General features: G+C 37.8%; 5 protein-coding genes, 1 long non-coding RNA gene and 1 other non-coding gene across 8 annotated transcripts; 2 read left to right on the forward strand and 5 right to left on the reverse strand.

Annotated features, from left to right (window-relative positions):
• Window positions 1-1,499: 1,499 nt before the first annotated feature.
• On the forward strand, window positions 1,500-1,599 carry MIR156P (microRNA MIR156p). The gene has a single exon (NR_120852.1). It is a non-coding gene; the product is annotated as a microRNA MIR156p (primary transcript).
• A 25,716-nt stretch (window positions 1,600-27,315) lies between these two features.
• Window positions 27,316-28,132, reverse strand: LOC139187937 (uncharacterized). Its single transcript, XR_011570971.1, has 2 exons — window positions 27,592-28,132; window positions 27,316-27,552 (listed from the first exon to the last, which is right to left on the reverse strand). It is a non-coding gene; the product is annotated as an uncharacterized lncRNA (long non-coding RNA).
• Window positions 28,133-29,353: 1,221 nt separating this feature from the next.
• Window positions 29,354-32,804, reverse strand: LOC103421944 (protein DETOXIFICATION 8). Its single transcript, XM_070804526.1, has 6 exons — window positions 32,434-32,804; window positions 31,631-32,175; window positions 31,069-31,125; window positions 30,566-30,804; window positions 29,829-30,034; window positions 29,354-29,550 (listed from the first exon to the last, which is right to left on the reverse strand). Exons 1-6 carry the CDS (start codon window positions 32,677-32,679, stop codon window positions 29,488-29,490), a joined length of 1,356 nt encoding a protein of 451 aa, XP_070660627.1. The 5' UTR covers window positions 32,680-32,804; the 3' UTR covers window positions 29,354-29,487.
• A 981-nt stretch (window positions 32,805-33,785) lies between these two features.
• Window positions 33,786-37,800, reverse strand: LOC103421889 (2-hydroxyacyl-CoA lyase-like). The gene is made up of 2 exons (XM_008359933.4): window positions 36,140-37,800; window positions 33,786-34,358 (listed from the first exon to the last, which is right to left on the reverse strand). The coding sequence occupies exons 1-2, from the start codon at window positions 37,541-37,543 to the stop codon at window positions 34,044-34,046; spliced, it is 1,719 nt and encodes a 572-aa protein (XP_008358155.1). The 5' UTR covers window positions 37,544-37,800; the 3' UTR covers window positions 33,786-34,043.
• A 2,436-nt stretch (window positions 37,801-40,236) lies between these two features.
• Window positions 40,237-43,074, forward strand: LOC103411741 (uncharacterized). Its single transcript, XM_008350368.4, has 6 exons — window positions 40,237-40,609; window positions 40,765-40,815; window positions 41,785-42,038; window positions 42,415-42,537; window positions 42,622-42,675; window positions 42,759-43,074. Exons 1-6 carry the CDS (start codon window positions 40,423-40,425, stop codon window positions 42,816-42,818), a joined length of 729 nt encoding a protein of 242 aa, XP_008348590.3. The 5' UTR covers window positions 40,237-40,422; the 3' UTR covers window positions 42,819-43,074.
• Window positions 43,075-43,464: 390 nt separating this feature from the next.
• Window positions 43,465-46,260, reverse strand: LOC103444335 (histone chaperone ASF1B). Of its 2 annotated transcripts, none has more exons than XM_029108565.2 (3): window positions 45,958-46,260; window positions 44,289-44,404; window positions 43,465-44,185 (listed from the first exon to the last, which is right to left on the reverse strand). In XM_029108565.2, the coding sequence occupies exons 1-3, from the start codon at window positions 46,064-46,066 to the stop codon at window positions 43,832-43,834; spliced, it is 579 nt and encodes a 192-aa protein (XP_028964398.1). In that variant the 5' UTR covers window positions 46,067-46,260; the 3' UTR covers window positions 43,465-43,831. The 2 variants fall into 2 exon arrangements, with proteins under 2 accessions (XP_028964398.1, XP_070660664.1); XM_070804563.1 differs by lacking the exon at window positions 45,958-46,260 and adding an exon at window positions 45,462-45,622.
• Window positions 46,261-61,540: 15,280 nt separating this feature from the next.
• Window positions 61,541-62,137, reverse strand: LOC103444153 (uncharacterized). Its single transcript, XM_008383070.4, has one exon. The coding sequence runs from the start codon at window positions 62,135-62,137 to the stop codon at window positions 61,541-61,543; it is 597 nt and encodes a 198-aa protein (XP_008381292.4).
• Between the last annotated feature and the right edge of the window lie 9,952 nt (window positions 62,138-72,089).

Below are 72,089 nucleotides of genomic sequence, written 5' to 3' on the forward strand. Positions count from 1 at the left end.
AAACACTAATCAACAATGAAATACGCGTAATTTATTCTACATGTTTTTGCTTGAGGTAGATTCTTATGCGTCCGACGATAAAGGTTTATTGTTCGATAATGAATTGAACAAACGATTATGATCATATGGTTTATGGACTGAACCGGACCAAAGAAAGTATGTAATATAGTGTGATAGAATGGCAGAATCTTAGCCTTAAGGATATGCCAAAAATGGAATCGATCGATAGTATGCCTTAAAACTTGCAATAACAAGACTCTTTGTGCGCACTGAAAGTGAGTCGAGTGGGAACCTTGACATGTTGATATTAATATAAAAAAGGTCGTACCCAGTGCACAAGGCTCCCGCTTTACGCAGGGTCTGGGAGAGGTGAATGTCAGCTAGCCTTACCCCCATTTATGGAGAGGCTACTCCCAAGTCTCGAACCCGAGACCTACCGCTCATGGGCGAAGGCACTTGCCATCGCACCAAGTGCGACCTCTTAATATTAATATGACAAGACTTTTTTTTTTTTTTTTTTTTGAAAAGGATATGACAAGACTTTTAGCACTGAGAAAATGAGTGAGGTCAAAGTGTAATATAGTTAGTGACAAGATGAATAATTAGGGGGAAGCTATGGGGGTAATGACAGGTGGATATTAACCGCCCAATGATATTTGATCATGCAAAATATCCCCGAAGATGAGCCGACTACGTATTCTAAGATAAGGCCTGAGTGGCCAGGGAGTCTCCAAATCTGCATGCTTCCTGGCAACTTGCATGCCTGCATGCCTAATCCCTGACGCCACCCATACGTTAATATTTTGGTGACAAGTTCATCAACATGGTGCTACTCTATGCAGATGTAAATACATGGCCCCTATCCGTACTTGGTTAGCATCCACGAATATTTAAGGACAGAAACTTAATGACTTAGTTAAGTAAAAAGTATTGTAACAAAGTTTTGATTAAATATTCGAATGCATTTTTTTAAAGAAGTACCTGGCAAGTGTGTTTCCATAAGGAAGGAAGAATTATTTTGAAAATTTTAGTCATTGCCACAAGCACTTTTAATTCCCAAATTTTGGGTGTATATCCACGATTAATTATAATTAATACTTTTGGAATGAATCCATATCATTTGACTACTACACCCGATTTGCGTGAGGCATCAGGAACGCACACAATTATCGTGATTTGGGGAACATTTTATTCGTTTATGCATCTCACAGAAAACGGCTTCATGCATGATAAGACATGCCAACATGCATGCATGCTTAGACCTTACTCCTTCCCTATAAATAGTGGCATTGGAAGTCGTTTAAGTTCATCCCAAGGTCAGCTCTCTCTCCCTCTCTCCCTCCCAACCCAAATTGTGTGTGGGTCTCAACTTTTAAGTTCTTCCATTATCTTTCATTTGCCTTGCAATTAGTTGTAATATTTTTAAGTTTTGTTGCTATATATATATATATATATATATATATATATATATATATATTTGTAGATGGAGGAGGCATAGGTGAATTTGCTGACAGAAGATAGAGAGCACAGATGAGGAAATGCAAAAACAAGGCAGCATCTCCATCCTTTGTGCTCTCTATTCTTCTGTCAACACCTTCAGCCCCTTACCTTCCCTATTGCCTTTATATAGCCATATGATGCCTTTCTATAATCCATATTAATCGTCTATCCATTCTGTCTGAACTTCCGAGATGAACAAGTAGTACTAACATATAGAGTGCATCTCGATTGATAAATCTTGGAAAGCATGAAATAATTAAATATACATATATAATACAAACACACACACACACATATATATATATATATACATATATAGTGTGTGATGTTTTTTGCTTCCGTACGCATGGTTTGTTTGCTTATTTCAGTCCTTTCAGTCATTGCACAACAACAGCATGATTGAGAATTTCCCCCTTTTTTTACTTTCCTCAAATATATAACGGCTGAATTCCTATCTAGGGGCCCAACTCGGACGGGTTGGGCTGGTTGGAAGGTTAACTCAATCTTGACCTAATTTTTACACTTCAGACTCGGGTTTAATTGGGTTAGGGTTTACTTGGGTTGGGTTTGGGTTGCCCAACTTTTTGAAATTTAATCTTATAATAACTTAGTTTCTAAGAATTAAGCCAAGTAGCATCAAAACTAGCTAACTTTAATTTCATAAATCAATCTACTATAAAGCTTTAGGATTTAGAGACTACGAATATGGGGTGACTAATCAAAGTGGATGAGGATCCTCTCCGAATCCTCTTTCTGGGGATCCTAGGAATCCTTATATCCTAGCCGTTCATCGTACATCGTGCGATCAGTTTTCGTCAGGTACTATTTGTGTTTAATTTTAAATAAAAAAAAGTTAAATGATTTATGAGCGCACGATGTATGATGAATGGCTAAGATATGAAGATCCATAGGATCCCCACAATTTGGATCCAGATGGGATTCAAATATAATCAAAGCCTCTTATTCTCTAAAAGTTTAAGTAATTATAAAATGTAATTTATTAAAAAGGTATTAGAAAGGCGTTGGTTTTGGATTTGGCTCACTCACTTGGGTGTACTATGAACATTAATTGATATGGGTTACAATTTGGTTAGATTGGGTTTGGTTAGTCGGGCTAGGTTGGGGATGGACAAGCAAATGATCAACTCAATCAATGAACGGGTTGAAATTGAGTTGGGTTCGGGCGGGTTATAACTGAAAAAAACCCACTTATTCATGTTTAAAGTTGGGTTGGACATGGATGTGTTCGGATTGGCCCAACCCTTGCACTCTTAATACTATCCCACTTTATCCTGTTTGCAGTTTAAATTGGTTATGTGGTGACTTTCTCATTCTTTAAATTATTAAAAAAAAGGAAATTTTGATTATAAAATTAAAGAAATATTCTTTTTTTATTCTTAATTAAATAATAGGGATGATTGGATCTCAAAATTATGTCATATATCAGTCGGTCCAAAAATAGAGAAGCAGAAGTGCTAGCTAGGCTTTGATGACAGAAGATAGAGAGTACAGATGATGAAATGCAAGAACAAGGCAGCATCTCAATCATTTGTGCTCTCTATGCTTCTGTCAACACACCTTCAGCCCTATGCCTCCTCCTTTTATATTTATATCTGTTGACAATAACTTCGTCCTTTTTTGTTCTTTACCTTCTGCACCAAGGAGAGATAAGAAGTATGTCACGGATACACCGTCACGTTCTATACCACTTAACATGTGTTAACTTTATTCACGAGCCCTTATTTGGTGCGAGATGCCGTCATAGCAGTGTACTAGTTCCATACAAGTAACCCTCAAGAGACAGACCACAAGGGTCCATCAGCAAACCACCAATCAATGCCACCGCGCAGACCAGGCAACAAAGCACCAAGTACCGAAAAGATAACTGAAAGTAACAAAACAAAGCCAACAGGCAGATCCGGGGTTTAACCTACTCCTAAGTCCTAAGAGTGTAATTCCAAAGGACTTGACTTTTGTACTTAGATAAGAAAGTACTTCTATCCTTTAAAAGAAAGTACTTCTACCCTTTGCTTTTTTGCTATAAATTGCTACTTAATGTTTTTGTTTTTTCTTTTCTTTTTTTTTTGGAAAACTTAATGTTTTACTTAATGTTTTTGTTTTGGATAAACAATTGACACTTGATGTTAGAACCATATTGTTTACATTCTTGATTGCTAAGAGATCTGACTAACAAGTTCTATTCTATTTTAGCGTCGAAATGTTCATAGAGAAAATGAAGATAACATAAGCAAAAATTAACTAAAACCAATTCAAGAAAACAAAAATTTGAGCATAATTAAATACAATGCTAAAAATTATCGCCAAAAATAAAATAAAATAAAATCTAGCAGTCCTATACAAGTGGAGGATTGCCATATTAGTTAGGGTTCTCTATGTCTCAGGTTCAAATACTCTCCCTTGTGTTAGAGTAAATTAGTTTAGAATATCGTTTCAACTCAATAAAACAAATAATAATAATTGCAATCCAAATGTAGACACCGATTATAGCAAAAGATGCATCACGAGAATTCTACTTAGCCACTAAAGAGGTCGCTGCAAATGCTAGCCAAATTTAAGAAAAAAAATTCAATGTGCCGAGAACACGGCTCGGTACGCTAAGTGTTATAATAAAATTTGTTGAATATTTATTTTTCATTTTTTGAATTTCTAATTAATTATTTTATTACACTTGGTGTATCCAAACACACATCGGGTTTGGGTCTAGTTGCTAACTCTACTACTTAATATGACCCAATTAAGTTTGGGTTTTTATTTCAACTCCTTTTCCTTGTATGCAAATTGGGGTAATAGTCGTCTAAGACATTATAAAAAAATAGGGAAATTTTATTTGAACCTATATAACCTATTTCTACACCCAACTTAAACTTTAAAAGTGAATTGTCTTTTTTACACTATAATATAATTACTATTAAGTACAAGATAAAATAAACAATAAAACTAAAATTTATTAATAAACACACACAGAGTAATCAAACACTCCATAGTATTTATCCTACGTTCACCCTCCATCAAACTAGTTGTGCGGAAAATGCAACCCCCGAATGCTTGGAAGATGTTGGCAAATATTGTCTGGTAAACTGCCACTTAAATTGTATAGGGTTAGAGTCAAAATTGTCAAAGAGGACATGTTGAAGACAACAACAAGAATATGACCGTTTAGAGCATTAGCATGCACAAACAACCACTCCCCCTTTTACTGCCAATCAAGATTAGAATTCCTGAGAAACCAACACATACGTGATACGTATATGTATTGGAATGGTTTCTTTAAAGATTCAAGTCGTTGAAATAAAGCTAATCAACTTCAACATGTGTAGATGAGACAATTCCAGTGGCAAGGTACCACCAAAATTGTTGTTTCTGAATTCCAGCTCAACAAGAAATGGCAGGTTGCCTAGGTGGGGATTTGAAGAGCAGCCTGGTCTGTGCTGAAGTTGGCTTGTCCTGCTACTGAACCTATTTTTAAGATAGGTATGTATATACAAGAGTATTGAACCAGTAGCAACAAAGTTGTCAACGAGGGAAACGAGTTATTGCCATTGTTGTGCGCTATGAACCAAGAAATTAGAAGAAATAGGAACTCAAAAGTAGTCTTTTAATCTATTGGGCAAATAAATTTTTGGCGACAATTACATATTGTCAACCCGGTAAGTTTAAAAGTGTAATGAATTTTATGGTTTTTAATTTTTTGAATGGGTGTAAAGATAAATTTACATATTTGATTGGGTTGTGAGGGTGATTTAGGTAGTAAATTTGGGTTTAAGGAGATATCAATAGTTTAATTAAAAATTATATGGGTGTAGAGAGTAAGTTGGGTGTAATAAGATGTTATATGGGTTCAAATAAAATTTCTCAAAAAAATATTAGGATGTACTATCCACATACCGATTTTTACTTCTCACACATTCCTTATTAATTTTTGTCTTTTAATATGACTGTCGAAAATTAAAAAAATTTGTAAGAAATAAAAAGAGGTGTGTGGATACCACATCTCAAATATTAAGTGGTCTATTGAGCCCTTTACTGTAGATTTTCAACTAAGAGTATCTCCAATGCAAATGTCTAAAATTAAATGTCATAAGTAAATTTGAAGATTTATGTGGTAATGTCAAACTTTTTTGTGCTCCAACCCATATGTTTTTTTTTATCCATTTAATATTTGTAAGACCCACTCTTCAAAACAAATAAATAAAACTAATTTTCATAATTTATGATTGGTGCATTACTAGGATTCACACAACAAAACATTTAAAAAAATAATTTGACATCAAATTTTCTCATATGTCAAAATTGGCAACACACGATACATATATCAATCCACATAGGATTGACATATCAGTTAGAGTTTCTATTTGCCTTCAAACTTTATAACGTGGCATTTCACTTAGCATTTGGTATCTCTTTTGAAGATGGTCTAACCAGAATATTAAAATGCTAAATTATATAAAGAATTAAATCGAAAAGATGATAAAATCATTATCATCTCGTGTTGAGATTACATTAAACACTACTCAAAATTTCGGGTCAGTAGGGCATACCCCCACCTGTAATAGTTGTGCAGACAATCGCAGCTAGTTGTTTCTAAAAATTTCTCAAGTTTAATTAACATAAATATATAAATAATAAGGGCGGTTTAGTTGGGCCCAATACACGTCGAGTCTTACTTGCAAAATGTGTAGCCGCATATTTTGAAACCCATATTGTTTTGTTGCCCGGTGGTTTAGCCTCCCCCAAGATGCGCTAGCTCTTGCACATCAATAAGTCGTAATATTTACAGGTGGCTACTCGACGAACATAGTCCACTAGAATTATCCATTAATCTTCTTGCATATGTTCTTATCAGGGTTCTAAAAAACGCTAGACTCTAGTCGGACGGCGGGCTGGCGCTTAGCGCATAGACGGCTAGGCGGGGTCTAGACGAGTGCCTAGACAGATTTATGTAAATTTCTTGTATATCTTGTAAATAAATGCATATTGATACTTACAAAAAATTATACTTGTATGAAATTCATGAATAAAATAATAAAAGAATGATAAAATACAAAAAAAAAGTTATCTAACAAATCCAAAATTTAAAAACATAATAAACATATATGCCATATAACTTAAGACATTTTGAATGATTATATCTAATTTTTAAAATATAAAAGTAAAATCTAATTTTTAAAATATAAAAGTGAAAATCCCACGGTTGGGTGGTTCAAAATAAGAGAAGGTGCATGCATCCTTCCCCATTTAGCACCACGTGTTGTGTGACCCCTCCCCCTATATCTCTAGTCTCTATCCTTCACATCAGTCGAGAGAGTTAGAGACTTCCAAGGCCATTTTAAAGCCTTGAAAACCGGAATTTTTGTTTTTTTTATTCTTTCTTTTCCCCATCATATTCGTCTTCTTTCCGTTTCATCTTCATCTTCTTTTTCTTTCCATTTTTCCTCTGTAAATTCTCCATTTTTTTTCCTCTTCAGCTCTTCTGCTTCTTCTTCGACGAATGTCAGAGAGACGGAGTCGAGACAGCTAAGAAAGTCGTGGTGCACAGAGAGAGGGAATCAAAGCGGTGAGAAAAGCTTTTATGATTTTGGGTATCTATTTGGAATTTCATCCCAGAAAATCATCTCACTCCGCCGGGACCGCCGCCTAAACAACCGCCTAGACCGCCCAACCCGCCTAAGAGCTCCTAGGCGGGCGCCTAATAGCTCCCTAATTTTTCTTAATGATTTGGACCTAATCGCATCGGCACCACCACGCCCAGCGCCTAGGCGGCCGCCTAGGCCGATTTTTAGAACACTAGTTCTTATGTGCCACAAATTCTTTATATTATATTAAAATATGGACATTTCAACACATTAGTCAGTAAAATATATTATGGTACGAACATTTAGGCACTAATTATGAGGTTAAACAAAATTAATAAATTACAAGTAGCCCTCTACCACAGTAGTGGAGATGAATGTTGTCATTGCACCACTGAGTAGGTTCGAATCCCATCAGCTCTCTAATTTAATATCTACAACAACAAAACCTTTTCCCACTAAGTGGGGTTGGCTATATGAATCCTAGAACGTCATTGTGCTCGGATCTGTATCATGTTATCCGTTAGATCCAAGTACACTAAGTCATTTCTTAGAGTCTCTTCTAAAGTCTTCGTTGCACATGTCCAAACCACCATAACCGATTTTCTCTCATCTTTCCTTCAATTTCGACTACTCCTACTTTATCTCGGATATCCTAATTCCTAATCTTATCCTTTCTCGTGTGCCCACACATCAAACGAAACATCCTCATCTCCGCTACATCAATTTTAGGTACGTGTTGATGCTTCACTGCCCAACATTCTATTCCATACAGCATCGTCAACTTTATTGTCGTCCTATAAAATTTTCCCTTGAGCTTCATTGGCATACGACAATCACACAACAATTCGGATGCACTCTTCCACTTCATCCATCTAGCTTGTATTCTATGGTTGATGCTCCATCTAATTCTCCGTTCTTTTGCAAGATAAATCCTAGGTAGTGAAAGCAGTCGCTCTTTGGTACTTCCTGGTATCCGATCCTCACCCCTAACTCATTTGAGCCTCCATCTGCACTGAACTTGCACTCTATATATTCTGTCTTTGATCAACTTAGGCGAAGACCTTTAGATTCCCAACACTTATCTCCAAAGGTTAGCTTCGCATTTACTCCTTCCTGAGTTTCATCTATCAACACTATATCATCTTCGAAAAGCATACACCAAGGAATATCATCTTGAATATGTCCCATTAATTCATCCATTACCAATACAAAAATGTAGGCACTTAAATATGAGCATTAATGTAACCCGACAGTTATAGGGAAGCTTTTGGTTTGTCATTCATGAGTTCTTACAGTAGTCTTTGCTCCATCATACATATCCTTTATAGCTTGGATATATACTACTTGTACTATTTTCTTCTCTAAAATCCTCCAAAGAATGTCTTTTGGGACCCTATCATACACTTTTTCCAAATCTATAAAGACCATATGTAAATCCTTTTTCATATCTCTATATCTTTCCATCAATCTTCGTAAGAGATAGATTGCCTCCATGGTTGAGTGCCCTAGCATGAACCCGAATTGGTTGTCCGAGACCCGTGTCTCTTGCCTCAGTTTATGATCAATGACTCTCTCCCATAGCTTCATTGTATGACTCATTAGCTTAATACCCCTATAGTTCATGCAATTTTGTACGTTGCCCTTATTCTTGTATATAGGCACCAAAGTGCTCTTTTGCCACTGATTTGGCATCTTCTTCATTTTCAAAATCCTATTGAAAAGGTATGTGAGCCATGCTATACCCGTCTCTCCCAAGACTTTCCACACTTTAATCGGTATATCATCTGGGCCCACTGCTTTTCTATGCTTCCTCTTTTTCAAAAGTACAACCATTTCTTTCTTCCTAATTCTCTAATTTAATATCTAATATAACAAATCTATCATTTGGGCATGGCATCGTTGAGACGTTGTATAGAGATTTTATGCATAGTACATGATTAACAGGAGAGTATTGCAAACAGGTATTTGAATGATCGAGATTACGATGTAGCAAAATTGTGTGCTATTGACATTGTCACCCAAGAGGGTAGTACGTGAGCGTGATTAAGGCATTATTCTATTAATTTATGCGTCTTTCCTAATGGGGGCAAGATGATAATATTACACCCTCGGGAATTTGTTACTTACTTATTGGGACAACAATGAGTTGTTGGTATTGCAGGCTATAGATCGTAGTATCAATAACTTATTCGTTGGGTTCGTTAAGTAAGTGGACAATTAGGCCTGTCTACGTTAGTATTTTTATTTATTTATTTACTTATCTATTGTTTGGGCTTGACCTACAGATATTACACACATATCTTCTGAGTATGTGATGCTAGGAGTGCGTAAGTGAAAGTTTTCTACGTTCGGTTATGATTTCAGTAGAACTATTTTAACTTTACTTTATTAAATACGTATTTTGATGTTACGTTATTATATATCTATTTTTGACTTTATGTTTTTATAAAAGTATTATATTATAGTATTGTACTGAAGGAGAATGAAAGTTTGAGTTTGGAGGCATGAAGAGCAGTCTTTGCAATCCGATCGCGACGGAACGACATTCTCTTTTATGCAACCGCTCTTGCTTGATTTTTTCTTTATATATATTTTCTTCCCATCTTTTTAAGTATTTTATTTATAGCAAGTTATTTCAAATTTCGGGGACGAAAATTTTTTAAGGTGGATAGATTGTGACAACCCGTCCTTAATTTTACGAAATTTATTAATTTTAAAATAATGAATTGACAAATATGCCCTTAAGGAAAGATTGTTGACTTTAGTTGACCATCTTTTAGTGACACGTATGTGCTATTAGTTTATAGTATTCTTAAAGTACTCGACAATACAAACGCGTAGGCGCAAGTAGAAGCGAATTTGGAGTTACGGTTAAAATTTTACAAAACTATGTACGTGAAGGGTATTTTGGTAATTTCATGTTGCGGGGATATTTTTTTGTTTTGTCTTTTGTGACATTGCTTTGTGAGCCAGTGGGGCCCACAACCCATTCTCTCCCTCTCCCCTGTGTCCCCTAATCTCTCGGCCCATTCTCTCTTTCAACTCTCATTTCTCTTTCTCTCCCTTTCATCTCTCATCTATCATCCCTCTCATCTCTCTTTCCCTCAAACTATCTCTCTCTTCGCTTTGTAAAAACAATGGAATCGAGTAGCACCACCACCACCTCGCCATACTCGGGCGAACCTCACGACCAAACCAATACCATATCATCATCATCAACCTCGCGGAAGACCAACAATCTTGTACCCAGTTTGCTCAGAACACCCAAGTGGAAAAATGACACTACACAGTGACTTTTATCACCATTCATTCATTTCTCTAACCATGTGAGCCTCGAGACCCTCAAATCCTTTTTAGTCTGAAGCTCTTATGTTATTTTAACCTTAAAAATGAGTTTGGGGGACGATTTGATGCAGAACATGCATTAAGATGATTTTTCCCTAGTTTTTCAGTGACTAACTAGCCACATTTAGGCCATTTTTTTGACCAACACCGATGTTAACTTGGCCCCACTTTGGTATGGTTTTGTTCCTTACATTTCTAGCTTCACATTGGTTTTTAAATCATTGAATTTGGTTGAAAATCGAGCTCAAAATGAGCTCTGAAAGTCAACCCTGCAATATGCAAAAACTGCAAATTTCGTGAAGAAGGGGCATGAAGGTGCATGGGCAGCCATTGCGAGTGGCGCGTGCAGCGCGTGGCTGCCAGTGTAGCCATCTTGTGGTGGCGTGTGAAGGAACTCGAAATCTTTCCTTAAGTTTCTCGACGTGCTGAACCCGAATCCGACCTCCATTTTCTGAAATTCGACCGTTTTAAAATAGTTCCTTTATTAGCCGTACTTCGTACAGAAACGCGTTTATACGTTAGTACGTTACATATTTACATAAATAGTTTCGTTTCTAGGCGAAACGCATTGCAAGGGCTCTTGATGTCATGAGGCGGGTTCAACTCAATGACATGATTTGTGAGTGGGTCTTTGTTTTTTAAAATATTATATATTTATTTAGTTTCCATTTATATAATTGATGAAGAATTTTCTAAAATGCGCTTTGTTTAGACTAATGTTTTTAAAAATTAACGTATTGACGAAGGACGCACGTTTATGCATATTTTGACGTGAGGCCATGAATATACCTACGGTCAACAATATTATTATTTTATTGTGGTGAATTACGAAGTTTCTATAGTATGATTATATTTATGTTACTACTCATCATGCATGCTACACTGGTGTTTGTACTTGCTCGGGCCAAGGCCAGGCTTCACGTGTATGTTCACATCACACCATAGGCTCACTTTAGATCCATTATAGGTGTCAGTCCTGTCCTAAATTTCTATAGGAAATTAGGACTCGTATGTGATGCGCATAGCGCCAGTCTTCACGTGATTATAGTACTTCAAGTGATTATAGTACTAGAGCATAAGTCATTATTACACCCAGTCATGTTCATGTCAAAATACCTCTGCATGAACTTATGTGTCAGCATACATCGATGAGCCCCTGTTAGTATATATTTATTTATTTGAGATATGGGATTACTGAGTGTTATGTGTTTACTTACAAAGTATTATGAAGTATTGCATCCTTGACGATTTTACTATTTACGGTAAGTATTTTCATACTATATAGTATGTTATATTTGGAAACTATACTTGTTTTACAGCAAGGGGTTATTATGTTTTCGAAAATATTTTTACAAAACTTTATTTTTAAGCCCACTCACCCTTGTTTTTCGCCCATCCAGGTTTTAGTAGTTGAGCTATCGTATTGACAAGTATTTTTGGCAAATCTTAGTATTGGAGATTACCTTCAATGTTATAACTCTCATTCTACTTTTACTGTAGTTTACTTATACTCTGATATCATGTGTGAAATGGGTTTACTCCCTCTCACTAGCACACTCTTACATTTAGGTACTTTGAGGTTTAAATTTACTCACATTTTTCACATCATTACACATTATGGCTTCGTCACCCTCTTGGTGTCAGCTAGCACAGCTCGATTCGAAGTCCACATGGACATTCCTGATTCGCGTGTGTCAAATAAAATTATGACATGTGAACACATAATATTGTGTAATGACAATATGAAATGGTCCTTATGCAAGTGTTTCGTTTCTTTATGTTTCTTATTATGATATAAGTTTTTGAATTATTTTTTGTCCATGTGTCATTATTTTATTAGTGGTTATAACTGACAAATAAGAATTAATGATGAAAAGACTAATTTGCCCTTGAATTTGACGAAATAGTGGACGGAATCTACGACAAGGGATTGGCTGATTTTAAATAATTCAAATGGTTAATTTACCAAAAAAAATAGTTCAATAGGTCAATTTCAACTAGTGTAATAGTTTAGGAGGCCAAACCCTACGACAAGGGAAACACTTATTTATATGAAATATAATAGATTTACTTAAATCTGTTTAGTCTGCCCAGGCGCTTGCAAAGGCCCTACCTAGCCGCCTAAGCGCTAGGCTCCAACCAGCCTCTCGATTAGCACCTAACGTGTTTTAGAACCTTGTTAAATATTAAAACAAAATATAATATATTTATATATATATATATATATATATCTAACACCACGTTTTTATTAAATTTTAATCTTCTTCAAGGGTTAAAGTTAAAAAAAAAAAGACCTTGAATTTAACAACATGCATATGAAAGGTAATAGCTATATTTTAATCTAGCAGCTTGAGAAGAGAAGAAGAACCGGAGAATCAAAGAAATTAGATAGAGAAACAAGTGAAATAAGCAATTTAGCTTATTTTCATTAGCATTCTTACATTTTCGTAACTGTTAAGCAACCGCATTACTCACTTATTACTCCCCTCAATCTTAGCATGGGTTTCATGGTTAAGATTGTAGCTATGATGAACAAACACTGAACTGTGAAATTCTTGTCAAAATATCCACAACCTGTTATAAATATGTAAAAGTTAGAAAGATAACCTTTTAGTGAATGGAGTGAAGCAGAGGTAAAATATCACACTGTAATTATAACTCAAGTGAATGATAAATAAAAGAGGGAGAAATTGATGTTATTATTTCTCTTACTTTCTTTATGTTTGCTACTATCTTTTGATTGCAGTTAAGTGCTCTATTTATAAAGCAACTCGTATTACTACATTTGAAATTTACAACACCCTTTTTGACAATATGATATCCTGCATCCCCCAAAGTCAGTTTTCAATTTGTATGGACATTGAAAACTTCTACCAATGCTGGAAAACTTCTACCAATGCAATGTGGGCATTCATTACCCACCAGCATTTTCAACACTCCCCCTTGGATGCCCACATATCAACATCAGTTGCCTCATTAAAACCTTGCTTGGAAAAACCCAATGGGAAAAAAACCATAGCGAAGGAAAAAGAGTACAACTTTACCTGAATTGTTGATATAGTGTTAAGTATGCTTATGTTGCCTCATTAAAACCTTGATAGGAAAAACCCAGTGGGAAAAATCCTAATTGAAGGAAAAAGAGTACAACATGCATGTATCATGTATGCTCCCCCTGATATATATTTCCCCCTGATTCTGCATTCTCGAAATTTAGTTGTTTGGTAAGTCGACGTAATCCGATACTTTGCATTAACTTCTGAAACGTGCATTTTGGTAGAGATTTGGTGAACAACTCTGCCAAATTTTCATTAGAACGGATTTGTCTTACTTCAATAACTTTAGCCTTTTGGAGCTCATGTGCACTGAAAAACTTGGGAGATATGTGTTTAGTCTTATCGCCCTTAATGAATCTTTCCTTCATTTGGGCAACACAGGCTGCATTATCTTCATGAATGATAGTTGAAGTGTCTGTCTTTGAAGTTAGACCACATGAATTCTTGATATGATGGATCATTGATCTTAACCATGAACATTCACGACTTGCTTCATCTAAAGCAAGTATTTCTAAATGATTTGAAGATGTAGCAACTAATGTTTGCTTTGTTGAGCACCATGATATTGTTGTATCTCCATTCTTGAACATATATCCAGTTTGTGAGTGGGCTTTATGCGGATCAGAGAGGAAACCAGCTTCTGCATATCCAACAAAGACTTGGTCATTTGTAGAGTTCTTTGAGTAGAAGAGACCCATATATGTTGTCCCACAAAGGTATCGCAATATATCTTTGACACCCTTCTAATAACGAATTGTTAGAGCAGAGCTATATCTTGCTAACAAGTTGACTGAAAAAGTTATATCTGGTCTAGTACATTGTGCTAAATACAACAAAGCACCTATTGCACTCAGATATGGTACTTCTGGACCAAGGACCAGTTCATCATCTTCTTTTGGACAGAATGGATCTTTCTTAACATCCAAATAATGAATGACCATTGGTGTGCTGAGTGGATAAGCCTTGTCCATACCCAATCGCTTCAGGATTTTTTCAATGTAAGATGATTGGTGGACCAAAATTCCACTAGCACAATGCTCAATCTGCAGGTCGAGACAAAATTTTGTTTTTCCAAGGTCTTTCATTTCAAATTCGTTTTTCTGATATTCAACAGTTTTATAAAGCTCTTTAGGGGTTCCAACTAGGTTAATATCATCAATGTATACTGCCACTATAGCAAATCCAGAATTGGATTTCTTAAGGAACACACAAGGGCAAATGACATTGTTGATGTATCCTTCTTTGATCAAATACTCACTGAGACGATTATACCACATTCGTCCAGATTGTTTCAGCTCATACAATGATCGCCTTAATTTGATCGAAAGCATACCTCGTGGTTTATTAGTTATTTCAGGCAACTTAAGTCCTTCTGAGACCTTCATGTATATGTCAGTATCTAATTCTCCATATAGATACGCAGTGATGACATCCATAGGTCGCATGTCAAGCTTTTTTGAAACCACTAAACTTATTAAGTAACGGAACATAATTGCGTCCATTACAGGAGAGTATGTCTCCTCATAATCAATTCCAGGTTTTGTGAAAAACCTTGAGCAACGAATCGTGCTTTATATCTTGCAATCTCGTTTTTCTCATTGCGTTTCCTTATGAATACCCATTTGTAACCCACAGGGTTTACACCAGGCGGGGTTTAGACTACTGGTCCAAAAACATTTCGCCTTTCCAAGGAATTTAATCCTGCCTGGATTGCATTTTTCCACTTAGGCCAATTTTGTCTCTGTTTACATTCATCAATAGAGCGGGGCTCAATATCATCACTTAATATGATTTCAGTGGCTACTGTGAATGCCAACATATCGTCGATGATTATTTCATTCTGATCCCACAGTTCATAGTACATGCATAATTTATGGAGATTTCTTTGCTCTCATGTACTGCTGTCTCTTCAGGGACATGTGTCTGATCATGGACATTTTCTTCTTTTGGAAGTCTAGAATCATGAATTGTAGATTTGTCATTCGTTCTCTCTTCCTGAATGTTTTCATTTGAATTCAACTGTGCCCTTGTCTTTCTCTTTCAAGGGGTTGAATCTTTTGAACCTGGTGGTTTACCACGCTTCAGGCATGCACCAAATGAATCATTCGCTACCATTTTATTTTGTCCAATAGGGACATCAATTCTTGCAGGTGCATTTGCAGCTAGTATATGTGATTTTGTCACTTTCATAGCATCATTAAATGCATCTGGCATTTGATTGGCAATGCTTTGAAGATGAACGATCCTTTTTACTTCATTTTCACATTGAATGCTTCAAGGATTAAAATGAGACAATGTGGGAACAACCCATGTCAGCTCTTTCCGTTCTTCTGGAATGGTCTTTTCTCCCCCTAATGACGGGAATATTGTCTCATCAAAGTAACAATAAACAAAAAGAGCTGTAAACATATTACCTCTTAGGGGTTTCAAATATCTGATGATAGATGGTGAATCAAAACCCACATAAATTCCCAGTCTATGCTAAGGTCCCATTTTAGTGCATTGCAGGGGTGCAATAGGCACATAAACAGCACAACCAAAAACTCGTAAATGTGAAATGTTTGGCTGATGTCCAAACACAAGTTGTATTGGGAGTATTAGTGGTTGGCTATAGGTCTCAATCGAACCAATGATGCAACATATAGGATGACATGTCCCCATGCAGAAACTGGTAATTTGGTTTTCATAAGCAGAGTGCAGGCTATTAACTGAAGCCGCTTGATCAATGCTTCTGCTAAACCATTTTGAGTATGGACATAAAGAACGGGGTGTTCAACATCAATGCCCAATGTCATGCAATAATCATCAAAGGTTTGAGACATAAATTCACCAGCGTTATCAAGTCGGATTGACTTAATGGGATAATCTGGGAACTGTGCTAATAACTTAGTTATCTGAGCAAGAAGTCTCGCAAAAGCTACATTTCGAGTAAACAAGAGACAAACATATGACCATTTGGTAGATCCATCAACCAAAACCATAAAATATCGAAATGGTCCACAAGATGGTTAAATAGGCCCACAAATATCCCCTTGAATTCTTTGCAGAAATGATGGGGATTCAGCATCAACCTTTAGTTGTGATGATCTAATTACCAACTTCCCTTGAGAACAAGCTTTGCAAGGGTTATCATTTGTGATAGCAATGTCCCTACTCAATAATGGATGTCTATTAGAGTTGGTAATGATCCTACGCATCATGGTGGATCCTGGATGACCTAGACAGTCATGCCAAAACATGTAAACTTTTGAATCAATGAACTTCTGGTTCATGACAGTATGTGATTCAACTGTCTTAATGTATGTATAATACAATCCACTCGACAAACCATGCAACTTCTCCAATATACACTTCTGGGTATCATTGGAGATAATGCATAGAAACTCCACATTTTCTGCACTTTTCGTTTCAATTTGGTATCCATTTAAACGTATGTCTTTGAAACTCAACAAATTTTGAGTGGATCGAGTAGCATACAACGCATTCTGTATGGACAATATTGTTCCATTTGGTAACATAATCTGGGTTTTCCCTGAGCCTTCAATTACATATGATTTGCCTGATATTATTGTTACCCTTATTCTTGTAAGCATAAAGCTTAAGAAATACTTTCGATCACGAAGTATTGTATGCGTTGTTGCACAGTCTGCAAGACAGATATCTCCACCATTTCTCATGTTTTGAGAATAACCATAGTCTTTATCCATGCTCTCTGAATAAAGGAATCAGAGTTTTAAGCAAGTTATAGCAGGAAATTTACATGTCACTTTTATTGAATCTGAAATGCCAGTTTTAAACTACAAGTTCAGCATAATAAAAGTACATCAAACATAAATGATTCAGTCGAACCGATACATTTCATTCCCCCTTTCCATAATGAAGTCTGAAACATCTAGGTGAGTTGTGTTCAACTATTCTAATAAGTCACACACTTGATCAGGTATAACCCTTGGGTTAGCCTGGTCGAGAAAATTGGTTTCGACACCCTTCTCCTTGAGGGAAGCTTGATACATATCCACCAGATGTTTTGGGGTACGACAAGTACGCGCCTAATGCCCATTGCCACCACACCTATGGTAGGCTCCTTCATAATTCCTGGGAGCTTTGTTCATGTGAGCTTTGCCTTTGTGGCGATTCATATGTTTGAAGCTCAGGTCTGAATTATGCCTTGGAACCTGGTTGTAAAACTGACCACCATGGTTCATGCCTTTCCTGTTCCACCGACCTCGCTTGTGGCCACATCCTCGTTTATGATTATTGCCACCAGAGGATGTGGCGTTCACTTCGAGAGAAGCAGCATTCACTTCTGGGAATGGTACAAATCCAGTAGGTCGGGAATGATGGTTTTTCATCAGGAGCTCATTATTGTGTTCAGCTACCAGAAGCACAGATATCAGCTAGTTGTATTCTGTGAAGCCTCGCGCTCTATACTGCTATTGCAGGAGCACATTAGAGGCATAAAATGTGCTGAAAGTCTTTTCCAGCAACATTTCCTTAGTAATAGTATCCCCACAGAGCTTCATCTGAGAGGTAATTTTGAACAACGCAGAATTGTACTCAACCACTGACTTGAAATCCTGGATCCTTAGGTGAGTCCATTCATAGCAAGCTCTTGTAAGAATCACTGTTGTTTAGTGATTGTATTTGCTTCTCAAGGCCTGCCAGAGAGCTAACAGATCTTCAACCGTTAAGTACTCACTCTTTAATCCCTCATCAAGATGGCGACAAATAAAGATCATGGTCTTCGCCCGCTCTTGAGAAGATGAGTTGTTCTCTTCCTTGATGGTATCTCCAAGATTCCCTACTTCCAGATGGATCTTGGTATCCAGTACCCAGGTAAGGTAATTCTTCCCGGTAATGTCCAGGGCAACATAATCAAGCTTCGCCAAGTTCACAATTTTCTTTTCTGAAAGAAAATGAGATGTGTAAGAACTTGCAATAATATGTATTCTTGGAGGAATATAATGTTAGAACTTCTGGTTCTTACAAATTTTTCATTTTGATCTTCAGGCCAAAATGATAAGCACTCGAAACTTCTGACTCGAGATTTTCAGGATGAATGAGGAGGGTGATTGTACCGCACCATTCTCATTGAAATAATGTAACATAGAATGGGCGATTATTCTGCACCACTCAAGTAGCAGGAAAATTTAAATACGCATAATAGTATGGGCGATTATACCGCACCACCTAAAATTGCAATGAAATTAAACAGCAGTCAAATTAAATATGCAAGGTAGGGCGAGCGATTATATCGCTCCACCAAAAATTTGCAATAAAATTAAATCTGTAGTCCAAGATAGGCGATGATACCGCACCATCTTGGATCGCAGTAAGATGAAATTTGCAATTCAAGATGAGCGATTGTACCACACCATCTTGGATTGCAGTAAAAATAAATACTGGGTTAGTAATCAATATCTGTACCAAACAAGAAATTAAAGATGTATGTAACCGTTAGGTTGAGAACTAGAAGCAAGCATGGAGCAAACAGTTCGTCGCGAGGTTATATCGCGCAGTTGAGGCAGAGGAAGAAGATGAACAGTAATAACCTTAGAGGAAACATTTTTTCTTTCGTTCGGCGAAGATAAATGATTTTCATTCGACGAGGAATGAGAAATAGTTATATTTATAACACGTTATCAGCACGAGTCTCTAAATATAACTATTTCTCATTCCTCTTCGGCGAATGAAAATCATTTCTCTTCACCGAACGAAAGAAAAAATGTTTCCTCTAAGGTTTTTATTGTTCATCTTCTTCCTCTGCCTCAACTGCGCGATATACCCTCGCGACGAACTATTTGCTCCATGCCTATTTCTAGTTCTCAACCTAACTGTTACATACATCTTTGATGTCTTGTTTGGTATATATATTAATTACTAACCCAGTATTTTTTTTTTTTAAAAAAAAGAAAGAGGGAGGAATGGATGTTGTTATTGCTCTTACTTTCTTTCTGTTTGCTACTATCTTTTGATTGCAGTCGAGTGCTCTATTTACAGAGCAACTCGTATTACTACATTTGAAATTTACAACACTCTTTTTGACAATTTGATATCCTGCATCCTCCAAAGTCAGTTTTCAATTTGTACGGACATTGAAAGCTTCTATCAATGCTAGAAAACTTCTACCAATGCACTGTGGGCATTCATTACCCACCGGCATTTTCAACACAACCTACTCTTTTGTATGGTAATATAGTTATAAAAAGATCAACTTTTTGGACTTTTTATCTAACAAAGTAATAATTTAGAGCGGGAGATTGTCACAACGATAGATAGGAGGAGATAGGAGGAGAATGAATGAATACATGCAAATCTTTCAAAATTGCTCTTATCCAACATACATCTACAACACAATGAGTTAATGCCTTGTATTCTACTTCAGTAGAACTCCTACAGATAATTGCTTTTTGGATTGTCAACAAAAAATCACATAAACTTGTAGCAAATCTTCATTGGTTAATGTCAGCAACCCAATCAGAGTCTAAATATGCTGAAGTGGTATTATCAAATGAGGATTTATAAGTCAATCCATATTCTATAATGTTTCCAAAGATATCTCAAGATTCTATTAACTGGAAAGAAGTGTGCATTTGTAGGTTGATAAATATGTTGACAAGGGGTGACATATCAGGTCTTATAAATGTTAGATATTGAAGGGCACCCACAAAATTTCTGTAAACTTAGATCCAAGAGGAGTTCATTCTGAAACAAGCAATTGAGTATGTGGTTTAGATGAAGTTGGGTGCATGTTTACAGTTCTTCATTCCAGCCTTCTTAAGCAACTCTCTTGCATATTTTGTTTAGCTAACAAACAGATGACCATTGTCTTTGTATTCAATTTGAAGACCAAGGAAGTTTGTCAACTGGCCCATATCCTTTAATTTTAAATCAAACAATTCTCCAAGGTTCATGATTATTGATTGAACTAATATCAGCTGTTGATGAAGTTTCAGAAAAGAACAGGGTCGGTTGCTTTTTAATTATATCAGCTCAAGTAATTTTGACACATGGCAATCCAATGGCTTGTAGAAGCTCTGGTAGCATATTAACTACATTGTAAAAGATAAAGAATTGGTAAAGACGAAGAGGAAGATGATAGAGAGAAACAAGAGAGATTGTATTGATTAGAGAAAATGTATACAACCAAACTGAAGGAAATGATAGTTATACAATCCCTTATATAGCTATGTATCCAAATTACAACAATATCGTTCTAACAAACTCAACCACTAGAATAATGTCATGTGGCATTTCTGTTATATCAGTTATTAATAAGCCACATAATAAGAGATCTAATCTAGGATAAATTTTTCATTGTAATCAGAACACGGGTGGTATACTATGTGTTTTTATATAAGTGATGAAAAATTTTATTTTTTAAGTTATTAACTTTTTAACACATATATCTCACCATTTGTACAATGAAACATGGTGTACCATCCAATGTGACGGTTACACTAAAAATTCTCTCCTAATCCACATCTTACATCTGTCCTATTAGACTAAAGTTGAACTTTGATTTACAGCACAACAATTCAAATACAATGGACCCAAAACAAAACAATTCAAATACAAAAAATACTTAGAAACTAAGCAAGCACTCAACAATCTATCAATCAACCAACACTTCTATCCGTTCACGTTTCTAAGCACCTAGATTGATAAAATCGACCTAACCGCCCATCCATTGGTCCAAACTACCAGTCTCTAATCTTCTGACTGTACATTTTCTACACCCTTCTATCACCTCATTTATAAGTAAGTTTTGTGATGCCAACTCCGAACTGAAACATACCTTATCAGTTGTCTCACTACAACCAATTCCTCACCACATAGGGCGTGTAAGAATGCCTCACCATCATCCACCAGGACAACCACCGCCTCCTGATCCTTTTGCTCTTCCACCACCAGGACCACCTCCTCCTGATCCTTTTGCTCCTCCACCACCAGGTCCGCCACCACCAAGACCACCGCCTCCTGATCCTTTTGCTCCTCCACCACCACCGGGACCTCGTTCTCCACCTCCAACAGGGCCTCCTCCACAGCCAGGGCCACATGGTCCTCCCCCGCCACCTTAATATCATCTCACAGGCTCACCTCAAACAGTATACTAGTTAGTATTATTAGCATTATGTATAAGAAATAAAGTGCATGTGTCCATGTAAGCTTCACGAATTATCTTTATGTACACACAGTAGGATTAATGCCTACCTTATTTAATTAATTTAAAGGGTTAATTGCACTTTACACTCCAAGGCTTTGGAGGTCATTTGCACAATAAGCCACTAAATTTCAATTTTTGCATTTTACACCATGTGATTTCTTTAGGGGTGTAACATCTACACACTCCTTTTTACTTCTCCCACAGCTTTTTAGTTTTCGGTTGTCGGATCGGATGAATTGAAGAAGATCAACGGATATAAATTAACAAGGTGTATGAGAAGTAAAAAGGAGTGTGTGGATTGCACACCCCTTTCTGTATTACACTAATTTAACCTCTTTATCAATTTTACTGTCTAATTAAACGTTAGGTGTTGATGTGGCATAGACTTTCCCCACATTTTAAGGACTCATTGACCATCAATTTCAGTGTGTAGTACTTTACTCTTCTGTTGTTTCAATTCTTTTATAAAACTAAGAGTCAACAAGTCTTTAAAATGTGAGCCCAATATATACCACATCAACTCATAACGCCTAACTAGAATCTGATTTCTTTATGATTACCATTCTAATCCGAAAGCAAATACTACAATTAACACAAAACGAAAATAACGGGTTTCACATCAGCAAGATAACTAATCGGGTTGTTATCTGATCATCCGTTAAGACCCGTTATTAATGGGTTCTTAACTGTTTCCACGCAGGTAACCCGTATTCACCTCTTAAGAAAAAAGTTAGTTTGATAATTTTAAACTACTGAAAAAACCTTACTAGCTACTACAATAGCTATAGTACTAAATCTCACATGAGTAAGATTAAAAATTTCCAATACACATTAAAAATACCAAAGCACATTAAAAATTTCATCAAAATTCATTTACAAGTGTGCAAAATGTGAAAAAAAAAAACAAAAAAATCTGCAAACGCTTGTAATCGCATCATGGTCATTTGATTTTTTCAAAACCCTACAAGCCCTCATGAATAGTGTTTTAAGTGAGTTCAAAATAAATAAAAATTCATAATAATTAATGTAGAAGTTGAAAAACTGTGAAAAAAAATATATAAACGCTTGTGCTTGCATCATCTACACTTTGACAATGGTTGCATCATCATTTAGATTATTAAAACCCTCATGAAATAATTTTTTTTTTGTTTGAGTGCAAAAATAGTAATGACAAGCTTTACAATTTTCATGAAGGAGTTAACTGTAATACCCCGTATTTAAAAAAAAAATGGTTATATATGTGTGTGTGTGTGGGTAATTATTTTTACGTAATGATTTTATTAGATTTATTTTATGCAAGAACCTACTGTCGATATGTGAAATAGTTTCAATGTCAAATCCTTTTTGCTACAAATTATTTCAAAAACTAGCTTTCATGTTCATATGTAATTAGAGATTTTTTAGTTTGAATTGGAGAAGGGAAATTAAATGAGTTTGGTTTGATTTTCCTCACAAAGGGCCAAGAGTTTGAGGTTGGAATAAGTGAGTCATTTTGTCTTGATATTTTCTCTCAAAGATGAGGTGGAGAGCTTCTAACATTAAGTGTTAATGTTTTGGTGATTACTCACCATTCTAAATGTGAAGGTGGAAGTCTACTTAAGGGTGAGTTGGCAAGTTTGTATTCATTAGGAATCTAAGAGTTAAATGTTTGGTAATGATTCATCCCTCCAAAATTGGAGAGGTGGGATTCATATCCCTTAGACTTGGACGTGGCTTTTGAGTGTTTGTTCACCTTGCATGATATTAATTAGCTTCACATTTGTTGTTTTTTCCATTGGACCACATTTCATTGCTAAGGATTAGGACAACATTTGTTGCCTTGTGATTAGAACACATTTCATGGTGATGATTAGGTTAACAATTGGTGTGTTTCTATTAGAACACATTTTAAGTTTAATGATTGGCACAACACTTGCTTTCTTTCTATTGGCACACTTGTGAAGATTCTTTGGAGAGGAAGATGTCATGCAATCTCTATAAAGGAATGAGCACTCACCAAACGGATGACATGGAGAAAAAAGAGAGAGGAAGGAGAAGAAGAAAAAAGAAAAAGAAAGAACCACTTCAACAAGAAAACAATTCTCCCCTTCCTATTACCTTCTTATATTTATTTAAAACGTTCTTAGGGCTTTAAGCCATCTTTCATTGTATTTTTAAGTCCCTCATATGTATAGTGAAATACAATGAAATCAAACCCCAGTGGATTTAGTCAATTTGGTGAACCACTTAAATCTTGTGTTGTTTATGCATTTACATTTGGAGATCATTGCCATGAGAAGCACTTCCACCAAACTATCGCCAATCTCTATTTATCTCCCTTGAGGATGATGTACAAAAAGTGTGAGACAAATCCCAGAGAAATACATGAGACCTTACCCAACAAATCTCCACCAAACTCCATCTATCAAAAGAAAAATATCCAAAAACTAGAAATTCGTCCGGCCTATTTAGTAGACCAAAACACCATCATCCATAGATTATATCATAGTACTTCCTTCATGAGAGTTGTTCGTCTGTCTCTCTACCATGATATCCAAATTTTAGAAAAATCCAACGGTGCGATCGTCCAATATGTTTGAAATACCAACTCATGTCTCTAATCCCGCAGAAAATTGGATAGCCATGTTATGAGCACTAAAATTCCATTTTGAAGAGCTCCGATCAAAATACTTCCTTCACAAAAGCTGTTCCTTATCATCTCATCTATAACATATCTAAAAACCACGATAATCCAATCTATGTGCTGACTTGTATCCCAGTTTGAACAGCTGATGTTCAGTTGAGCTAGCCTTCTTTGCCAACCTTTTTGCATGGCCAACATCTCTAGTTTCTTTCGCTCACTTTCATGAAAGTTTTTCAGCAATCTAACTCCTAATACATATGTAGAGTTTCAGCTATATTAAAGAAGAGGAAGGGGAAGTGGTGAAGGAAGAAAGAGAGCAAGAGAGAGGAAATGAAATTGAAACAATAAAAAAATGAGGAAATGGTAACATATTGCTTATCATTTACATTAAAGATTAATTTGTTAATATTATGATTATACTACTCTTGTCACTAATCAATTTGATTTATATTGAAGCTTATAGGCTTGTTAAAGAAAATGTGAGTATTGATATCTATGTGAACATGACATATACATATGCATTCCAAAGCAAGAAAAAGAGTTGTGTTGAGTTTGTAAAGTGTTTGCGTTGTGAGGATATTCAAGGGCTGAAGCTTTCCTTGAATATAAAATAATGAACCTTGTCTATGTCAGGCATAGGGTGCAGGGCTTAAGTATACAAATTGGTTGATTATAAAAATAATGAAATCTTGTATATGTCAGGCGTAGGGTGCAAGGCTTGAATATACAATTGGGCGTCGAAGGAAGTGCCCGTATAATAAAGTGGAAACTGAGAGTTTAATTACAAAAACTGGGTGTAAGGGACGAATGGGAGTTAACTCATATTCTAACATACTCAGAGCCAAATGGTATAAGCATGGTAAGGGACATGCAGGCTTGGGTGCCTTAGGTATGTGTTGACGGGATTACAAGGGAGTGAGTACATTCATGCATCTCATTGCATACCTTTTATGTTTTTGCAAGAGCTACTCATTTCAATTATTATTTTAGTTGGTACTTTTGTATATTAATATTTTATTTCCGCTACGTATGTCATAAATTTTATGTAAGATTTTGTTATCTAATGTATGTAAAATCGTTATAATTTCATTTTAGTTTCCACCATACCTTGGTTGTAGAATTTATTTCTATAACTAAGATATGGCTCACACCCTAACTCGTGAATAGTCTTTATTCGCGGGTTGGGGCGTGACATTAACTCCGAAATCCAACACCATAATCCATAAACCCTAGATTTATATTTTAACTGTTGATTGTCATTTATGCTCTATTCTTTTCACCCTATTTCATTTTTCAATTTTTCTTTTTTGAAAACATGATTTAGCGGATGCAAAAAAATGAACTGTTTGGATTGTTAATATCACGTTCCGATGACATAAACACAGAAAATACGACACAAATGACGGATCTACAATTAATCATCGTGATGACATGTCAACTTTACTAAGTACGTACACGTGTGAAAAAATCTAGGGGTGGGCGCGGGTTGGTCAAAATTGCAAACCAAAACCGACCAAGCTAGGACTAAAAGCGATCAAATAACCAAATGTGGCGGGTTGGTTTGAATTGGTTCTCGGTTTCTATGAAGACAAAAATACATAATAAACTTCTCTTCCAAAAGCTACATAACATAGCACCTCAGTGATTACTTAAAGGAAAACACAAATTAAGCAACCCAATAATAGCACCAAGGCAACAACTAAGCTTTTCCAGCGATTGATACCATGTAAAGCAACAAAGATTGTTGCAATAATGTATAACTATGAGAGATTTTAGAGAGAGAAAGTAGTAGACTTGAGGAAGAAGAAAGAATCTTGTATTAAGATAATGATCTTACAGAGAGTACATTTAGCTATATATTGTAATGCCTTATAGACTAAGCTCTCCAAATGGTGTCCATGTTCTTCTCGAAAGGGACTCTTAAACTAATCAGGTTTTGTTTTCATGTGGTGGAAACATGGTAACTCGTAAATAACTAACCATTTATATTATCACACGTATTAATTATGATTAAAAAATAAAATTAAATATATGCGGGTCGGTTTGGTTAACTGCAACCTAAGAATTTTGAGAACCAATTGCCAAACCGATTAAGGTCGGTGCGGTTTGGTTTAACCACCGAAAATTAAAAAAAAAACAAACCAAACCGTCAATGCTGTTCAAGCGGTCAATCGATTTTTTTTACTATTTTTTATTAAATGCCCAGCCCTAGAAAAATCTAAGTGAAAGGAACAATGAAACAAGAAATTTTTACGGGTGGCGGGAACACACACCTCAGCAGTGCAGGTGGTGTTTCCTTCCAATCCAATAACGCCATCTACCCCACTAAAGCTAAATTGTTTTATCTTTTATAGAATAATCAATAAGTGAATTTTTTATTTTTTAAAAAAATAACTCAAGGCCCTTCCCCAACCTTCTAATCATTCCCCTCCAATTCCTCTCAGCCCCCGACATCCACCATCACCGCCCGGTGTTTTGGCCCACCGTATCGTCGTCCCCTTATCATCCCACCTTTCTCCTGATGATCAAGAACCGGCGTCTTCAAATCATGATGAAGAAGCAACATGATAGAAGAAGATGATGGTGTCAAATTGAGATTTTAGTTGTGTGATGGAGGCTGGAGCTTTCATGGGTGTTCATGGTGGTGGGCGTGACGTGGTTGTCAAGTGGAGGGCAGAAATTTTGGTGCAGGTGCTGGTGACCCTTTGGTCGGAAAGAGATGGAAGAGAGGAAGGCACCGGTACTATGTTAATTAAATATTAAGTTTTTTAATTGCTTTAAAGGTGGGCTAGACTATTGGTGTAAATTTCATCTTAAATTCACAAATATCAAGACCTGATTGGTGAAACTCCAAGTCAGCAAGAGTTCCCGTCACCCGCAAAAATTTCTCCAATGGAACATAACCGAAACGCGTTTTCTGGCTACCAGTCTTCCAACTACCAGTCTTATATGCCTGTCTAGAAACTTCTTTGTAGCGAATTAACAAACCGACTGTATATCTTTATAAAACTGTCCATTTCTCTCTAGTCAATTATCTTCGCTTGATTTTACCAAAAAAAAAAAATTATCTTCGCTTGCAACCAAAATTTCAAGAGAAAATGGCATTCCGTAGGGATCCGCCAGGACCACCACCACCCGACCCATTTGCACCACCACCTCCCCCTCCTCCTCCTCCTCACCATGGGCATCCACCAGGTCCACCACCTCCACCGCCGCCTCGGGAATTCTTTCCTCCACCTCCACCTCCCCATCTGGAATTCCATCCTCCACCTCCACCACCAATCCACCACCACCCACCTGGTCCTCCACCCCCACCGTATTACCCACCAGGCCCTCCGCCACCTGGTCCTCCTCCACCGCCTTACTCAGACCCCTACAGACCGCCACCACCACCTTGGAGTCGTCCTCCTCCACCTTTCTAAGTAATTAACATACAGCAGCTTTCACTGATATATCTTATTTGTATATGGTCTACGCACGTCGGGACGTTGTATGCACGAGGAGCGTCTGATCAAGGCTGCTGCTTTAGGAGAAAAAGAAATAAAAAATCATGAGTATAGACGTTGTAAACCTTATTCATATTTTTAGACCCTATTTTTTTCATCATGGGTGTGTACTTTCACGATTCAAATAATGTAATAATATAATTGCAAGGTAGATAATATATAGTTTGGTTTGGTACTTCGTGTGTATTTTATCCCGATATATACCTTTCGATGAAGAAGAATACAGTATCATGAATCTGCAGGCCGCAAATCTGAAAACTGCAGAGCTCTCTGTGTGATTGTATTACGGCGGAAAACATAGTTGGAACAAATATTGGATCAAGCAAATATTCATATCTGCCAAAGCTTTTATGTTACCATTACACATGCCAAAGGCTTTTTTTATTATTATATGCTGCCACCCACATCCTCTAGCAGCCCCAGCTCATGTGGATTACCAGCTCCTAATTCATTCGAAATTCGATGGCTACGTCGTGCCAAATGCATATGATAAAACATAAAAAAATAAATCAGTTGTTAAATCTTGTTGGCACAAAGATGGAATATTGATCTTGCTGCAGTACCAACACCATATGGTATAAAGTAGTGCAATGAAGTTGTTTTGAGGCTGCTCAAAAGGTAATTGATGGACACGAAGACAGCGAGAAGAGGGGATGGGTATTGGTTTATGGACATGAAAATACATGTTTATCCCTTCATTTTAATGGAAATTTTTTTTACCAAGTATGTAAAGCCTCATTTTTTTTTTTTACATGTTTGGTGGTGGAATCGGATTCTAAAGGCTTGATCAATATGCTCAATAAGGAGACGACAGTTGATGTGAAGCTTGAGGTCTATATCCAAGATATTTGGAGGATGACTTGTGTTTTTCCGGTGGTACGGTTTTGCTTTACCCCTCGTCAATGCAATCGTGCTGCCCATTCGATCGCGGCGTACGTTGTTAAGCATGGCGGGAGATTTGGCTGGGATGAATTAGGTCCTGACTTCTTATTTAATATTTTAGCAGAGGATGCCAATGTAATGGTTAGGCTTTAGTCCTATTGATTTCAATACAATCTTAACTTTCGGAAAGAAAAAAAACTATCCTATAACGATGATGACCATTTTGTCCAATTAAGCCTAAGATTTATGTAGTTATAGAAAGCATTAATGTCCTTATTTTCAACAACTTTCGCATCACAAAATAAATATGTTAAACATGTCTGTGAAAATGGCAAACACGCTTAATTCAGTGGCCAAAAAGAATAAAAAATTATTCACATTCCGTTCAGCATCCAGATCTATTTTAACCTATACAAGCAGCTTTGGCCACAGCAAATTGGAACATGATCAAAGACTCTCTTCACCAGCAAGCCATATATAAGGATCAATTTACATTTATAACAGCCGGTTTTTTCGTGACGATCGGATTCCAGAAGGGCGGCAGATGACTAAAGTTCTTCAGGTCTCTTGAACTCCCATACGTTTATCTAGATGACCAAATTTTTATTACAATCAACCGATCGACTTGGCGCCAATTGTTTGTGTTATGTTAACCTGTTTTTTCTCGCTTGCTAGCTACTACTTTGTACTTAAACATGTACAATTCCTTCTGATGATGAATTTTGAATTTTGAGCAGAAAAGATGTAATGACTGCAAATTGTTACGGACAAAAGGCTCCTTGCTCTCATTTCCAAAGTTCTTTTTCTTTTATCTCATTCAATTTGCTTCGCTGTCTTCTGATAACCGCTCCGCGAATACCCTCTCCCTTGCCCTCTTTGCCTGCAATACATACATATAAAGGATGTTCAGAGACTATTTTTTGGTGTATCAAATTGGAAAATTCTATCTTCAAACAATATATAGTATACATCAGCTCTTTTAATTATTTGATCGACGTGACGAGTTCAGTTTTTCTTATTTTAGATATAAAATGATAATCCCCGTTGAAACAATATATTATTGTACTATAGAATACTGAACCTTTTTAAACATATTATCTTCAAATTAACAAATTACGCAGAGAAATATTCAAAGAGAAATTAATTGTGAGTTCAAACCTGTTTTGTCCAATTGGTGAAGCTAGTGATAAGAGCAAGAAGAGCAGATTGTACAGCAGACCCGGCCACTATTCCAATCCAAAGGCCCTTCCCCCTTAAGCCTAGAGCAAATCCGAGTGCACAACCCACAGGAAGTCCAACCAGATAAAACGCCCCAAGATTCACATATGCCCCTATATGTTGCCATCCACTTCCTCTAGCAACACCTGATGCATACAGGAAAATAGCTCTTATATGTTTGTCTCCCAAGTTAGGGTACGTACGGAATTGACAAAACCGCTTTCAAGTAACCAAAAATGTGTTTGGAAGCGTTTGACATAAATATAACTAGCAGTGTTACGATTTGTAAAGACACTATTTAGTGCTTCTGCAATAAAGTAATTTTTCAAAAGCAGTTGGGATTTCTAGTAAATTTAGTTGTGCTTCTAATAAAAAAAAGCTTCAAACATAAGTTCTTTATGTTTGAGAGAGATGTTGTGGGAAGCACTTTTACACCTAAGGCCATTTGTTGGAAGCACTTTTGAAAAAGCAATCGAGTGGTAAGTACTTCTCCAATGTTAAAAAAGTAAGTACTTCTTCAAAAAGCACTGAAAAAACCGTTTTTGGCTGTCAAAACGTGATTTTAGTGATTCTAAAAGGCTTACCAAACAGGCGTGTAACATACAAATGTAATCCATATGGCATTAATTGCACCCAATAAACAAGCACATATGTGAGAAAAAGATGATGAAATGAACCTGAAAGAACAGCTTGTACGCTATCCATGAATACTGAGATACAAATCAGAGGTGCCATGACCACAACATAATCCACGACTGGCTTCTCACTGCTAAAAACATGCCCCAGAACGTAGCGGCAGCAGAAGAGAGTTGTGCTCACAATAACTGCCTCAGTGACTGATAGAAACATTGCAGCCCATACGGCCACTCGAGCTGCTTGTGGATTGCCAGCTCCTAATTCATTCGACACCCGAATACTGTAAAAATAGTTGAAGTTTAGGTTGACTTCAGTTATTACTTCCAGGCCCCTACCACTAAGGCACTTAATATTCAAAAACGGTAAAATGGAGGGGAATGTTGAATAGTAGGCTATTTTTTCAGACTTTTGGAATTTTAACCCCTTGTGGGCAGTTTGAGCACTGCTCGAGTGGTCTTGAGGGGAGTTCGAGTATTGCTCGAGGAGTTCTCCGTATATTTACCTAAAATAGAAAATGCACTAAAAACAATAACATGCTGAGTACCTTGCAGCAGCTCCGAATCCATACGATATAGTGAAGTGCAATGTAGAGATTGTAAGGCTGTATAACCACAAAGAATACACGAGAGTTTGAGCACATCATCCGATGATCATCACCTATATAGAAAGTAATGTGATCAAGCACAGAAATTGAAGTTTACCATATTGAAAGCACCGAAGTCTCCAGCTTTGGATTTGGTAGAAGGCCGGACAGCAAAATAATCAGCTCACATGACCACCATTTAAGACTAAATTTTTGGTCAATGCAATACAAATTAAGAGACATAAGTACACATGAAGTAAATAGGGTCAATACATTTTGCAATCTTTTCATCTAGAACCAAGCACAATTTGCTTCGTTTTTGAAAGTTGACATAAACAATAGTATAAAGTTAAAAACTGTTGCATCATTGATCCGTCAAGTGTTGCATCGAAAACAACTATTAACTTGACGCTTAGATTAATGGATGTCAATGGTGTCAATTTTTAGGATTGATTTTGTCAATGCTGAAAAGGTAATTATTAAGTTTGTTGCACATCGTAAACATAAGGAGTAAGAAAATTACCAAATCATTACAGCGGAGGGGACTGCTAAGCGAAAGAACAGTCCAATATGGACCAAAGACTCCATAGAAAATGCAAGACGGGTTTCCTCGAAGGATGAAGAAAACATTGCATACAACCACAGCAGTACCACATACAACCAAGTTGACAAACTAAAGGATATGGCTGAACCCTTAACTCCTAGTTCCAGCTTATATATAAAGGCCCAAGAGGTAAGAATATGGAAAAGAAGAATGACAAAGGAGGATAAAAGCATTGGAAAAATTGAACTCTGAGACTGGAAATATCGAGTTAAAGGCTTAAGAATTGCACCGCCAAAAAGTGCAGGAATTAGCCAAACTGAGTATATTTGTGCTTCATGTGATATTTGGGGGTTTTGGCCTACTAAGGGTAATAATTTGTCAAAGAAAATCCAGAGGACACATATTGGAGGACAAACCAAGAGAAGATAGATCATTGCAGTGCAAGTGTAAGTTCCAAGTTTTTGATATTGTCCTGCTCCAAATGCTTGCCCACATAATGTTTCCAGTCCACCTGCCATTCCTGACTGTGATCAACAAATACATGCAAATGGGTTCATTAGTCTCAAATTGGTATTAAAAATGGGCTTGGTCAATATAATTATACAATACTAGAATTATATCAATCAATTTTTTTTTTCTAATTAGCAAGGTGTTCATGGACTTTGAAATGCATTGCAGTTTCCATTTTAAAGCCAAGAAAAAGGAAAGAAAGATACTTGATGCAAAGAAAAGAAAAAAAAAGAAGTGGTGGATGTTAGATGATGACAAGGAAGGAGACTTACAAGAAGGCTAAAACCAGTGACATTGGTGAGAGAGATGGCAATCGCAACACTGGAGAGTGCAAGCTGATCAAGATGTCCAGCCATTATCATGGACACCAGTTGCAGCAGATACTGCAGCACTGAGACTGCCACCATTGGAGCAGCTATAAAACCTTCCTTCTTCACCTCACTCAGGAATGTACCCCATGTTACGGCCCATGTCTTCTCTTCCTTCATCTCCGCCGTCGCTTGATCCATCGTCGCCATCTGCACTCCTCTCGCTTAATTACAAGTACCCTTTTATATGTTCGAGACGAGCTGTTTAATGTGTGAAGTGAGTGTAATTTATAACTATTCATATATACACACATATGTGTATGTATGTATTTGAGTTTCAGAAGAGAAGCACGAATGGCCGAACTATATTCCTCAAGTTGTCTATCAGTTTAATTATGCATAGCGTTAAATGTTGGATGCCGTCTTTACCGGCCTACAGAAACAAAGTTGGACTCCTGCATTGATTTAGTTAATAATTAATCAGAGAAGAAAACAAATTCAGTGACATTTGTTTTATCTTTTTACTTTGTGACAAGCAGCCCGTCAATAGTAACTCAAATGTAGAATTTTTAATTTACTTATTTCTTAAATGAATTATATTTGGCTCCTCAATAATAAGTAGGAACTCCTACTCTTCGTAGTTAATTTGTAGAATTTTACGCTTATAATCGAAATCGATTCATTGAACCACAATATTATAAATTACTTTGTAAATATTATATATGTAAAAAGTTAATTAAAACTAAGGTCGTTAATCAATTAACTATAATATTTTGAACCATTTATCTATTTACTCCAGTTGATTAACCAAATAACCTTGATTTTAAGTGATTATACGAGGAAATGAGCTTTATAGAGTAATTTATAATATGATCTATTGCAATCATAAATATGAAATTCTATGAATCGACCACGTAGAAATTTGATTAGAATTTCCTAGTTTCATCTGTTATTTTTATTTTATATACCGTGCGGAAGAATGGTAAATGCGTCTCGTCAAACTATTTTCATGTTCATTTTATTTTTGCTCTTTGCATCCATTAGACCCGTTTGAAAATGTTTTTTTTTTTTTTTAAAGCACTACTGCTAAAAAGTGTTTATAGTAAAAAGCGCATCAAATTTTAATTAAAATGCATGCACATGAAGTGATACGAAAGTTTTTCAAGTGCTTGTAGCTTTTTTTTCTGCGAAACAGGATTAAAAGAGGTTTTGGTGATCTGGAAGTGCTTTTCGTTACCAAATTCCTCCTGTTGAAATAGATAGAGAAATAAAACTTGTACAATTTCAAAATAAATGACTGATTTGCAGATGAGGACTGAAACAGGCACAATAAGTATTCATATACCATCACAATCATCAACAAACATAAGCTCCTCCACTTTCCGGCCATTCTTCCAACATTTGTATACCACAATATCTAAAATAAAAATGAACAGTTCCTTGGCTTAATGGCATTCATTTGAAAATCTCTTCGACATACGTGCCTAACGAAACTCTGAGAATAGTGGAATTCGTCAAAATGAGCAACTTTACCGGGAGAAAATGAGCATGCGAAAACGCAGCTAAGGCCTAATTCAGTTCTTATGTTGAAGCCTCCCACTTTCTGCACCAGCATAAGGATCAATAACTACATTTATAACAGCAGGTTTTCGTGCGGAGAATGATTCTGAAATGGCAGACTTGAGTTCTTCAGGTGTCCCAACAAGATATCCTTTGCCTCCAAATGCTTCAATCAGAGTGTGATAACCCGCATTTGGGATGAAGGAAGTAGGAGCAGGGTCATCTTTGTAAGGCCCACTAATTTCATCTGGGCTTCTTCGATCACCACCATATACACCACCATTGTTAAAGACTATCACGACAACAGGTAACTGGTATCGAACCAATGTCTGCAGGAATCAAGAAAAAATATACAGCAATGAACTATTGTTCCTTGTGCAGCCAGAAACACACACACACGCCAGAACACAGACACACAAGTGAAGACATATTGACCAAGAAGCATAGATGATATAATGGAAAGTTCAAAGGGAATCTTAATTACAGAAAAGAAACTGAAAAGGATAGTCATGAAAGAGCAATCAAACTTCATAACAAAACAGCTTCGAGCTCTCTAGCCTTAACAAGAGCTGCGTACAGTAATAAGGGCAAATTATGAATAGGACAACAGTTTAGCAATGTGTCCAGGTTAAGCTTCTGAACTACCTTTCCTTCCTTCTTATTTTTTTTTATTTTTTTATTTCCCAATTATACAGAAGACCACCGGAACCTCTTCAAAGTTTGGACCAAAATGAAGCTACCGACGACATCTCCCACCAGAAAAGATGCCAAAACCTTACTCCAACTATGGGAAAAGATGACCTTACATGGAAAATCCTATGTAGTAAGAAACTTATCGTCGCATGAATTCTCAATACAGCACCGATGTAACTAAATGATGGAACCTTGTTCCCCTTCCACCAAAAGCTAACCTAGCTGAGGCTTTCATTAGCTAAAAGAGAGAGAGACAGAGAGACAGTAAGAGGGAAGTGCCCTCAGGAAGCCACTGACCATCATTTATCAGTCTTAGAACAATTAAGACAAATATAGCAAATGTCTATTATTTGTTTATATGTCTTGAGGACTGTGTGCTCAAAGGATAAGAAACAACGATGGATATCTACAAAGGAAATCGCAAATAGAAAGGATTTCAAAGGAAAGCCAACATTGGACATGATGTGGAGACCAAAACATTCGAATAAAGCTGTCTTTGTTAAAGATAAGTTTCTAATACAAAGTAAAGCCAACATCAGACATGATGTGGAGATCAAGGGGATCGCAAACTTTTGGAACAAAAAGTCCTTACTTAAGAAGATAGAGACTAAAAACCTCCAACTTCTAGAACCTGGAATGTGTAGACTGCACGACAGTCACCCTCAAGGCCCAACTGCTCCTACCTCTCCAAGTATAATCCAGCCCAGTTCTTAAACCCCGCCAGCACTTAACCTGCCCATTCCTTAAAGCTCTACCCTAACCTAAGCTGTCCATTTTTCAACCCCACCATCAAATAAGATGCTCACTCCCTACTTAAGCTAATCATATCTAACCATGTGACTGCAAAAAGTAAGATGACGGTTTAAGTTGTCCAACTACCTTTTCTTTCTCTAATATGTCCTTTAAAACAAAAGGTAGAAACCAAAAGGAAAAGGTTAGTACCATGTTTAATATTACTTGTGCTACTACTTTCATGAACCCAATAAACAATACCTAGGTTGATACTCCAGCACACATATCCACTTATTAAAGTATCTCGCTTCCAAATTCTTTTAATTCCTATACCTAACATGGACCACCAAATTTTCTTCCACATCTTTTGAACTAAATGGAAACCGCATCAAAGCCAACAACCAGAAATCAGAGCTCGGATAAACACAAATCAAGGCACTCCAACTCTTTAAACTATTAGTGAGATTTTGACCAACTCAAATCCAAAACAGATTCGCGGGGAGATAAAAAATATCTCGGCAACAATCAGTGTCTGCTTTCTCATGAAACTAATTATGTAAACAAACAGGGTCTCCTTGCTAAAGGAATCAGTCACAGCTATCAAGCATATCCCTAGCAGATAATTTGCCACAATTAATAACCGTTAGCACATATTTTGTAAGAACAAGCATGAAAGCGATCATACCTCAACTTCCATTGCACTGAACCCAAAACCTGAATCCCCTTCCACTGCAACAACAAGCCGGTCAGGAGAAGCCACCGCAGCCGCAATGCAGTAACCCAAACCAACCCCCATTGTTCCCCAAGTCCCTGCATCCAACCTGGTCCTTGGCTCGGTCTGAACCAACACAGACCGACCCACATCCATGGTGTTAGCCCCCTCAGAAACCAGTATAGGAGCAGGGCTCCCCAACCCTGCAATTGCATCTCTAATAATCTTCATTGGCGTCAAGAAATTAAATGGCACAACTTCCTTAGCCAACTGAGCCTCCATTTTTGAAACATTGTCCTTCACCTTACTTGAAATCGCTGCAACCCACGAATGAGACCTCCCCAAACAAAAAGGGTCATCCTTGATCCCCAAATTGATCTTTTCCAACACCAACTTTGCATCTCCAACCAAACCCAAATGCGGTTTTCGCAGCTCAATCTCTTCCTTACTAACATCAACCAAAATGAACTTCACATCCTTAGACCATTTGGGAGGCTCACCAAAGTGCAAAAGCCAGTTAAGCCTGGCGCCGACGACGAGCGCCACATCACATTTCCCGATCGCCAGAGACCTCGCTGCCGTCGCCGCCAGCTCATGAGTATCAGGCAACAGTCCCTTCCCCATTGGAGTGGGCAAAAATGGGATTCCGGTCCTCTCCACTAGTTTCCCCAACTCATTCTCCGCTCGAGCAAATGCAGCTCCTTTCCCAAACACAATCAACGGCCGCTCCGCGTGCCGTAGCAGCGAAACCGCTTCATCAATCTGCGAATTCTGTACTTTCAGAACCTTCTCCGACTCCGACTCTCCGAATTTATCGGCAGCGGTGGCCAATAAGCTCTCAGCCTCCGCCTCAGAAATTGTCTGGTGCAGAACATCCGACGGAAAATCCAAATAGCACCCTCCGGGTCGACCCGAACCGGCTTCAGCGAGAGCCTGAAACACGCAATCCGGGATTTCTTTGATTGATTTAGCTTTGGCGGAGAATTTGGAAAAGGGTTCGACGGCTGCGATCTGATCGAGCTCCTGGAAATCGCCGCGGCCGAAATCTTTCTGGTCGCACGAACCAGAGATCATCACCATGGGCCAAGCATTGGTCATGGCGTTGGAAAGACCGGCGAGCCCGTGGACGCATCCGGGACCCGAGACCGTGAGGAGGACCCCGGGTCGACCAGTTAGATACCCGTAGGCGGAGGCGGCGTAACCCGCGGACTGCTCGTTGTGGAAGGCAATAAACCGGACTCCGAGCGAGACCGCACGGTTCGCGAGCGAGGTAACAGGAATTCCCACGACGCCGAACATGTGGTCGACGCCGAATCGGGCAAGGGCCTTGGCGATCAGCTGGTTGCCATCGAGTGCGGTTGTGGTTGATTCACCCATTGGAGCTGATTGCTGTGCTTCTTCTGGTTTGGGGGGAAATAAGTGAGTGGAGTGGGTACATATAGGCACAGAAGTTGGAGGACGATTATGCCCTGAGAGATTGTTGGGAAATGTGTTATATGGGGGAGGTGGTGGAGAATGAGGAGATGGGTAGATTGAGAAATCAAATTTGATAAGGAATGATGAGTCGCTGAGTCAGCCGCCGTTGCTTTTCTGGTTTGGTGGGCGGTCTGTCAATGCCCCAGTGGAACACTAAACAATTTTTTTTTTTAACAACTGATATTATCTACATTAAAGGATAATGATATGAGCTTGACCTCATAGTATGCTAGTAATAATATGGTTCAAATTTATTTTTGACAAAAATCAAACCTAAGACCTTGTGAGGAAGAATACCACTATACCGTAGTACTAAATAGCAGAAGATAAACAATTTATTAAATAGCTTATTTACTAGTAATATTTTTGCTCATTTTTAGTTACGACCTTTAGAATACAATTTTGATAAAGGTGCAGCCATTACAAAAAGTAAAACAATGAAACAAGTCTCAAAAGTGAGCCCGTAACAATGCCTAAGCCGAAAACTCTAGAATTGGAAATGAGAACTAGCCTACTCCGCTAAAATAAACGCACTATCATTGTCAAGTAGCTGTTACCAAGAAGAACCAATGAACCCAAAAAATGAAGGAAAAAAAATGAAGGTGGGTGAGCAACCTTCGCTAAAAGCGCTCCTATAATACTGTCAAGTAGTGCGAATTGCACTTTAGCAACCACCAAAACTCGAAGCACGCCTCCAACTAAAGTTCATGGAGGAAGAACTCGAGAAGCCAAAGCCGAACTTGATGGGCAGTAGCTCATGGCAGTTAGAAAAAAGCCATGAAACTCAAATATGCGATAAGAATTGCCAACAATTGAGATAAAGCTTAAAGAAATTGAGACAAATCTCAAGGAAACGAGACAAGCTCATAGCAAAATTACTAGAAATCAAGGGCCAAATGAAAAGAAAAGGAAGAAGATGGGGTTTAGGGAAGAAGGAGAAAGGAATTAGCAAAGAAGGAGATGGGGTTGCCATTGACCCCAAGCAAGAAGAAAGGTTGGTGGCTAAATGGAGAGTTGGGTTTTGCGGTTTCTGTCATAAGTGATTTTGAACAAATGATATTATTCACGTTAAGGAAGTGAGGGAGTAGGCTAAACCTTTTATTAGTAATAATGTGGTTCATATTTGCATTTGACGAGAATCAAACCTAAAACCTCTCATTTACAAGTGAAGATGAATATTATTATAGGTGATTAAAAGTGGGAAGCGACTTCCTATGCTACATCATGAAGCTGACGTCGTAAAAGTGTAATTAACCAAAGGGAAAGGGATCATCTCTGGATCCCTTTCACTAAATCCACTAAAGTCAAGGAATTCAAACTCTTAAAATTTGGTCTAACGGTTAAAGTTGCTATAATTTTTAAGGTAAATCTTAGTTTACTACCCTCATATTTCGTGGTTTTCAACATTTGATACATAAAGTTTTTTTCGTTCCAAAGTCATACCTAAAGTGTTAATTTTGAGACAGTCTCGTATATATGTTAGTCTAGCTGTTAAGTCTCCCGTTAACTGATGATGTGGTGCCCATGTAGACAATGACTGGACGCCACGTGGAAATTAAGGGTTTCACATGGAAATTAAAAATTCAAAAAAATAATTATTTAAAGGAAAAAAAAACCCAAATCCCCTTCATCTTCCCCAGAATCCCCACCTGTGCCCACCCTCCCACCCCCTTCACCCACCCATTCCCCATCCCTCATCACCCGCAACCACTTCCCCCTTCACTTAACAAAATAAGGGGTTGATGGAGATGAGAATCCAGCCGTTGTCACTTAAATTCGACGAAACGGTCTTCATCGAATCGAAGCTTAATGGGTTTAATGGGTTCAGGGGAGTCCTATACGAAATGAGGAACGTGAACTCACTGCTACTAATGATCCTACTGTACGAGCTGGTGTTCTGCTGGCCAGAGGAGGAGTCGTTCATGGTATCAACAACGAGGCTGCAACAAAAGGTTGCGGCGGAGATCATGTAGATTAGGAAGATGCCAGGGGTTCTGATGTTGGAGTTCAGGAGGTCGAAGGCGGCGATGGAAGAATTGAGGGGATTTGGAGATGAGGGGACCATAGGGGGTGGTGGAGTGGGAGGAGGAGGGCGACAGCAGGGTTTTTGGGATGGGAGAAGGGGGTGGGCTCAGGAGGGATGGAGGTGCAGTGGGGAGGGAAGCGGTTGCGAGTGATAGGGGATAAGGGAAGGGATGAGTGATGGGGGTAGGGGTGGGAGGGTGGGAGGGTGGGCACGAGTAAGGATTATGGGGGAAGACGAAGGGGATTTGGTTTTTTTTTTTTTTTTTTTTAAATTTTTTTTTTTACTTTTCTTTAAATAATTATTCTTTAAAAATTTTAATTTTCACGTGGACTCCTTAATGACATGTGGCGCCTAGTCATTGTCCACATAGGCGTCACGTCATCAGTTAACGGGAAACTTAACAACCAGACTAACGGATGTATGAGATTGTCCCAAAATTAACACTTTAGGTATGACTCTAGAATGAAATAAACTTAATGTACCAAATGTTGAAACCACGAAACTTAAAGATAGTAAACTAAGATTTACCCTAATTTTTAAAAAGAACCTGTTTTTAGCTGTTGGATCAAATTTGAAGGGCTCAGATCCCTTGTGGATTTGCGGAAGGATTCCGGAGCCCTTTCCTAGCCAAAGCAGTTCCTTCTTTCTCATACCGCTAAACCATCCCTCCCTTCCCTTTCTCCCCGCCCAGCCGCCGCCCTCACTCATTCAGTCATTCTCTCACTCTCTCTCTCTCTCTCTCTCAGTTAGCAAAATGATAAAGCGGCGATTCTACAAGCTAGAACATGGCGACAGAGATGGCCCCTCCAATTCATCTTCATCCTCGTCGGATTCTGAAATGGAACCACAAGCCACAGACGACTCGGATGAAGAAGAAGAAGAAGAATATGATGCAGTCCAAGAACTCAAGGACGATGCTCAGTCCTGCTCTATGTCTTCTGGTTTTCTCTTCCTTCCCTGCCCTTTAATTATCATTTTTTTTTTCCATTTATATGATTTTTTTGTTAACTTATTTTCTGAATTGATTAAAAGAAAAGGTGGGTATTGATTAATATTGGCTGAAATTCAATTTTTCTTCTGGTTTTTTGGTTTCCAGGATATCGAAGTGAGGATAGCTCAGCGACTGAAGTTCCTGTTGATTCGTCAGGTAAGGCTTGTTTGGAAGAATATAAGCATTTTTTGTTGTCAGTGAAGTTTTAGTTGTTTAATGGATATAGAGTTTTCTATTTTCATTTTTGCATTGATGTTATGGATTGTTCTATCGAGATACATTGTCTATTGAAACAACAAGTTTTTGCTACATCAGTTCGGATTGTTAGTTTTTGCCTTCCTCCTTCCATAGCACTACTCCCTCCCGAAAAATTGAATGAAAGAGAAAGAAATAGTCGGAAAATGAGGAGAAAATACGGGCTTATCAGTTTTACTTGATGTATTATCGTGCATAAAAGTCGTAACTCTCATCCTTAGGAGTGCTGTAAAGTTGATATGAAAATTAGGATTCAACTTCCAATCACAAAACACGCAGCATCTTGTTATGCCGTTTTGCATAAAAAATAGATGTTACTACAAGATAGATGCTTACGTGGACTCAAGTATAGATCATGAAAGTTCGAATTTCGTAGAATAGTGCAGGTAACTACAACTTAATGATAGTTACGGGTTGAAATTCTTCACTCACAACTGTTGCCTTCACTCAGCGTGCTATAAAACTTCTCACAAAAGGTTTTTGCATCATATGGTCATATAATGTTGCACATAAGTAGAACTTCAGGACAGTGTTCGGGTGACCTTCTTAACTCACACAAATATTTCCTTCAGGAAGCTATCCATAAAAGGTTACACCTTTCTATTTCTGAATGGTTTTAGGATGAAATATAAGATTGTAATTCTAATTACAACCAAGTGTCCAAAGAAGCATTAGTACCTCTTATCATTTTGGAATTATGGAACCGTGCAAGATACTGTTATCCTAGAAAGTTAAACAAAGGGAAATTTGTATCATAACTATCACAACTTGATTGATTTGCTTGCTTGAGTGCATTCTATATCTTAATGTTTGACCAGAATGATTACGCTTATGTTTTGACAAGATACATGACATCATTTTTCATGTCAGGTCTACCAATAACTGAAGATGATGATGATGCTTCAACCGGACATGAAAGACCGGCTCTTATGGTCGATCAGTTGCTTGTTAAAAGTGGTTCAAAATTACCAGAGGAAGAATCTAAAATCATGCCAGACGAGGAGTCAATACCAGTAGATTTACCAGACTGTATCGTGAAATGCAAATCAGCTTTTAAATGCAGGTTATGCCCTAGAATTGTCTGTTTGAATGAGGAGAGTTTAAGGGCTCATCTGAAATCCAAGGTAAGATGTGTGGCTTACGTATCTTTCTATAGAGTTAAATCATCAGTTGGTATTTGCTACCTCAATTGTTTGTCATTGTATACGACTTGCTATTATTTCTTACCTTGATTGGATTGCATTGGTTATCTGTTTCATTTTGTGGTTAAGAAAATATGATGCTATCTGCTTTCTTCCTTTTGACTGTCTCGGATATGAGATCATTTCCAATATGCAGAACTGGTAATGCAAAATGAAGAAGCGCCAGACTGATTGATACAGATTGATACAGCTTTGTTGTGTTTGCTAGCCTGCATTTAATGGAAGAATCGCCAGCAATTTTATGTTGTCTTATCAAGACAATTACCAGTGACTAATTATATTGTTGTTATTATTGCAGAGACATGCTCGGTCTGAGAAACTATTGGACGAAGGTAGGCTGAAGACCATACTGAACGCTGATGGGAAAATTGATGAAGAAGAGACCCCTGCTTTATATGCTAAAATTCTAGCTAATTCACAGGTAAGTCTCCCATTGATAAAATAAACCAGAAAATATGTCGAGTGGGCATGCAGGAAGCTAACCTTCTCCGCTAAATTATTCCAGGGTATGCCGAGAAAGAAAAGTAAAAGACAAGACAAGAATGGGTCGAAAAAGAAGGTAAAAAAAACATAACCACAATGTTAGGATATATTTAGGCTTTAAAGTGTGAAGTCTCTTATAACGGATGGTGTAATATGCAGAGGACGAGATATGGTGGGAAGCAATCCAAAGGGAACCCGTCCAAGAGAAGGCGTGGATAAAGTGCTAAGAATGTTGTTTTGGGTTGCCGTCTTGTGAGAGAACACAACAGCGAGAAAGGAAAACAAGGATTTTGCCATTTTGTACCGAATTAAGGAAGCTATCTTAAGATTTTCGTCGCTTTCGAGTGATGTGGCTAAACTGACTGCTTGATAATACTTTGCTCTGTTCTTTAGCTTCAGCCACTTCTAAGCTTGTTATCAGGAGAATGAGAATGAGAATGGTCAGGTCTTGCATTCGTAAGATTTACTCGACAAATTATTCGAGTTATGCTACGGACAGTGGTCCATGCTTTCTAACCATTTAGCAGAGACTCAGCATCCAACTTTAAGGGTCGAAAATTGCCCCTTAAAACCCTGAGACTAGGAAGTGATAGAAGAACTGTAATAAAAGCCACAACAAAAACCATACACAACTTTTAAACAAACGTCTGGTTGAACGGTTCAGCCCATCCACAAGCTAAAATGTAAGCATGGCTCTTCAATGACTTAAATCAGTTAAGGTGCCGATGCAATAACCCGCAATAACTCAAAACATGCTACCCCTAAAATTCTTGATACAGGCTCCCGGGGCCAATAACACAAGTGAAAGACCAAACCATTGCATTTTCCATTTACGACGATCCTTGATTAAGCAAACTTAAAACAATGAAAAAACTCCACAAGTGAGATTAGTACAAAAAGTTAAGATCATACACAAGGTTCAGTGAGATTTCAGGCTAATAGTGAACATCTGTCTCCTATTACTACAAATTTGATAATCCCAGTCAGCACAAAATATGACCTGAATGAAACAGACTTCCAACAACCAAAAGTCAGCACAGCTTCATGAACCAATGTTACCGTATTTACAGGGTAGAAGTTCTGAACTTCAAACCCCTTCCCAGGTAGGGCCAAAGCATTTGGTATCCTTCTAAAATTTTGGCAATCGCCCAGTGAAACAAATATGCATAAAGTTTTCCCAGAAAGAGGATAACGAAAGTCAAAAAAGGAACTGGAAGCCTGTGATTCAATACCTAAGGTTTCTGCTCCTCTGAAGGATTTACAGGCAAAACAAGCTGTTCTGTGCTTCCATCCGCTTCATTAGGCTGATCAAGTGGAGGGGGTTGTTCTCCACTCTCAGTATTCTCTGGCTGGAAATTGATGGGGAACTTTGTGACCCTCGGTTTGTCAGACAAAATGTTTCTTTGAACCCTATCAATCAAGACCTTTGGAGGAGGTTCTTCTCGCAGCTGCTCATCATCATAATCATTGTTAACGTAGTAGCCCACTCGGATAAATTCCTGACCAATATAAGAGCAGGTCAACAGAAGCACAGTCACACCAATGATGTCTTCATCACGAATCTTGGATGGGTCAGGAGGATCTGCCTGCAAAATTATCAACAAAATTAATGAAGGTGATTCAAATTCAAATGCACCTCGTGGATCAGATGTGAAAAGGATACGGTAGAAGGATCTAGTGGAAGCTTACCTGTAGTACAAAACGATAGTTTCCGACATTGACAGGCCCAACAAGTACACTCTCCAGGAGTTGGTCATAAGTCTCATCCTCAGCAGATCCCACGTAGATGAGCTTCCATTCCAAATCTGTGTTGCCATGAAAATTACTCAACAATTAAACAAGGCATCACTTTTAGAGTTCACCCAGAACTAGAAAAGCATGTGCAACTTGGTGCTACTTGTGCAAACCTCAGAAGGCATCACTTTTAGAGTTCACCCCGAACTAGAAAAGCATGTGCAACTTGGTGCTACTTGTGCAAACCTCAGAAATTCAGCTCCCCATTCTATTCAATTTTCATGCAAACAATCATTACCTAACTAGTAGGGATGACTCATGAAGCTGGAAACCAGATGACCCTAAAAGTCCTCTTATTACGCTCTTAAGTTATTTAATGAGATAGGGTATGGAACTAGAAGATTAAACATTTTAAAAAGAATCTATACATAACTATTTACTAGTCTGTTGTCCTCAATGAGTCCATATCCCTACCCGGACCAAGTCCACGCTTCAAGTTGGTGCAACTTGGTGGTTAAATAATTTCCTGTTGAACAAACCTACAAAATTAGAAATATTTTAGAGTTACAGCTCTAAAATTTTCCTAATTTACATACTGCTACCTTTTCACTCTTTCAGAGATACCTTTCTGGTTTTCTTTAGGGTTCTATATAGACCTGTGCAATACCTATACAATGACCAATCACCAGTTGTAGCACCTCAGACAAGTACTATAATTACAGTCATGTGACTGAAAAGTTAAACAATATTCCAGACCTGAAGCACCTTAACAATGCATCTGTTGTTTGCTAAATTTTATCTCTATTCCAAAATTCATTCATCTCCTTTAGCTGTATTAAATTGTAAACAGTCTAAATAGATCCAGTTGCACATACAACACAAAGAACACGAGGGATGGGAAAAGGTTTCGAGAGGGGTCAGGGGTAAGGGCACAACAAAACATTGAAACTGAAATGACCAGAATAACCATACAGATGTATACAATGCACCCTTGAAATGCAGAAATTACTTGTTATTAGCTAAGCTGATAAATCCAACATGGTCATGGATAGAAAATATACCACCAATCTTTTTTCTTTTAAATTCATAAAGGAAACACAAAACGGTGTATTTAGAACATATGCTCACTTGAAATGCAGATACGCGACATATTAGCGAGGCTGGTAATCGTGAATGCATACAAAACACAGTTGACTTCTTTGAGCATCACACCGTGTCCACCGCTACAGAATCTTCTAGCATACTACTATGTTCATTTTGAAAAACGAAAAGAAGAAGAAACACTCAACAACCAAGAAATCGTCTATGGGTTTCAGTTCCGACTCAAAACCCTAGCAATAAACTCAATCAATTAGGTGTATGTCCCCAGTGTATCATATCAATAAAACATAATTATCCAAGCTATAGTATATGAGCTCCTGAACACCCATTTCCTTGCAAGCCAAGGAAACTCGATTTTTGGAGGATATCCTCTACCCATTCAACATTACATCTAACACTTCCATTTCCAATTGTACTACCAATTTCTCAATCAAACACGAAAAAACCCTAATTGAAACTCAATCACACAATTAAAAACAAAAATACAAAAACAAAAAAGCAAGAGAGAGAGGGGAAACGGTACCGTCTTTGAGAGGAGTGTTGCACTCGTAAGAAATTTCAAACTGGAAGGGTGCGAGAAACAGAGCCGGATTGTCAAGCACCGTCACGTTCGTGATGTTAATGGCGCTCATTGCAACGAAGCCCAGAGGAAGAAGACGACGACTGTAACAACTACTCTACTCGCATAGGGTTCCTTGTACGGACGGATTGAAACCCTAGGTTCCAGAACCTTCATCGAAATCCCAACCGGAATCGCGAACTGCTTTCGGAACACTACGGTACGGTAATGAAAAGACAATTTGGTCTTATGTGACTGCATAAAAGTAGGGACAGTTATGTAATTCGCATAAATTAAATATTTTTTTTTAGTGAAGTGCCGATTTAATTCTTGGACTATCATCTCAGTGAAAATTAGGTATCTGAATTTTTTTTTCAGTAAAATAACTCCCTAAATTCATTAGAAATTGCTAATTTCATGCCTGCTATTATATTTAAAGCTATTTTATCCAATTTTTCGCCAACTTAAGTCACTTGACACACTTTAAAGTGTAATACCATCATTTTCTCATCTATAAGCCCTTAAAATTTCATATAGATTGCAAATTTAGTGTCTAATTTACCCTTAAAAGTTAATTTACACTATTTCTTTATGAAAAACTACTCATTCTCATTCAAAGTTGACTTCATACACTATTTCTTTATGAAAAACTATCAATCTACCCTCTAATGTGTATCATATGCAAGTAATGTGACTTAAATTGATGGAAATTGAACATAGTAGCTTCGAATATAACATTAGGGATGTAATTGGCAGATTTTTATAATTCAGGGACTAATTTTTCTGAAAAAATAGTTTAGAGACCTAATTTTCACTAAGGTGATAATTCAGGGACTAAATTGGCAATTTTACTAAAATTGAAACTGAACTGAAACTTTGGTTTGGTTTAATATTCTTTCCGTTTTTTTTCGGTTTGGTTTCGGTATATTTTTTATTTTTTTTTATAAAACTTGATCCTTTTTTTAATATGGAATTTAGAAAAAAGGCTTGCATTGGTACACTAATAATAAGAAAATGGGGACAGTGGAAAAGTGGAAAGGTAGTTATACATATACAAGATCATATAAACCAATCTATTATATTAACAACCTCATTTGCAAAGAAAAATGATCATTGTATCCATTCAAAAAGCAAACAAATAGAAAAACTCTTCCAAGTTTCAAAGCCTTCCAAAACTTTTCTCTATAACCAATGAAATATTCTCCCTAATTGAACCAAGTATGCTCCTTGAAAAAACCATAGGCTTAGTTTTAAACTTGGCAACAAAGTTTCACAAAGAAACATCATGGACAAACATTCATAAAGTGTAAAGGGATTCGGTTCGGTTTGGTAGCTTTGAAGAAGATGAAGCATAGAAAAGCAATAGGCCCAGACGATATACCAATCGAAGTGTAGAAAGTTTTGGGAGAGACAGGTATAACATGGCTCACTGACCTTTTCAATAGGATTTTGAAAACGAAGAAGATGCCAAATGAGTGGCGAACGAGCACTTTGGTGCCTATCTATAAGAATAAGGGCGACGTACAAAATTGCATGAACTATAGGGGTATTAAGTTAATGAGTCATACAATGAAGCTATGGGAGAGAGTCATTGAGCATAGATTGAGGCAAGAGACACGGGTTTCGGACAACCAATTCGGGTTCATGCCAGGGCGCTCAACCATGGAGGCAATCTATCTCTTACGAAGATTGATGGAAAGATATAGAGATGGGAAAAAGGATTTACACATGGTCTTTATAGATTTGGAAAAAGCGTATGATAGGGTCCCAAGAGACATTCTTTGGAGGATCTTAGAGAAGAAAGGAGTACGAGTAGCATACATCCAAGCTATAAAGGATATGTATGAAGGAGCAAAGACTGCCGTAAGAACTCATGAAGGACAAACCGAAAGCTTTCCCATAACTGTAGGATTACATCAAGGCTCATCCTTAAGTCCTTACCTTTTTGCGTTGGTAATGGATGAGTTAACATGACATATTCAAGATGATATTCCTTGGTGTATGCTTTTCGCAGACGATATAGTGTTGATAGATGAAACTCAGGAAGGGGTAAATGCAAAGCTTAACCTTTGGAGAGAAGTGTTGGAATCTAAAGGTCTTCGCCTAAGCCGATCAAAGACAGAATATATGGAGTGCAAGTTCAGTGCAGATGGAGGCCAAAACGAGTTAGGGGTGAGGATCGGAGATCAAGAAATACCAAAGAGCGACCGTTTTCGTTACCTAGGATCTATCTTGCAAAAGAACGGAGAATTAGATGGAGATCTCAACCATAGAATACAAGCTGGATGGATGAAGTGGAAGAGTGCATCTGGCGTGTTGTGTGACCGCCGTATGCCACTGAAGCTCAAGGGAAAATTTTATAGGACGGTAATAAGGCCGGCGATGTTGTATGGCACAGAATGTTGGGCGGTGAAGCATCAACACATACACAAAATGGGTGTAGCGGAGATGAGGATGCTTCGTTGGATGTGTGGGCACACGAGAAAGGATAAGATTAGGAATGAGGATATCCGGGGTAAAGTAGGAGTAGCCGAAATTGAAGGAAAGATGAGAGAAAATCGGTTACGGTGGTTTGGACATGTGCAAAGAAGGCCTACTGACGCTCCGATTAGAAGATGCGACTATGGGACAGAGGCTCAGGGCCGAAGGGGTAGAGGAAGACCTAGGAAAACTTTGGAAGAGACTCTAAGAAAAGACTTAGAGTACTTGGATTTAACGAAGGACATGACACAGGACCGAGCACAATGGCGTTCTAAGATTCATATAGCCGATCCCACTCAGTGACTTGGATTTTCCAAGTCTCCAACCGAGAAGTTTTCCTCACTCGAAAAATTCAGGGAACACTACCCCAACCTACATGCTCCACTCAGAAAGCTTCAACATACAAGCTTCAACAAAAGAAAATTCAAAGAACTTAGCGAAGAAGGCTTTGGTGTATTTAACACAATACGTTGAAATGAAGGAAAACTTATTTATTGATATCCCCGATAAGCTACAAATATGTACATATACATGAGTCAAAATAAACAAACAAGATGGAGCCTTCACAAAGGTTGCTTAGGAGAAGTCTCAGCAGTCGGTAGAGCCCCAGAAAGAGAAGGCATCGGAGGGGGATCATTCGGAGCCTCAGTACTGGACAAAACCCTAGAAGGAGGAGGCATCAGAGGTTGATCATTTGGAGCTTCATTACGCGGTACAGCCCCAGAAGACGAAGGCAATAAATGCCTTTGGAACAAACCCACAAATCTCTGATGATCAAGTAAAACCTGACCATCAGTTTCCTTCATCTGGTCAAGCTTCCTCTTCATGTTTGTAGCATAGTCATGTGCGAGCCGGTGCAACTGTTTATTCTCATGCTTGAGCCCTCTAATCTCCTGTTTGAGACTCATCACTTCGGCCGCCAATAATTCAACTTGGCGGGTTCGAGCAAATAGGCGTTGGGCCATATTAGACACAGAACCTGCACACTGAACACTGAGAGCCAGTGAATCCTTAACAGCTAACTCATCAGACCGTTTGGAAAGTAGTCTGTTATCTTTGGGAGTGAGAAGGTTCCTGGCCACCACCGCAGCGGTCATATCATTCTTCATCACGGAATCCCCAACGGTAAGAGGACCAGTAGGGGAGACGAAGGATGGGCGCCATATGTTGTCTGGAGAAGGCGGGGCTGCCTCCTCAACAAGGTTCAAGTCAAAACGACGGTCGGAGGGGCCAGACATTTTCAAAGGTATTGAAGAGAGAAGAGGTCGGACAAATCAAGATCTTAGAAGTGCAAGAATGAAGCTTCTACTGGTGGAGATTCAAGTGTACTTTGGAACTTAATGCCAGCCCCTATAAAAAAGCTGCACTCGACGGAGCTTCAGACATCGAAGAGGCGCCTGCTCAGAAATCGAAGAGGCGTTTGCTTTCTCAAAAGCTGGGCTGCTTAGAGACCACGAGGGTTGATCTCATAAATCGAAGAGGTGTTTGCTTTCTCAAAAGTTGGGCTGCTCAAAGACCACGAAGGCCGATCTCAGAAATCGAAGAGGCGCTCGCTTCCTCAAAAGCTGGGCTCGTCAGAGACCACGAGGGCCGATCTCAGAAATCGAAGAGGCACCTACTTTTCCAGCCTTGTCAGCACCTGTCACACGCACACTCAGCTTTGCAGAAATTATGGGTATTCTGTCGAAGACTTCTGGGGAAGTAGAAAACACATGAATCTTACTGTCCAATCACCCATTTCCCACACGCAGCAATAGCTCATGGGTACCACAGATAACTTTGCCAAAGTTCTCTGCCAAAGTTGAGCACGTGAAGCTTGCAGCTCCCACTACATCGCTCTGACCAAGAAGGGTAAAAGAATAGCAAAGAAACAGCACTAACAAAGTTTAGACCCATAAATTTTGAAGGTCTAGCTACCATATTATTACCCACAAGGGTAAAGGAACAGTACCACTGTTGGATAATTGGAAAGTCCCTGTGTGTCAACCTCTGTGCCTCGTGGCAAGGTAGACTAGCAAACATGCCCAACCTTTACTCACATTCGAGAAAACACTCCCAATAAGATTGCTTGCTCCAAAATCGAAGAGGCACCGTCCTCCGAATCTCGAGAGCCAGACTCCCAACATGACTACTTTCTCAAAAATCGAAGAGAGGGTAAAGGAACAGTACCATTGCTGGATAATTGGAAAGTCCCTGTGTGTCAACCTCTGTGCTTCGTGGCAAGGTAGACTAGCAAACATGCCCAACCTTTACTCACATTCGAGAAAACACTCCCAACAAGATTGCTTGCTCCAAAATCGAAGAGGCACCGCCCTCCGAATCTCGAGAGCCAGACTCCCAACATGATTACTTTCTCAAAAATCGAAGAGACACTGCTCCCCGAATCTCGAGAGCCAGACCCCAGCATGATTGCTTTCTCAAAAATCGAAGAGGCATCGTTCTCCGAATCAATCGAAGAGGCGCTCGCTTTCTCAAAAGCTGGGCTGCTCAGAGACCACGAGGGCCGATCTCAGAAATCGAAGAGGCACCTTCTTTTCTAGCCTTGTCAGCACCTGTCACACGCACACTCAGCTTTGCGGAAATTATGGGCATTCTGTCGAAGACTTCTGGTGAAGTAGAAAGCACATGAATCTTACTGTTCAATCACCCACTTCCCACACGCAACAATAGCTCATGGGTACCACAGATAACTTTGTCAAAGTCTCTGCCAAAGTTGAGCACGTGAAGCTTGCAGCTCCCACTACATCGCTCTGACCAAGAAAGGTAAAAGAATAGCAAAGAAACAGCACTAACAAAGTTTAGACACATAAATTTTGAAGGTCTAGCTACCATATTATTACCCACAAGGGTAAATGAACAGTACCACTGCTGGATAATTGGAAAGTCCCTGTGTGTCAACCTCCGTGCTTCGTGGCAAGGTAGACTAGCAAACATGCCCAACCTTTACTCACATCCGAGAAAACACTCCCAACAAGATTGCTTACTCCAAAATCGAAGAGGCACCGCCTTCCGAATCTCGAGAGCCAGACTCCCAACATGATTACTTTCTCAAAAATCGAAGAGACACTGCTCCCCGAATCTCGAGAGCCAGACCCCCACCATGATTGCTTTCTCAAAAATCGAAGAAGCATCGTTCTCCGAATCTCGAGAGCCAGATACCACATACCACTTTTTCAAAGTGCTCTGACAGAGTTAAAACATATGAAGCTGGCAGCTCCCACTACCGTGCTATGACCAAGCAGGGTAAAGGAATAGCATTACTACTTGTTGTTAGGGAGACTCCTATATATGTCGACCTCCATCCCCAACGGACAGGCAGACCTGCAAAAATGCTCAACCCTTCCTCATATCTGAGAGGGCACTCTCAACGAAGCCTTTCGAAATATTCAGCTTTCTTTCCCCCCGATAATACCTCTGCAAACAAGCTATACTAGAGCAAGAATATCTCATATCATCAGGGTTAAAAGCAAGAGTATCCCATATCATGCTTTTTCCCTGTCTTTTCCTTTGGCCTTGTTTTTACCTGCAAGACAAGGAGAAAGAGAGCAATCAGTCAGCACTTGAAATCAAGCTCCCAGCCAGGAACTGACAGCCTGGAACCCCTTACCTGATTACTTACCTGGCATTGCTCTCGAGTACTCATCTTCAACATCTTATGTTGCCAGGGAAGATACCGCATCTGCTTGAGGAACAGATAGGGCAAGTGCGAAGGATACAAGGAAGCATGTGGAGACAAGCGTAACAGCACACGTGCCGATCCATCCATTACTCTGTCAAAAGCAAAAGTATCCCATATCAGCAGGGTCGAACGTACTCTAGATTTGATGGACTTGTTTTGACCCTCAAATTCTTCAGTCGGCCTTATACTCTGGAGGAAACCAGAAAACCCTCCAGCTCAGTTCAAGAATAAGCCTGTGGAAAGTTACTTCTTCAAAAGCAAAAGTATCCCATATCATCTCTTCTCATTTTTCTTCTCTTTATCCTTCATGCTGCTGCAAGATGGGGAGAAGGTGAACAATCAGCCGGAGCTCTGATTGCTTACCTTGTCTGTCACCTCTTTCAGCAAATCCCCTAGCTCGGCGACTTGGGGGACTCCTACTACATGGTTTGTATCGCGCTTGACCAAGCCTGAAACTACAAGTAAGCTTCAAGTGAAATTGATACATTACCTTGTGCATCTCCACCAGTTAAAGATACCACCCCTGGATGGAGGAAGAGTACTTCCAGAGAAGCTGCCACATCTACCTATGAGACAGATAAGGCAAGTCAAGATGATACCACACTCCGATACTTAGAAGTTTCGTGATTACGAGATCATTCTCCCACAATATTTCCTAATGTCATTTGTACTCTAATGTCATTTGTACTAAATCATTCACTTGTACTCACTAAAGGAGAGCTTGAACCTATGTACTTGTGTAAACCCTTCACAATTAATGAGAACTCTTCTATTCCGTGGACGTAGCCAATCTGGGTGAACCACGTACATCTTGTGTTTGCTTTCCTATCTCTATCCATTTATATACTTATCCACACTAATGACCGGAGCAATTTAGCGAAGATCACAAAAAGCGACCGTTTTCGCTACCTAGGATCTATCTTACAAGAGAACGGAGAATTAGATGGAGATCTCAACCATAGAATACGAGCTGGATGGATGAAGTGTAAGAGTGCATCCAGCATGTTATGTGACCGTCGTAGGCCACTGAAGCTCAAGGGAAAATTTTATAAGACGGCAATAAGGCCAGCGATGTTGTATGGCACAGAATGTTGGGCGGTGAAACATCAACACGTACACAAAATGGGTGTAGCAGAGATGAGGATGCTTCGTGGGATGTGTGGGCACACGAGAAAGGATAAGATTGAGAATGAGGATATCCGAGGTAAAGTAGGAGTAGCCGAAATTGAAGGAAAGATGAGAGAAAATCGGTTCCGGTGATTTGGACATGTGCAAAGAAGGCCGACTGACGCTCCGGTTCGAAGATGTGACTACGGGACAGAGGTTCAGGGCCGAAGGGGTAGAGGAAGACCTAGGAAAACTTTGGAAGAGACTCTAAGAAAAGGCTTAGAGTACTTGGATCTAACGGAGGACATGACACAAAACCGAGCGCAATGGCGTTCTAGGATTCATATAGCCGACCCCACTTAGTGGGAAAAGGCTTTGTTGTTGTTGTTGTTTTGATTTTTTGAACCAACCCCTATCCACATCTTCATAACATATCTCTAATTTTTAAAAATAAAATATAAAAACATAAATCTCTCTCTGGTGCCTCTCTCTTTCACATTTCTCTCCAATTTTTCTCTCTCCCATATATTTAAAAAAAAAAATTGTTTCAGCTTACGCTAGTTTAATTTATATGACTTATTATTGACTGTACACAAACCTAATTCTACACAAGTGTATTTTTCTTTCTAAATGTAAAATGTTGGGAGTTAATGATTAAATTTTTAGAGTGCCAATGACAATTCTCATATTTATTTTTAGGGCTTTATTGGAGATGGTATTGATTTTTCGGTTCGATTTGGGAGTTTTGAATTTTGTGGGATTTGATTTTTTGTCATTTTAAAGAGCAAAATAGAAATAAGATAGTTATCCGATGGATATGGGCGATAGGCACTGTCAAAATGGTGGGAGTTTTTTTTGTGAAGGCTATAGAAACGGCTATTTAGCAGTACGGATAACTTGGACCGAGAAGGGGGCAGAGCCTAAAAGGAAGGAAAAAAACGGATTGACACCAAAATATAAGAAGTGATACTTGACGCAATGACAACACATGCTATACACGTTTCTTGAGGTGCCATGAATTTCTATATTTCATTTTGGTTTAACCAAAATAAAATATTCGATAATTGGTTTAGTTTAATTTCGGTTTGCTCCAACTAGTTTTGTTTAGTTTGAGCTCATTTGTTTTCTTGTTGGAGTTATGTCATATCACTCAAAGCCAAAACTTAATAATCAACTCTCTCACACAATCTATCAACTAATCTAAAGAGAAACTGTTACGACATGTCTCTGATTTTACTATATTTTAATTCTTAAAGGTCGAAGATGAACAAAAGGCCCCAAGATGGGTAAGTGTTGACTTCTGTTGACCTTTGATCTTGTGACATGTTTAACCTATCACCTTAGTATATTCTTGTAGTCTCGACGATACAAATGTGTGAGCGCAAGCAGAATGAATTTTAGAGTTAAAACGAAGATTCTTATAGCTCAAAGGCATTTTAGTAATATTACTATATTCTAGATTTTTTTCCTTCAACTTATTTTATTTCTGTTTGCATTCAGGTCCAAAGAGGTTCACTCCCTTTTTCTTTTCTTCCCACATGCTTTCTCTCATTTCCCTTTTTTCTCTCTTCTTCCTCATCTATCTCATCCTTCCCCGACAACCTCAAAAACATCGGTAGCGGAGCCGCAGTTCTCTGGCGAACCGAGCCACCCAACCATCACCATCTTGACCACTTTTTGCCACTAACCATACCCTGGTCGTTGTTCCTTGAAATTCAAACCCGATACACCGATTTAAGGAACTCAAATGTTGAGGAACTTTCCCAATAATTTTTCTACCATTTTAGTGAAGGTAAGCCTCGATGTCACTATTGTTATATAGGTTCGTTGAATATCAATTTTCATATATTGCATGTGTGAAATGGTTGAGAAATGGCGCATATTCGAAAAGGAAAAGTCTCTAGGTTCTCCAGCAAGAAAACCTAGAATATGTGAGAGGACGGAAGGGATTCCGGCTAAACAGCAAGGAATCGATCATCTAGACTTGTACTAATGTGTTCGTTGAAGTGGAGCAAAACCTAAACCTTGGATTTGACATTGAAGCAACGATGGCGGCACGGCGAAGACTTGACATTTTCCAACCAAATTCCCCATATTTTGGCGAGTTATAATGGTAGACCAGTTGAGGCAGTTGAACCTTAAATATTTCAAAAGTATATTCCCTTCAAATTCTCATTAGATGCCAATGAAATATTCCAATGTCGATAGAATATTTCAACTGTATATTTCAACAGTGACAGAATATTCAACTGTATACTCCAACGTCGATGAAATATTCCATTGTCAGCAACCATCATCGATATCGGCACGTGGTAGCATGTCCCAGCGCCTGCAGGCATGTGAAGACCACATCTCGAATTATAAAGAGTGTGCAGGGAAAACTGACACACCCTGACCCGGAATGTCCAACTAGGCTCCAAATCGAGCTGTAATGGTTGACACCAGTAAGGTGACGAAGACATAAAGTGCAACGATGTGAAAAATGTGAGTAAATTTAAACCTAAAAGTGCCTAAATGTAAGAATGCGCTAGTGAGTGGGAATGAACCCATTCCACACGTGATGCCTAAGCATAAGTAAAGTACAGTAGAGGTAGGATGAAAATTATAATCCTTGTCGATACGAAAGCTCAGCTACTAAAATCTGGAGGGGTGAAAAACAAAGGTGAGTCGGCCTAAAAAAATAGTTTTGTAAAAACCTTTTCGAAAACATAATAACTACTCGCTGTAAAACAAGTATAGTTTCCAAAATATACATACTACATATAGTATGGAAGTACTTACTATACTTACTATAAACCGTAATATCTTGAACATGCAATATTTCACAATATATCCTAAGTAAGCACATAACATTTTATAATCATCACATCTCGCATAAACGATATATCATATCGGGTGCTCATCGACATATGCTGACACACGAGTTCATGCAGAGATATTCTAGCATGAACATGACTGAGTGTAATCTAGTACTACAATCAAGTGAAGACTAGTGATAAGCGCATCACATACGAGTTGTAATTTCCTATAGCAATCTAGGACAAGACTGGCACCTACAATGGATCCAAAGTGAGCGTGCGGTGCAATGTGAACATACACATGAAGCCTGGCCTGGCCCAGGTAAGTACTAACACTAGTGTAGCACATGATAAGCAAATAACGTAAATAAAATCATATAGCGGTAAATCGACAATTCACATCGACATAATATTATTCACGGCCATAAATATAATTAAGGCATCCTGTAATAATATGCATACATGTGCATCCCGTAAGATTATTCATAATTTTCCAACAATATGACATTTCCTTATAACCGTTAATTTAATTATGGCAATCACGTAGAAAATTCATTAATAAATATATATGTTGAAACTATCAAATATATATACTATATAAAAGAAAAGACTCAATCACAGATACTTATGAGGTTGCAGCCGTTCGAACGAGTAAATACGGATCATTAATGTAAATTGTACCTAAGCACAATAGAGATCCATTAGTAAAACTCAATTAAAATGTTTGAATTTGGAGAAATGAACGGTGGATTAGAAATCAGCGGGTCGAAATACGCTAAGAATGGTCAAGGGTAATTTTCGTAAAAAGTCAACAATCAACTCTAAAAAGTCAACCAAGATGCCCTAGTGGTAAACTATGTTAAAACTTTGGAATTTCACTGAATGTATGCCAAAAATGGACTCAAGAGTCAAGACATCGAAATTAGCCTAGGATGGTTTTCGATAAATTTTTTGAAAAAGTCAACACAAGGAATATTCTAGGAAATATTCCAAGAATATTTCATGATCCATTTCGAAATGGGCTGGGTCGGGTTAATAGACTAAAGGCTTGGGTCGGCCTATGGATCAGGTTTTTGGGTCGGATTTAGGCTTAAGCCCTTTTTTCTTTTTTTTTTCTATAACAGGTCGGGTTGACCAGTTTAGGCTCCCAGATCGCTGGACCTAACGAAGAAGAAGATCAAATTTTGTGGAGGGAGGCCGGAAAACTTCAAACACCTACCACAAGTTCAAAACTCAATCATTCTCTACAATTCAAAAGGCAAAATGAAGCTTAGAGCATAAGGAACAAGAACCTACCTAAGTGGGGTTGAGCTGTGGCCGAAGTTGGTTGGGAAAAACCTGCAAAGGCTTCGGGTCAGTCGAAAAATCTGAGAATTGAAAGGCAAGGTTAAATCCGTCATTTTTTAGTTCGAAAACAACCCAAATAGTTAGGAAAAGTAACAAGAGATTGGAATAAATCTGATTCAATTGGAGTTTACCTTGATTTCGTTGATTTCAAAGCCGAACTCACCAGAGAGTAGGTTGGTAGTTACGGTGTGTTTGTAGAGAGAGAAAAGAGACGTGAGGGAGTCTGGGCTTTTCTCGTTTCGTAAAATTCATGGAGATGGTGAGGTTGTGACGATGGTGATGGTGGAGCTCGTCGTTCCGGCAAGGGTAGTGATGGTGGTCTCGGTGTTGCAGAAGGAGGACAGATGAGAGAGCAAGAGAAATGAGAGCTGGGAGAATGAGAGAGAGAGTCCAAGATTATGGTGGAGGAATTGCCATGTGGCAAGAAAAGAGTGGAGGGTTTGTGCTAAGTGGGCCCCATGCCAAAATAAGTTATTAAATATTAAATATTCACTCAAAAAAAATATTAAAACAATATAAATAATATAAAATAATTTAGAAAACATTAAAATAATAATATAAAATAATTAAAATAGTAATTTCTTAAAAAAAATGATCTTTCGGGTTCGTAAATCTGTAAAATCTTCATCATAACTCTTAATTCGATTCCGTTTGCACCTACATGTTTGTATAGTCGATTACTTCGAGAATACGGTAAAATAATAGTTCAAATGCGTCACTAAATGACGGACAATAAAAGTCAATGTTCTTGCCTTTATGGGCATTTTCATCAATTCACTCTTTTAAATTTAATAAAATTGTAAAATTAAGGACATGTTGTTACAGGTTGTGTGTGAGTGGGCTTTTTCTTTTAAACTATATTCAAAATTGGTTTTATGTGATGCTTTTATATCATGCTTTGCTTTTACAGCTTATGCAAATGTTTTTTGAGATGTTGATGCTGTGATTTATGAGATTTGAGAACCTTTCTTTGGAAAGTTAAACAACCCTGCATTACTTTTGGTAATGCGATATTATGATTTGTGACACTGGTTATTTGAGGGATTATCCATGCATGTTTTCATATAATTTATCTGCTCATCATGATTACACGGTGCCTATAGGACTATCCAGTGCCAGGACCAACTTCACGTGTATGTCTATACTTGAACGTAGATTTATACACCTAACCTATTCATGTTACAATATTTCAGCATGAGCTTTGTGTGTACGCATTATCTGATAAGCATACCTTATCTGTTTTATTGATGATTTTTGACACACCCACTCTCTTCTATTTATAATCTCTTTGAGAAGTGATTTTGGTTGGTGGTTTTGGAAGAGATAATGTCAAATTCATGTATGAACTAAGAAAAATAATATGCAATGTACAATGAAGTGGAATTTTTCATGGTATTATTAACATGCATGTTATAAATTTAGTTGTTGATTTTGGCTTAGCATGAAGAATGGCGTGAAAAAAAAAAAACTGAAAAACTAGAGATACTCTACTGTTTATGCAATGAGGGAAGGGAAGGAAGGGAAAAACAGTTAATTTAATGCTCCCTTTTCTCAATGACTCTTCACGTTTTCTGCAAGCTCAAATCTTATTTATGATTATAAGTTTGTAGTTATTTAGATTTTGAAGTTTTTATCTCTAATTTTGAAGATTTCAGTCTCTAAATCTTGTTTTTGTTGTAAGAGAATGCGATTTTGTTGATGCTGCCTTTTGAGTACGATTCTTTGATAGGTGCTGTGATCCAGAATTTGTGTATCTTTTTGTGGAAATGATTCATAGCTGTTGTGGATTGCTGTTTCAAAACGAACAGTTTTTCTAGTTTCGTCTAAAGTTTAAGAATTATAAACGACGGTTGAAAATTCCACTTCAAGGTGGTTGACAAAATAATTTACACTTACAATTACACGGTTCAATTCGTAATTACATTGAATCTTTTAGGATAAAACTTTACTCATGTTTGGCTATGGCTAGCATATAGTTAAGTTGGTGTTAGACTATTGGTTGTCTCTTAATTTGTGAATAATGTCAATGTTAGACCATTGACCCCTTTCAATAAAACTTTGATTATAACACATATGATGTATTTTGACATACATTAAGAAGAGGTGCGTTAGTATTTAATCCCATAACCATACGTTTGTATGCATCATTACATCCTTAACATACAGAACTCAAACATATCTAATGGCGAAAAGGTGTAACCCCCGTTGAGGGCAAAAAACTTCCACCAGTATAATAAGTTTGTCGTAAATACTAAATACACACACCACTTCCTACAATCTCCCTTGGCTAAAATTCCATAAACAACCCTATACTATGCATGCCATAAGTAATAAGCACCTTCTTTGTTTAGGGGTGTGATATTCACACACTCCTTTTTACTTTTCACACTCCCTTCTAATTTTTGGCCGTCGAATTGGATGAATTGAAGAAGATCAAATGACAGAAATGAACAAGAGGTGTGTGAGAAGTAAAAAGGAGTGTGTGGATAACATACCCTTTTTTTTATAGAGACTAATGATCATCTTGAAGAAACAGAAACTACAGGCTCTTCTGCTATGGTCTATAGCAATGGCTTCCTTGACCTACTTATAGACAACCTATGCATAAACTCCAGTGCAGAGAAATCTTCAATGTCATCGAAATTCAGCTTCCGCATCACCGCCTCATTCTCCAAACTTTTCCCCCAACTCTTAATCCTCTTACCCTCGTTACCTTCATTACCAAACTTCGTGGACTGATGATGATCAGCTACCGCATCCTCATGTTTTTTCCAGAAGCTCGCTTGCTTGCTAACCCAACTGCGGTGGTGCCAAGCTATACTAGTTTGCATTAGGCAACTAGGATTCGTATGTGATGTGTTTAGCGCTAGCTTCACGTGTATGTAGTACTAAAATGTAGATTTATACACCCAACATGTTCATGTTAGTATACATCTTTGCATGAGCTTGTTTGTCTACATTATCTGATAAGCATAACCTTCTGTTTTATTGATGATTTCTGATACACCCACTCTCTTCTATTTATAATCTCTTTGAGAAGTGATTTTGATTGGTGGTTTTGGAAGAGATAATGTCAAATTTATATATGAACTAAGAAAATAATATGCATGTATAATGAAGTGGAATTTTTCATGGTATTATTCACATGCATGTTATAAATTTAGTTGTTGATTTTGGCTTGGCATGAAGAATGATGTGAAAAAAAAAAAAAAAAAACTGAAAAACTAGAGCTACTCTACTGTTTATGCAGCAAGGGAAGGGAAAGAAAGGAAAAGCAGTTAATTTAGTGCTCCCTTTTCTCGGTCACTCTCCACGTTTTTTGCAAGCTCAAATCTTATTTCTAATTATAAGTTTGTAGTGATTTAGATTTTGAAGTTTTTATCTCTAATTTTGAAGATTTCAGTCTTTAAATCATGTTTTTGTTGTAAGAGAGTGCCAGTTTGTTGCTGCTGCCTTCTGAGTATGATTCATTACTAGGTGCTATGATCCAGAATTTGTGTATCTTTTTGTGGAAATGATTCATAGTTGTTGTGGATTGTTGTTTCAAAACGGGTAGTTTTACTAGTTTCGTCTAAAGTTTAAGAGCTATAAACAACGGTTGAAAATTCCACATCAAGGTGTTTGACAAAATAATTTACGCTTACAATTACATGGTTCAATTCGAAATTACATTGAATCTTTTAGGATAAAACTTTACTCATGTTTGGCTACGGCTAGCATATAGTTAAGTTGGTGTTGGACTATTGGCCGTCTCTTAGTTTGTGAATAATATTAATGTTAGATCATTGACCTGTTTCAATAAAACTTTGAAAAGAACACATGTGACGTATTCTGACGTACATTAAGAAGAGGCAAGTTAGTATTGAATCTCACCATATATTTGTATGCATCATTACATCCTTAACATACAGAACTCAAACCTATCTAATAGTGAAAAGGTGTAACCCCACATTGAGGGTAAAAAACTTCCACCAGTATAATAAGTTTGCAGTAAATAATAAATACACACACCACTTCCTACAATCTCCCTTGGCTAAAATTCCATAAACAACCCTATACTGTGCATGCCATAACTAATGATCACCATTTTTTTATGGAGACTAATGATTACCTTTTCTTTTATGGAGACCAATGATCACCTTGAAGAAACAGAAACTGCAGGCTCTTCTGCTATGGTATCCAGCAATGGCTTCTTTGACCTACTCATAGACAACCTGTGCATAAACTCCGGCGCCGAGAAATCTTCGATGTCATCCAAGTTAAGCTTTGGCGCCGCCGCCTCATGCTCCATACTTTTCCCCCAACTCTTAATCCTCTTACACTCATCGCCTTCATTACCAAACTTCATGGATTGACGATGATCAGCCCGCCGCACCCTCACGTTTCTCCCGGAAGCTCGCTTGCTTGCTGACCCAGCTGCGGCGGTGAGGAACAGTGGCCCCATATCAGCTGTTGTGACAGTGGAGTTGAGCCTCTTCATGGGGAACATGACGTAAACGTTGCCGATATCCAACTCTTCGTCGGCACTGAGATGCGAAAATCTTCTTCCCACATGGAGAGACTTGATGTTTACGAGGAAGAAATTTGGGGTGTCGACCATCAGCTCGGCGGCTTTTATGGGGACATTGAATTGTTTGATTTCACCGCTTGGGACGATCACTTTAGTGGCTGCTGCTTTCCCATGCTTGCTCAATATTTGGGTTGCTAGGCTACAAGAAATGTAGTTGCCCATGTTGCCGAGAGAGAGAGAGAGAGAGAGAGAGAGAGAGAGAGGTATACGAGATGAGATGAAACTTTTGGTCTTGGAAGTTTGAGGGAGTTGAAGATTTATACAAGGGAATTGATGAAGACGTCTCTCAACTAAAAATATGAATAAAAGCATTTACTTTTGCATCCAAACCCGAAGTATTATGTTCGATTCTCCTTCCTCGCTATTGTTTGTATAAAAACCTATGAAAAAGGATTGAAGATTCTGAAATAAGCTAATAATAGAGCCAGTTGTGATGTATCTGGGTTTGACATATTGTTGGTGGAGTCCGCGTTGGGCCAAAAGAGAAGAAAAAAGAAAGAAAAAGAAAACAAGAAAATGTATTGGAAGGTACGTTACTGCATTTCAGGTTGGTTTTCTTATAATTTCTTAATTAATTAACAAAATGTTGATGCATATAATATCATCAATGAACAAATATACTCTGTTAGATAACGTGTGGGACCTTTCTTCATTGTCATTGACTTATTCATTTTTAGTTTTTGAAATGGGATTAGGAACTTATCTGAAACAATAATGTTACTTGTAGTTTATAGATCTGTGGCGCTGTTCACACTTTTTTTTTTACCTCCAACACATTTTATGTTGATTTGTGTTATTTGATTTTCTTTAGTTCAATTGATCCGACGACCAAAAATTGAGAATGATGTGTACGAGGTAAAACAGAGTGTCTGTTTAGTACCACCCTTTATAGATATGTGGATGATCTTTGTTATTGTATGTAGGATTGACTTGTATTAAAGAGTACTACTCTATCTACAAATTATTAGTTCTTCTAATACTATTGTGCTAAGTCGTTACATTCAAACACTAAACGTCTCATGTGACAATACATATCAGGGTTTTTTTTTTTGACAAGAAGCGATAGAGTGGTATCGTCACAAGTAAATACAGAGCTCACACCAAATGGGTACATTGCTCCACTGACTAATTAAGAAGTTGATCTGAAGTGAATATGCACAATCAAATAAATTAGAGTAAACCCATACACAACTATCAAAACACAAATCCACAAATGCCACCAACACATGTGTGACAAAAAAAAAAACAGTAGACGCAATTAAAATATCTTTTTGGTTAGGAGTCATAGTAATACAATTAAATCCGTAGTATATTCATAGTATCTTGTTGGGTATATAGGAGTCATAGTATATTCAGAGGTGAATGAAGAAACAATGTCGCATCATTTGGAGGCCAATATTCCTTCCGTGTATCCCTCCCCTATATTTCTACATCTCTCGTCCATGAATTATAGATGTAATTCAATGAAAGATACATATGAATGTGATAGCTTGGGAACCAAATAAACACTTGTGACTTGTATATAATTTACGTGTGAATTAACAGGAAAGCATGTGAGTCACCTTTTGAGATATATGCATGAATGAATAGTGGGGTTTGCGTAATCACCATAGGTGACTCAGTGGTTGAGACGAATTTTAGGTCTGTATTCCACACACACGGTATATATCATGAGTTAAATTCTTAACGCTGATAAATTGCACAATGGTGGTCAGAGGAAGGCTGAAATGTCTATGAGTCTTTTTGATTTCCCAAAAATATGGATTGTCGTAACGAAACCATCAGCTAATTCATTTTTTAAGGAAAAAAAAATAGTAGAGTTTGCGTGACAAGTTAGGTTCAGGTTTTGCATTTTTATTTTTTTGTCGGTGGCGGTAGCGCGCGGTTGAACGAGTCAGCGGTGCCTGCTTGCTGCCTGTTGCTTGCTGCGTCACGGGATCGTTGGTGTCACATTTTCAAGTATCTTTCACACAATTCTCCCACTCACTCTCCCCATTTATTTATTCTATGCCTATTACAATATATTTATACTATATTAACACAATACTATTGTTATTATTTTTTTAGTAAAGTAAAAATATTCTCCCACTCACTCTCCCATTTATTTATTCCATGCCAATTACAATATATTTATACTATATTAATACAATACTATAGTTATTATTTTTTTAGTAAAGTAAAATTGTTAAATATTTAATTAGTAAGGGAAAAAAAATTTGGTAGAGATCGAACCTAGACAGAGTACCTAGGCATAATTATTTAATACTACTGCGATAAAATATTAACTGCAATATTAATTTGGGCCTTATAAAAGTCGAATTCCTTAACATAGCTTTGTGTTTAATCTAATAATATATGGCTCGTTTGGAAATGCTTTAAAATGACTGAAAATGTTTTTGATGCAAATGTTTCTGAATTTCAAAAACATTCGAGGCACTTTCTTCAGGAAACACCAGTTATATGTTTCTTGCAGGAATCACTTCAAGTATTTTTCCAGAATTTAGTTGTATTTTACTAAAGATTGGTTCCAAAAAGACTCATATCAAAATCGTTTCTAATCATTCTAAAAACACTTCCAAACGAGCCGATAAGAGAGTTGCCATGCCACATAGATATAAAAGGTTTTGCTATTGTCTTGGTTTTACCCTCATACCACTAGGTCCCAAACAGTAGCCTCCAATTCCTCTCAATCCCATAATTCAGTGCAACTGTAAATGATAGAACAAGAAAACCGTGCGTTTCAAAATGATATTTTTGTTTTTTTGGTTTTTTGAGTTTGAATTTGCAAACATCGTTAAGGTCGTGTAGATTTTTGGATACAAGTTGTTTGGTTAGTTGAGTGAAACAAATGCTATATGTTGAACCTATTATGTATATATAATCTTTTATGAAAATATGATTTTAACCCTTGAAACTTAAGTTTCTTTACATAAAATCAGACATAGTCTTTTTACTTGAATAAAACCCAATGACTAGGCTCCACATAAGCAAATTCATTAATTATGTTTGACTTTACACATTTTACATTTTCCAGATGCCTAAAATACCCCTAATTACAATTTTAATGTATACATTTAATTCTATGCAGATTTGAAAGGAGGGATTAATGAAAAAAATGTATTAATGTTTAAATTCATTGCATATTAATATATCATAACAAATTGTATGTTAATGCTTTTGGAAAAAAAATAAAAAAATAAAAAACATTAATGTTATACTATCCTTTAGATTTCGTAATTATTTTCCAAATTTGCATAAAATTAGACGATTTCAATTTAATCTTGTCATTTTCTTACCAAATGGAAATTGAAAGGAAACTATGGAGTAATTTACGTAAAAACATATGTAAATTATTTGGACATATGTGTTAGTAATAAAATATTCCTAGTATATGTAATAATACATACAAAATAATTTACCTACAAAATAAAATAAAAAAAATTATTTGATTCAATATTAATTTACCCACATTTGATATAATAAAATATAATTGCACATATATATTACTAAAATGTGCACAATATATGTGGCAACCCGTCCCAATTTATTATATAATTTTCTCCCCGAGTGTGTGAAAATGACGAATATGCCCTCGTTGGCTAAGTGACGTGGATGTATGTGTGTCAATTTAAATTATCTTTCTCACTGTCGTAATTAAATTGTACTCGACATCATGAGTGAGTTGAAGCGAGTTAGAACCGAAGTGGAGTCATAACGAAAAAGTTACGATTATTTAAGTGCGTAACGGGTAATTTTTGAACTAATTAGATGGGTTTTTTCCCTTGGCCCAATCAGGTAGTTTGTTTTTATTTTTATTTTTCTTTGGGCTAATTACACCTATAACTTTTTCTCTCTTTCACGGCAGCCCAATCAGAAAATATAATTTTCTTCTTCTGCCCAATCACGTACGCACACATGCATACACTCTTCCCCTTCTCTCTCCTTCTCGACTCTTCTCCTTCCGTGCACCTGAGACATCCCACACATAACCATCATCAAACTCACATGCATCAAACTTTTGGAAACCATCACCATTCTCCTCTCGACTTCACGATTACCATCATACCCTTATTTTCCATTTTAGTGAGTTTTAGCTTGGAAACTAGAAGTTCTGACGAGAAGCTAGGTTGCTTCGGCACAATCGCAGATGATTTACAAGGTTTTGAGGCTCGGGATGGTCTTTATGCAACTTCCCTAGCACTTTAGAGTAGATTTGAAGTGGAGTGGAAGTCGAAATAGGTGAGTTCGAAAAGTTGCAGAGTTGGCCGGATTTTCCAAGGAATTTTCCAATCATTTTTTGTTGGATTTTGGACTTCCAATAGGTACGAACATGTTCTACTTTTCGAGACCTTCAAATCCATATAAATTTCATGGATTTTGGTTAAGAATGAAGTAGATATAAAGTTTTGAAAATTTTCTAGAAATCAGCGAGTGCAGACGGCGGCCGGCAGCGATGGACGGCGGAAACCGATAGGTGACCAGAGAAGAAAAAGGTATATTCCATTAACTTTAACGGAATATTCTAACGGCGTTAGGTAACACCGTTACCATTTATGGAATGTACCGCCTATTTTGATGGAATATTTCTAACGCCATTAGGGTTTCCATCAGTGTGCCGTGCACGTGCCCGTGCGTGGCCGTTCCTTGGCTAGTGCATGAGGGCACGTCCGGTTTCCAAATTTTTTTATAAAACTTTGTGTGGGTTCGTATCATCGAGTAGATCACGTTCGTATATTCAAACCTTACATTTAAGCAAACTATGAAGAGTTATTTCTAGATTTCGTATATGTGCTAATTAATTAAAGTAAAAATAGTTGTATCGCATATAGGTGAGACGTACCCCGAGGACGAGCGTGGACAAGCGAAGCTAGGGGGCTACGATCCTGTTACTTATCAATGAGTGGGCATTTGTTATATATATATATATATACACACACACACATACATACATACATACATACATACATACATATACAGTTTCCAGAAACGTTTTTATATGGAATTATGCTTTGCTTGCCATGTCGTAAATAAGTTACATTTTAAATATTGCATTGTTACACTTGTCAATTGTATTGTGTGATGCTGAGGAGACTCAGGTAAGCTTCTGGTGAGTATTATGTGATTGAATGTGTCACAGCCCGTCCCGAAATTTCATTATCGTTGATGTGAAAAGACGGAATTGTCCCTAAAGATTTCTAAGGTGTGTATGTGACTTATACATTTGGTTAATATTGTCCTTCCTAAGTTTGTGGAAAATTTAATTTGGAACTTAGGTTATGTTTTCAATTGTGTGGTTAGGGTTTAAGGTGGACCATACACACTCAAACCTGCCTTCTCTTTCTCTCCCGTGGACTTCCTCTCTCTCTCCCCTCTCGGTTTCTTTTTCCCATGAACTGTGCACGTACGGACAAAGGTGGAACTTGCCCAATTCTTCACAGATCGAGACTGAAAAGGTAAGTTTTAGAATCCTTGCAAGCTTGTGAGTTTATTGGTACCATTTTTGGAACTTAGAACCTTCGAAAACTCATGAAATTCGAACCCCCAGTTTTGAGTATTGTTCATGTGGATGTAAATATGGTTGTTTCAGGGAATTTGAAGCTCATAGGAAGCTTAGTGAGAAGAAGAATCGAAGGAATTGGACGTAAGGATCCCTAGTTTTTCTAATCCCTGAATTGGTCACTATTCATAAACTTTTAAACCCTTAAGTTTTTGTGAATTTTAGGACCATAGCATGCTCAAGGAGGTTCTCACGAGCTTCGAGGTGCTTCGTTGGTAGAGTTTGGACGTCGGAGGACTGAGAATGAAGTTTTTCAAATTTGGCCGGAAATTTCGAGGCTTTTTCCGGTGAATCCCCAGCGAGTTAGGGGTTGAGGCAGGTATGGATTCGTTCATCTCGTCGAGATCTTCATTTTGATATAAAGAGCGTTGAAAATAGTGAAGAATTGAGTAAGTTATGGCGATTTGAAAATAACCCAGAAACCGACGACTTTTCCGTCGTCGGCGAAACCAGTTCGGCGTCTGGAAGTAGGGGATGACGCGCATGGGGGTGCGTAGCACCGTGCCTCTCCCGGCGCGTGGGGGCGCGTGCGTCGTAGAAATTTTTTCTAAAAATACCTCGACGTCCGTGACGTCGAGTAGGTCACTGTGGTATATTCATATACCCAAATTGAGCATCGTATGAGAAGTTATTACGTATTGTTGGTTGTATGCTTTAAAATAACGTTTTTATAGTTGTTTTGCATATAGGTGAGACCTATCCCGAGGACGAGCGTGTTCAAGGGCATCACGGGGGTTACGACCATTCAACATATAGTGAGTGGGCAGTTATTTTCTGTTTATACCTATATACTACTGATTTTTCCCAGAAATTGAATTTAAATGGAAGTATGTTTTAAAATGCCATGCATACATAATATATGAATTATATGAATTAGTATTTGATGCATATATGTTAAATGGTGCTATGGACGCACAGGTGAGTATCAGGTGAGTTTTATGTTGTTCATGTAGTTTATTGTTTGATGTGATTTATGTTGAGAGCTCATAACCTGCACCCCTGGTGTTAGTGCTTATATTATTCACCCCACACCACACGCTCACCTTGGATCCAAGTAGGTGCATGTCGAACAGACCATTAGAGGTGGTTCCGACATGTCGTACAGACCATTAGAGGTGGTTCCGACTTGTAGGTGACTTTAGATTATTATACAGTTGTTGATGAGAGGAGCACTAGAGCGTATTCTTACACCATTCTTGTCGTACAGACTACTTCAGGTAGTTCCGATTTATGTGCAGAGTAGTGCCGTATAGGTCACAGTGGTGACTCTGGTTGGGTTGGATATTGTGCTATAGAATTAACCATACAAGACAGCTACAGGGTCTCCGGTTGATTCATTATATCACCTGTTATACTGATGCATCCTTATCATGTTTGAAGCATAGCATGGCATATTTCTTGAAAAGTGTTAAAGACTTGTGATTTGAGTTTTGCTGTCATATATGGTTATATACATACTATTTTCTGGGAAAGTATACAGGTTTTATAGTGAGGGGTTAGAAGTGTTGTTAAATGAAATATTTTCGAAAAGCTTTGTTTTACTGACCCACTCAATCTTGTTTTGCGCCCCTCCAGGTTCTAGTTAGCAGTGTTGGTGGCCCACGAGGATTCCCACAGCGTACTGACAGACTACTTAAATGTAGGACTCACCTTCGGGTGTTGTAATTTAGTAATGGTCCTACTTGACTGCACTTAGTACTTATGCTCTGAATATGTGTGTTTCACACTTAAACTCACTCTAGCATGTTAGTTGGATATTATTGCTAGTAGTTAGTTTTTATTCCTTCGTATTTCTTTTATCTTTTGCTTCCGCATCGCACTTTTGGTTACGTCACACCCACGTGACGGCCAGCACACCTTGATTCTAGGATCAGGGTGTGTCAGAATGGGTTGTATTGCATTGGTATGCATACATTTATTTAGAGCTCATCATGGCTGCACCCCAGTATTAGTGCTCTCACCCGGGGCCAGAGCCAGCCTTCATGTGATTGTTCACCTCCCGCACCGCACGCTCACCTTGGATTTAAGTCTGGTGTCAGCCTGTCGTACAACTCACAATAGGTGGTTCCGACTCATAGGTGACCTGCGATTTATCATACAGCCTTCACGTGATTGTAGCACTTGAGCATACATATTTATACCCAGCCTGTCATACTAGGTAACTCCGACTCGTGTGCTAGCCTAGATTGATGAGCTATAGATCCAGTAGTACAGGCAAGGTGACTCCGACTAGCATACTATTTTATATTAGTTGCACATTTGGTTTACATCTTTTAATGCTAAAATATTATGACATGGCATATCTCATTTTTCGCTGGTCTTGTGCATTGGTTTTCATACCTACGTAGTAGTATTTTCTGGAAACTATACGGGTTTTACAGAAAGGGGTTATTATGTTCATAAAGATAAATATGTTTTCAAACGCTTTGTTTTTGCCCACTCACCCTTCTGTTTTGGCCCCTCCAGGTTTTAGGTAGCTGTTTATCTTTGGTGGCTCATGAGGACTACTCGACGGTTCTGACGTTCCATTAAATATTGTAGGGATCCTCTCCTAGTTTGTATAATTAGTGTTTAGTTAGTTCGATTGCACTTTCGTGTTACCTATGCTATGATATGTGTGTATCATATACTTGATCACTTTCGCACACTTATATATTATCTCTAGTTAAATAAATTTAGTTTTGGTTTTTAATTATTCACATTTTCTTATTATTGTCGGTTCTGTTGCGCACTTGGCTACGTCACCCTCACGTGACGGCCAACATGCCTCGACTCCGGTTGGGGTGTGTCAATATATGTAATAGTACATGTAAAATTATTTACCTACAAAATAAAGGTATGTAAGTTGATTAAAAAAATAATATATCTACCACTTTTTGTTTATGAATTTTAATTTACCTATTGTTTTTATTTTTTGTGAACAAACATAATGTACCTACAATATATAATTTATTACATCTCGGGCTTGACTCTGCCGTAACTCGATATTATCCGCTTTAGGCCCCGAACACGCCCTCACGGTTTTGTTTCTGAGAACTCACACGAGAACTTCCCAGTGGGTCACCCATCATGAGATTGCTCTCGCGTGAACTCGTTTAACTTCAGAGTTCTGATGGAACCCGAAGCCAATGAGCTCCTAAAAGGCCTCATGCTAGGTAGAGATGGGAATATACATATAAGGCTTACAGGATCCACTTCCCTGGGCGATGTGGGATGTTACAATCCACCCCCCTTAGGGGCCTGACGTCCTCGTTGGCACACATCCGGCCAAGGATTGGCTCTGATATCATTCTGTCACATCCTGGGCTCGACTCCGTCGTAGCACGATATTGTCCGCTTTGGGCCCCGACCATGCCCTCACGGTTTTGTTTCTGGGAACTCACACGAGAACTTCCCAGTGGGTCACCCATCATGAGATTTCTCTCGTGCAAACTCACTTAATTTCGGAGTTCCGATGGAACCCGAAGCCAGTGAACTCCCAAAAGGCCTCACGGTTTGGTAGAGATGGGAATATACATATAAGGCTTACAGGATCCACTCCTCTGGGCAATGTGGGATTTTACATAATTCCTACTAAAACTAATATATATGTACATGCATATATATATATATATATATATATATGTATATTAGTAGTAAAATGTGCCAGGTATATGTAATAATGCTTTAAAAACATTTACCTACAAAATAAAGGAATGTAATTTGATTGAAAAAGATAATATATCTACTACTTTTTGTTTATGAATTTCAATTTTCCTTTTTTTCAGAAACATAATGTACCTAAAATATAATTTACCTATTGTTTAATTCTTATAAGTAAATAATGTACTTATAATTTACATATTGTTTAATTTTTATAAAAAATTAATTTACTTATACTTTACATACAAATATAGATAAATTATGTTTGACACGCATATATAATAACAAATCAAAATGGTTAATGTATGTAATAATCTGTGTAAAATAATCTACCTACAAAATAAAAGAATATTAATTGATTTTTTTTTATCAAACAATATTATTTGATGTAAAATAACTGATTATATAAAGGATCTTTTTTTTCATACAAAAAATGTGCCTAGAATTGTTTATGAATATGGGTAACCTAATATATATTTAAATATATATATATGTCACCTTCGACCCAGGCCGCCACTACATCCCGGGCTCGACTTCATCGTAGCACGATATTGTTCGCTTTGGGCCTAGCCCACGCCCTCACGGTTTTGTTTCTAGGAATTCACACGAGAACTTCCCAGTGGGTCACCCATCCTGTGATTGCTGTCGCTCGAACTCGCTTAACTTCGAAGTTCCTATGAAACCCGAAGCCAGTGAGCTCCCAAAAAGCCTCGTGCTAGGTAGAGATGAGAATATACATATAAGGCTTACAAGATCCACTCTCCTAGGCGATGTGGGATGTTAAAATATATGTTAATAATATTTATGAAACAAAAAAGGTATTTCCATATGAGGTTAATTGCTAATCATAATTAGGGTGAGTAATAATATTTATTAACATAATTAGGGTTTTGTGGCATAAGTTGTAAATATGTT

This window comes from Malus domestica, chromosome 09, assembly GCF_042453785.1.
Source record: "Malus domestica chromosome 09, GDT2T_hap1".
NCBI lineage: Eukaryota > Viridiplantae > Streptophyta > Magnoliopsida > Rosales > Rosaceae > Malus > Malus domestica.

Bases quoted from the DNA above. Each gene is read 5' to 3' on its own strand.
- LOC103421944 (XM_070804526.1), bottom strand. From the start codon at position 32,679: ATGGCGACGATGGATCAAGCGACGGCGGAGATGAAGGAAGAGAAGACA. The intron at 30,805-31,068 runs GTACTCAGCATG...CTATTTTTACAG, and splicing joins GGATTCGGAGCTGCTGCAAG to TATTCGGGTGTCGAATGAAT. The intron at 29,551-29,828 runs GTTTGAACTCAC...TATGTATTGCAG, and splicing joins TCACCAATTGGACAAAACAG to GCAAAGAGGGCAAGGGAGAG.
- LOC103421889 (XM_008359933.4), bottom strand. From the start codon at position 37,543: ATGGGTGAATCAACCACAACCGCACTCGATGGCAACCAGCTGATCGCC. The intron at 34,359-36,139 runs GTATGATCGCTT...TGATTCCTGCAG, and splicing joins TCAGTGCAATGGAAGTTGAG to ACATTGGTTCGATACCAGTT.
- LOC103411741 (XM_008350368.4), top strand. From the start codon at position 40,423: ATGATAAAGCGGCGATTCTACAAGCTAGAACATGGCGACAGAGATGGC. The intron at 40,816-41,784 runs GTAAGGCTTGTT...TTTTCATGTCAG, and splicing joins AGTTCCTGTTGATTCGTCAG to GTCTACCAATAACTGAAGAT. The intron at 42,039-42,414 runs GTAAGATGTGTG...TTATTATTGCAG, and splicing joins GGGCTCATCTGAAATCCAAG to AGACATGCTCGGTCTGAGAA.
- LOC103444335 (XM_029108565.2), bottom strand. From the start codon at position 46,066: ATGAGCGCCATTAACATCACGAACGTGACGGTGCTTGACAATCCGGCT. The intron at 44,405-45,957 runs GTACCGTTTCCC...ATGGCAACACAG, and splicing joins CAACACTCCTCTCAAAGACG to ATTTGGAATGGAAGCTCATC. The intron at 44,186-44,288 runs GTAAGCTTCCAC...ATAATTTTGCAG, and splicing joins ACTATCGTTTTGTACTACAG to GCAGATCCTCCTGACCCATC.
- LOC103444153 (XM_008383070.4), bottom strand. From the start codon at position 62,137: ATGGGCAACTACATTTCTTGTAGCCTAGCAACCCAAATATTGAGCAAG.